This window comes from Ammospiza nelsoni, chromosome 5 (genome assembly GCF_027579445.1).
Source record: "Ammospiza nelsoni isolate bAmmNel1 chromosome 5, bAmmNel1.pri, whole genome shotgun sequence".
NCBI classification, from domain to species: domain Eukaryota; kingdom Metazoa; phylum Chordata; class Aves; order Passeriformes; family Passerellidae; genus Ammospiza; species Ammospiza nelsoni.
The window spans coordinates 60,723,954-60,796,042 of record NC_080637.1 but is presented as its reverse complement, the minus strand read 5'-3'; the positions used below and the strand labels follow the sequence as shown (position 1 = coordinate 60,796,042).

The window sequence follows — 72,089 nt, the reverse complement described above, 5'->3', positions numbered from 1 at the left end:
TCCATATTGCCACAGGAACAAATGAGCATTTGAAGCTTCAAACCCTATCCAAAGCTTGTTTAGCAATATAGTTTTGTTCCAGTGACACAGGACCTTTAATTCATTTGACCCTCTGGGTCTGTTTGCTTTACTGAAATTTGACTCAGCAAAGTTAAATCCCCTTCTATCATTCTGCAAGACAACTCATTTTATGTTCGGATACAAACGAATTCACTGCCAAAGCTGCATAATCAACTCCCACCCTAACATTCCAGTTAGTAGGGCTGAATGGAAAAAGAAATGGTGATGATTGTATAGAAATGCACCTAATTTCTATGGAATGCTCAGTGAATATCAGAACAATAGATGGTGTGTTAACTGCTATGTTTACCAACACTCTTTTTCCTTGGCATGGTTTACATATTTATGTAAGGGGATGGCAGTCTACTGTCATTTTATTGTGCAAAATTCCTGAATGGATACCATGAAGTAATTTTTTTTTTCCCAAATGTATTTTTACTTGGTATTTGGGAAACTGTTCTGTATTGACAAGCTCTGGAGCAAAATCTAAAAGACAGGGCATCTTCTGTATTTGCAAAGATTTCTCCATGTGACTGCAAATAAGAAAATTATGGAAATATCTATTCTCTTTATATTCCATATTGTTCAATCAACATGATTTTCTCTTCCCTCTTGCTATATAATCATGTGCAGATTTTATATTGTCTCTGGTTCATTTTTAATATTTATATCTACTTATTATCAAACAAAACAGAGCAATTGGTTGTTTAAGGATGTGCTGGAACAAATTATTAGAGGAAATTTATATTTATTTCTATGTTCAGGCTATGGAAGTCTAGCCAGGGATATCTCTTTCCACTTTAAAATGTCAAGTCCATTGGAAAAGAATTAGGGGTTGGCCAAAAAAGGATTTTCCTCTCTTTTTTTTTTCCTCCTCCTCCCTTTTGTGTTAAACATTAGAGTCCATGAAAAGCAGCCTATTACTGTAAGCCATAAAGGAGGTTCTTTCCCTGTTTCAGAGAAATCTGCTTGAAATGTGTGCAGCCTTTTTGATCTCCAGGCTCCTAGTCTGGGCAAACAGATGGAGTGTTTCTACCTGGGCTATTATTTTCTTTTCCTCTTCTCCCCTTTAAGATAACCCAAGAGGAAGGACTTTTAACCCAGCACAGAGGACTGGCCCTGGCTGAGCAGATCACAGAGAGCTCTCAGTACTCCTCATCCCAGTGCACCAGCTCTTATGGACCCCAAAGCATAGGTGAACATCTGCCTCATTTCCCTGCCCTGCCTGACTGTATTTCCACCCTCTGCCAAGCTGCTGATGGCCACAGGACCTGAAGAGGGAAAGAGTGAAATCCTGCTTTCACCAAGGTAGATATGAGAGGATTGTTGGTTGCTTCTAAGTCTGAATCACTAAATTTTCAGTGGCTTGCAATATCACTAACACAGTTTCTTTTTTCCACTACCTTGTTAAATGGAAGAAACCCTTCTCTTTTATTTGAAACATTGGTTTTCTTCAGCTCCCTGGATTTCCTCTACAAGTCCTTAGGCATTTTTCTTAATATAACTCTGTGCCTCAGCTACTGAGGTAACTATATAAGAAGAGTGTGGTATGTCTGACATGACTCCTGTGTGACTCTGATCTGACACAGCCCAAAATGCAATTGGGATGTGATTGCTACATAGCAGTCTGCACCGAGCTAGCACAACACTGGGGGGAATCTTAGAGGCTGCAACAAGAATGCAGCAACATTGGAAAGGAGGCAGTGAAGTGTGGCAAAATGTGAGTAAAGGAATGGAAAGACTGAAATGGAATATTAACAGTAAATGCACTCAGGAAAAACATATCAGAGGGTGAAGGCTCCTACTCTCTGCAGACACTGGAAATAGATACTGACAATGATAATATATAATTGTTTTTTTCATTTGTTATACAAAAGAATGTACATAAGAATAATGAGGTAGGAAAATGAAAGGAACAGATTAACAAATGCACCTGAAATTTGAAAGGTATTGGACTGGCATCATTCCAGTGGCAAGAGCAGGAATCATTAACTTGAGCTATTTAGCATTCATATCAGGGCACAACTGTAGAAAACTACAGAATGGAAAAAAATCTGCACTGATCTATTGGATCGCTATAAATAATTTAAAGCAAATTCTATCTTATATTTTACAAATCAGAGGACAACTGATTATGCTGTTATGTAGTTTTATCACAGCTACCTCCTTTTATCAGAAAATGGTGGGGAGTGTTAAGCTAATGTACATTGCTTTTACCAGTCCTATTTTGGTTGTTCAATTTTTTCCTTGGAAAAAAAAAAGAGTTGTCATGTTCGTTGTTTGATACTGCTGCTATTCAGATCTGGTTTTACATTAATTCTTCTTGGTTTGTCACTCACATGTAATTAATCAAGCAGAAACTAAGAAATAAAATTATGTATTTTGTAAAGGTGAACTAAGGTTTCAGTAACTGTGAAACTGTGGCTAGGAACACTGTGACAGACTGTCAGGAACTCCAACTTGGTCTAGTTCTAGCTACACTGGTGGAGTTATGCTGAACCATATTTTCTGAGAATCTGAATTTTAAGTATCCTTGCCATGTTCTTCAAAATGCAGTATGATCTCTGTAAGAATAATAACTTGGGAAAATTTTGCTTCGGTCAATATCTGAAATGAAAATTATGTCATTAGCTGTGAGCTGTCTCCCAGGGCAAAAATACATGCAGTTATTACTTGAGACCAAGAAAAAAATTTGCAATATTCTCCTTATTTTAATCTTTTACTAGATGATGATAATGGCAAATTAGAAATTACTTCCGAGTTCCAACTTCATTTTAACATTTAGGATATCTGTCTGCTGCACATTTAAAATTATTTCCAATTACAACAATATGTGAGATATCTCAGTATCTGAGGTCCCTCACAACAGGCCCAGGGGACAGGAAAATGCAATTTCTGTGCAAATGCAAACAGAGCTATAGACTGTTTTCTCCTGGGAAGTATGTGATTGATACATGTGTATATATATAAAATATAGATATGTCTGTTATAGACATGTGTGTGTGTGCATATCTATAAACTCAATCCAGTTGTGTTTAAATCCAGAATATGTCCCTGATGCATGAACCATAATCCTTGATCCTATATCCTGAAATGTCAAATGATACCCTCAAAAAATATATTAAAATCCATTATACTTTAGACATATTACTAAAATATTCCTTTGAGGTATGACTTGTTTGAATAGAAGTACAAGAAATAAATTAGGCAGTTATTTACTTACATACTGCCCACAGTTCTATAGATTTATGAGGAAAACAAATCTGGAGTGCTGCATTGCACAACTTTGTAATGCTGCAGTTAGATTTTCCCTTGTATTTACAGACTGGTTTATTTTAAAATCTGTTCAAGCACTGGAAAATCATAAACATGCAGCTCCACAGATCTGGAGGTCAGGTTCTTGTGACTGTAATACATATCTACTTTTGGCAAAGCTTTCCAATTTAGGGTCAAACTCTGCTTGCTTTTCTTGTGTTTGATTTGGGATGGAAATACACATGAGTGAAGGAACAGGTTTTGTCAGAGTATGGTATAGCTACACAGTGCTGACTGCTCCAAACATAAGCAAAAATATGTAATAAGGTTGTAATCTAAGAGGAGCAGAATATGACAATGTTTGGTAGAAATATTTCTAAGGAGTCTATCAGCACCTTCATGATTTCATAGGAAATCTAACTAAAATATGCCTGATATATGGTTATTTATCCTTCCTAACCAGAACTTCTGAAGAATCATAGTTGAACCCTCATTTTGACTCCTCTATTAATATTAGAAATTTAAAATAAAATTAGTCAACAGATATAAAAGCTGGTATCAGCCCTAACACCTTCAATTTCTGATCATAAATGCAGTTAAGAACCACCCCTTCATTTTAAATCAGAAGAGAGCATGACTGAGGAGCTGGGCATCCTGGTACCATCAATGCTGTATATTACTCTCTTGTGATGGGGCACTGTAGAGCTGCCACTGGCATGGTCATTGATTTTTGAAGATTCTCTTTCCTGCAGCCAACCAAAGCATGATAACCCCCTCCCCCAGCAAAAAACTGGAACACACAGCAGTGCTGTGTTCAGGACATGACTGAACATTTGAGCAGCTGACGTGGCACCACTTCATCCCTGGCACTGCTGCCAGAAGGGTTGTGTATCACGTCATAACCCCAGGAAGGAATTTCTGTACAGCTGGAAATTGCATGTGAAAAAGCAAAGGCAAAATGAACCTTACCTATCTCCCCCAGATAGTACCCAAAACAAAAAGATTTTTAAAAAGGAAATGCTCTTAGATGTTCAGCATTTGCCTAGATCCATAAATGTCTAAATGTCTTGAGGTAACCCAGAGCAAAATCTGTGAGGTTTAGATATTATCTATCCAAAGTTCTTTTATATATATATATATATAATCTACTCCTTTAAATTTCATTATAATACCCTAAGAATTAATACCATGAATAGTTCCATTATCATGTAATCCCCTAAGAATTAATACCAAAAAAGTGACGGCAGAATGAACAAATTGGAGAGAAGCTTGGGATATTCCATCTCTTATGTCTTGGGGCTGAAATGAGTCATATTGTCATGTCTCCTATGGTAAAGAAGACTTTCATGGCTAAGAGGTCAGGTTAAAGCCTTGAAATTTCTGTGCAGCACTCTTGTCTGTCCAGACACAGATGGTTGAAGGGCTCAGAAGGTGTTATTCCAAGTAACACAGTCCTGTGTCTATCCACTGTGGCTTTTAACCAGGATTGTGACTTGTTTATCCTCTGTTTCTTGTCCTACCCTCTATTCAGGGCTGCTCAGAGAAGTTGTGTAATGAAACAGGAGAGTTGGTTTGGCTCCAGCTGGTCCTGGTGCCTGTTGTCCAATGTGGGTTTGTTTTAGTTGTGGGGACAACACTTGGGACACAATGAGAGAGAAACTCAAAATACTCAGAGGCTTTTGAAGAGCTGAATATTTTATTTACTAGCTAGTTACCACTGCAAATAAAAATTCTAGTACACAAGATAAGATTAGTTTTATCTTTCTGCTGGGAAATTTGTAGCATGTTCCTTCAACTTAAATTGATAGACTGAATTTTCTAATAAGCTTTGCTTCTTTGAAAACCAGCTGTCTATAAACAGCAACATGTGAAAGCAAACCAACCCTTCTTATTTTCCCTGTAGGTATAGTCAGAATCCTATCTCCAAACAACCTTAAAGAAAGTTTTCGATGCTACTTTTCTATTCTTGTTAGTTCAGCATAGCCAACAGTAAAGGCCTTGTTGACATTAGGCAAATGTGCAATGATGCAGCAAAATCAATTTAGTCACACTGATGCAAATCCCTCACACAGATGTAATGCCTGTGTGCAAAGTAGGGCATTTCTGAATATAGGCAATATTGAAAATGAAGTGAAAGAGAGAGATCCTATTCCTCCCAACTGATTTCTTTATGTGATTCATATGTGTGCCCCTGAAAGCCTAAGTTGAAAGAAAGGGACTTTCTGGTCAAAAATAAGGGTTCATTGGGAGTACTGTTGATCAGGAAGGAATATTATGACCTTTAAATTCCAAGTTGCAGTAGCTTAACAGATGAAATAATACTTTAAAAAAATACTCTTTAGCTTTAAGCTGAGAATATCTGACCTTAAAATCACTAGGAAAAGAAATACATGATTGCATAACTCCATTATATGGTTACTTTTCAGAATAGAAGTGAAAATTAATGTGTTTTTGGTCCTGGGCTGTTTTTAGTAATTTAATGTGATCTGCTGTCAAGAAGAGGGAAAACAAACCTCTGATGTTCAATAAGACTAAGAGAAGAAAATGTACCTTATTATGGGTGTTCAGTAAAAGTTCTATGGGCAAAAAATGGCACAGCCTGTGAAGGCATTATTGAAAAACAGGTGAGGTCAGCAAGGAATACCAGTAATGAGGTAATGACCATCTTCCTTTGCAGTCTGAAGAGGTTTGGGGATTTCCTTTCCTTTCCTTTCCTTTCCTTTCCTTTCCTTTCCTTTCCTTTCCTTTCCTTTCCTTTCCTTTCCTTTCCTTTCCTTTCCTTTCCTTTCCTTTCCTTTTCCTTTTCCTTTTCCTTTTCCTTTCCTTTTCCTTTTCCTTTCCTTTCCAGTGTGACTTTGAAGCAAAAATTTTAGTAATTTTGTGTCTTTTAGCTGTTATGGAGGAAAAAGTTCCAAATACTTAATGTATATAATTTATTTAACATAGTAATGAATGAAACATCAAAATCCAAATAAAATATATTTATTGAAAGCATAGTTTTTAATCAAATCCGGGATATGTTGCAATACTTTTCTTTAAAAAGTATTTTAAATTTGGGGAAACTCTTTCCCAATCTGAATGGAAGCACATTTTGGAACCTGGGATCCTTTCTGTTAAATGAATCTTTGATTCTCCTTGCAGCTGAAGACTCATGCTAGGGAGGTGAAAAGATATGCAGGGCTTCTTCTCCATGTACATTTACCTACAACCTGACTGTTAAAGCAACGTTTTCCTCCTCCACCCTCCCCCAGAAAGGAGACCAGGAAGTCCCTTTTCAGGAATGAAGTCAGGGCACAATCTCATCCTGGTAGATTACAGTCTCCCAGTGGAGCCAGGTGACTTGAGGAAATGCTGTTCTGTTCATATATTGCCAGGAGCTGGCAGTGCTTCATTTTGTTCTAGCAACAATGCTAACAAGAGCCTGAGTAGGAAACCCTCATGAGAGAAGGAATCTCAGAATATGCTGAGTTGGGAGGGACTCACAAGGATCATGGAGAAGGGCAAGGGAAGTGCTCAGGCATGCAGGGAGCTAAGCAATCAATTATTACTGGATTTCAGACCCACGGGCGATACAACTATACCCCCTGCTTTATAATTACTGAGATTCATCAACAGGAGCTGTGGCCCCCACTGGGCAAGTCCCAAGTTCCTTGAAATGAGTCTAATACCCAATGAGGTTACTTGTGCTGCTGCAGAAAGATATTTCTGGCCTTTTATGTGTCAGAAAAAAAACTGGATGTGACAGATTTGGAGCTGGCCTGTGATAATTTAGGAATATGGTCTGTTGGCCTGATTATTTGGTTGAATATCTGGGTTTAACTCATCAGAGATTCACTTGCAGTTGCATCCTTAAATCATCAGGGCTGGTCTGTGCTCCTTACCCTGGGATGCCCCACTTCCATTGACACTGCACTGCCAGGGAGCATAGGGACTTGGAAGGGGAAGGCATTAAGTTTTGAACCACAGCATCTCTACATGGGCAGGGCTAGAATCCTACTCATCCCTAGGAGAGACAGAGGGTTCCAAAGGTGCATTGGGAATTAGAGGTGGGACCTGTAAGTGTCTGATAAAACAAGTGGATAGGGCATGGTTAGGAGACATTAACTGCAATATGTTCATGTATATCTAGGCTGTTTCCATGTGTTTGTGGAATTTTCAGTGAAACCGAAAACTAAAAAATACCTTTGGAATAAAAAGGATGTTGTGAGAACCACAATAATTTCCATCAGTTTTTATCTAATACTGGGTGTTCAGAACTGGCATGTTGTCTCTCATCTTAGGCAAGCTCTTTTCCCCCGAAAGGGAATCTAATGGATAAACCCAGGGTTAATTTATAAAAGCAGAGTGTATTCCCTGACCATGAAACCAATAGGAAAGTGTGCAGAGGTGATATTATTCCATAGTTTACAGTGGAGATATGTTGTGTGGAGAGCTGGAAACATTACATGGCAGCTGCTCACTCCAGAGTGCTGGACCCAGCCTTATTTGTGGTGAGTTTCCAGCTGAAACTGGTCAACCAAATCTCTTCTCAGTTGTTAAAGTCTCTGTTGTTTTTTGCCAGGTGCTGGAGAAATATTTTACTTGGGTAAAGAGCATAAATAATAGGACCCAAAAACGTTTCCAAGAAATCATCCTCCAGTCTGGAAGAAAAGTTTTATGTGTGTGTCTGTATATGTTAGGTGACTGAAATACAAAAACCAGAAAGTTGAAAATCCTAAGAAAATTACCTGAACCAGGTAGTTTTTCTCACTCTCTCCTTACTGAAAGGACAAGTCAGTATAGCTTGATGGGTTCTTGATTGTGGAGTTCCAAAAGGCAGCCTACAGATCTAAGCTATATTCTAGATCAATTCCTAATTCAGCCTTCAGAACTTGGGAGGCACTATGCTCATTCATTGCTTGTTCCAGATATTTTAGTATATAAAGTTCTCCTACTTCACTCTTGCTAGAAAGGTTAATAAATTATGTTTGCCTAACCATGAATTCCTAATGCATTCATCTTGCTTCCAGTGGACATATTTTATATTTTACAGATTTCGGAAACCAACCACATTTTAAGATGTCCATTTCTCAAAAAGACACAGAACAGTAAAGGCTGTATATTCTTGGGACACATCCTCCCAGTGACTGCTTTGTGTTGTAATAGAGTCTGTCCAGAAAGCTGCCAGATCTATGTCTTGGATGACTAGTGTCAAAAGCATTTTTTAATGACACAGATGGAGCACTGAGTCTCCTCCCCACTTCCTTCACTGTTGCCACATAAAGGTTAAACTGGGCTGGCACACTGCAAAGCCCCATGGTTTTTAGTCTATAAAAAAAACTTTGGAAAGAGACTGTTCAGTGTCACATGGCTGTTTTAAGAAGAGGAAATGCACATGCTGATGTTTAGCGGTAATATGGGAAGATTTGCATCTGTTGCATTTGCAAGGCCAAGTGACTTCCACTAGATAACATCTGTTGCATTTGCAAGGCCAAGTGACTACTAGAAAATCTAGAAATACAAGAAAGAGACAAACTGAACCAGGGACAAAAGGAGGAAATTAGAGCCAGCAAGTAAATTCTAAGTGCAAGGAACTTCTAGTTATGAGATCTCCATTGAGAAGTTCTTCAGTGCAGCTGGCAGCCATTTCTTTTTGCAGCTGAAGTTTCTGAATGATAACTTTTTGTGGAGTATATCACAGGAATGTGGATTGCAAAGGGCAAAAATCTAGACTGCAGCCACAAAGTGTATATCTGAACAGAAGGCAAAATGCTTCTGGAATTTGGAAAGGGAAGAGAGAAGCAGCCTCAGCTTCTGGATGTTTCCTAGCTAGTCATCTTGATTTCCAGCCATCAGCTTGTCACCATTGTCATTCTTTCTTCATTGGTTTGACTCATTCCAGTGAAACACTGGAGAACCCAACAAGTCGTCTTCTATCAGAAACTGGACAAAACCATCAGCTGTTTTCAGACAAAAGTGAGTACAGCACATATTGCCCTGGTGTGGGTTTGTCTACATGACCTTTTCCAAAAGCCCCAAGCCACCTCTGCCAGTGTTCCCTGAGGGCCAGGTGTGGTGTAGCTGTGGCCAAAAGCTGTGCACCCAGGTCAGTGTAACGGGATGCCACTTCTTTCACTGATTGTTGTCACACTTTGCCTGAACAATGTGGTTATTTAAAAAGCTTTAAACAACCACAAAGGCTTTTTTCCTTGCTCCCTTGTCCACATGCACTGAATGGTTCCTTATCTCAGGGTGGTTTTTTCTGTTCCTCCATGCCCTTTTTGTTTCTGTCCCAAGTACTCCTAATATGATGCCATAGCTAACAGGAAGGCTCTACATTCAAATTCAAATTATGCAAGTTCAAACTTTCATTTTAAATCAGATGCTGTTCAGATGCCGTGCAACTACAGATTTTACAGCACAGTTTGAGCGAGCTTTGCAAACATCCCAAGCAAACAAACTTTGCAGGAAACATAATCCTATTATTTTACTAATCTTTGGGACACTGCCTCACAGGGATCATCATTTGCAACAAAGCATCTACTCAGTTCATTCACAGGGGGATCTTTGTACCATTACACAGTATTGCTATTTTCCTATGCTGACATCTGTTAGAGTAATAGTTCATACTAGTTACAAGAACTACCTAGTTTGATGATCTTATGACTTGCTATTACTCCCCACAAATGTATTTTTTACTGAGTTTCTGATCATGTTTGCTCTCAATAATAATCAATTATTCTTCAGTAATTGCCTGTTCCTCAACAGACTCTTTCTAATGTCGTTTTTGCTAATTTTCACCTTGCAGAACCTGTACCATCCTCCTTAACTTTAATTCCAGAACCCATTTCATCATTCACGGCATGCTCTCAGCCTGCAAGCTCCTGTCACAATGGATTGTTAGCACATCATTATCGGGTGTTGGATAACCAAACCCATGGGGGGGAGGAAAAAGGACTACAGGACTCTCCTACCACTTGGTGACTCCTAGTAAAGGGACAGAGGCAGTGGACTGGGAGGCAGGAGGTGTACTTCAGGAGAGTGCTTCTGGAGGCATTTTTCCCTTATGTGTTGGCAGGTCAGGAGTTGAGAATGTATGGCTTGTCCCTTCCATTGATATTCTTAGTCAGAGAATGGCATTTACCTCTTAACAATTCCTCATTGTAAAGCCAAATCCGTTCCTCCTCCCCAAAACAACCTGTGGTATTGTTCTCCTGTTACCATGATAAATTATGCATGTTAGACACGCTGAATCATGACAATGCTCCTGTGCACAGTCGTTCCTTGTGCTGAGAAATTAGTATTTTGCCATGTACGGCTTTATTATGGTCCTCTTTATTATGGGACTGATGGTAGGGTCTTGGAGAAATTGCTAGGAAGTGGGGAGTATACGAGCTGCTCTGGGAATTTAGGCACAGACATCCGGTTGGATCTGGTTTATGGTAGATCTATCAACGAACATGCTAGATCTAACTTTGTGTCTTCATACATACATCATAGAAGCTCACAGAATCACAGAAGAACAGTTTGGGTTGGAAAAGACTTTAACTGTTATCTGCTTCCACCCCACCCTACCATGGGCCTACACCAGGTTGCTCAACGTCCTGTCCTCATAGATAACACAGAGAAGAGAAATTTTCAGTTCTCCTGAAGTTGCTGGATAGAGCTTAAAGACCAACTAACAAAAATGATAAAAGAATGTAAAAGTGTGCACACAGGATGATAAATGTAGCTGGAACCAGTAGATAAACAGATAATGAGGACTATAGTGGCTTTTTGGGCCAAGTTATGTAAAAAGAAGCAACAGCGCATGCCCTAAGAGAAGTTCAAGGAAATGTCATCTGTAATATGGGGGGCACTTGGTGAGTACAACCACCAAAGACCCCTTCAGACAACCCTCTAGGGACATTAAAAGACTTCCTGTAGGAGGCAGCTGCATGCAAATTAGTTCTACGAAAAGTGATGTTTATGTATCAGCCAGAAGTACGCTGTAATCAATATGTATGATTATGATGGAATAAATACCTTGTTCTACCTTCTGGCCATGCATCAGATAAACAGAGATATCCTTCTGATGTGTCCAGCACTGTAATAAAGAATGCCTGCTGTCTGATACTCAAAATTGTGTTAGAAAGTTTTGTTGTCTGATTTCAGTATTGGTCCAACATTGCCTTGAACACTTCCAGGGTTGAGGCATCCACAATTCTCTGGGTCGCCTGCTCCAATGTCTCACCAGCTCAATTCTTAAGGCCTTTGAATCAATAAAATGTTGTGTCTAAACAAGAATCGTACTTTTCCATTGTATCTTTTTAATCGTACCAATCACCAATTAGCTTCAGTCAGGTAACGTGGCTGCATGTGGTGGTATTGCTGTGATTCACCAAGCCAACAGAACTCACAAACTCTCACTGCACACAGGGCAGGGAGAAGGGTGACCTCTTTTAACACCCTGTCCAAGGGACAAAGACCTCTCACAGAATCACAGATCGGGTCAGGTTGGAAGGGACCACAGTGTGCCACCTTGCCCAAGCTCCCTTCTCCAGCATGGTCATTCCAGAGCGCATGGCACAGGACTGTGTCCAGACGGTTCTTGAGCATCTCCAGTGAGGGAGATTCCACACCCTCTCTGGGCAACCTGTGTCAGAGCATGGCCACCCACACAGTAAAGTTTTCCTCATATTCAAGAGAAACTTCCCGTCCTTCCTCTCACCCGGACCGAGCCGGGCACGCACCCAGCTGAGCGGGAGCGGTCACTGGTGCCGGGGACGGGGCGGGGCTCCCGGGACGGGGCGGGGCTTCCGGGACGGGGCGGGGCTCCCGGGACAGGGCGGGGCTCCCGGGACAGGGCGGGGCTCCCGGGACAGGGCGGGGCTCCCGGGGCGGGGCTCCCGGGACGGGGCGGGGCTCCGCGGCGGCCGGGCCGGTTCCCGCGGGGCGGGCGGGGCAGCGCTCCCCTCACGTCGCGGGGGCGGGGGCGCGGTCCCGGCGGGGCGGGGCGCTGGGCGGGGCGGGCTGCGGGCGGCCGTTGGCGGCGCGGCGCGGCGGGGCAGCCGCTGTCGGGGCGGGCGCACGAACACCCGCGGGGCGGGGGCCGGTAGGCGGCGGCGGCGCGGGCGGGAAGCGGCGGGGCTGCCCCGCCTCCCTTCGGCTCTCCGGCGGCGGCCGGCGTAGGACAATGGAAGAGGCGGCAGCGGCGTTAGCAGCTGCAGCAGCGGCGGCGGCGGCGGGGGGGCCGTGCCCGGCGGACCGACCGGGGGCAGCGGCGGCGGCGGCGCTGAGCGGGGAGAACGAGGCCGAGAGCCGGCAGGGCCCGGCGGAGCGCGACGGGGACGCGGCGCCGCTCAACCTGTTGGACACTTGCGGCGTGTGCGGGCAGCCTATCCAGAGCCGGCGGCCCAAGCTGCTGCCCTGCCTGCACTCGGTGTGCCAGCGCTGCCTGCCGCCGCCGGACCGGTACCTCATGCTGCCCCCCGTCCTGACCTCCGCGGCCGCCGCCGCCCTCAAGGAGCCGCCGCCGGCTGCGCCTCCCTCCTCGCCCGTCTCTTCGCAAGCCTCACCGCTGCACTGCACGCCCAGTAAGTGCCCCTTCTTTCCCGTACTCCCTTTGCCCCTGCCTGGGGGTGCTGCCCCCTCCAGCCCGGAGGCCCGTGGGCCGCGTTGGGGGCACGGGGAGCTGTCGGGACCGGGTGCCGTGGGCGGGTGCGGGTGCCCGGCCGCGGAGCTGCCGGGGCACGGAGCTGTCGGGACGGGAGCTGCTCGCCAGCGCCAAGGCTGGCGGCGGGGTTGTGCTTCGGCTCGGTTTGTTTTAATGGTTATTTTTTAAATTTCCCACCTCGGAGGGAAGGCAGAACTAGCGTGCTTTGCCAGGACCTCTCTCTGTGTGCGGGTGGAGAGGGGCGGTGAGAGCCGGCCTCCCGCTCCGGGCCGCGGGAGCGGGGCCGGGCAGCCGTTATCGGGGAGCCGGGAGGCTTTGGCCCCTGACCGGCGGAAAACCTGAACGGGCTGATAGCAGGGCACAGAGACGTAGCGAGAGCACGGACTGTGTATCAGCAGTGCTTGCAGCGCGGCCGGAGGGGAGTCCTGCAGGTGTCATCCGCCGCGCCTGGGCGGGGACCGGGGCGGCCCAGCAATAATCGCACTCGTCCGGGCCATGGGCAGCCTGCGTGGCTCTGCTGAGGCATTCATGCACCACTTACTCGCTAATTACCGCGCCGGAGGAAGAATGCCGCGAGGAAGTTTTGTTCAGCTCATGCACTGACACAGTAGCCGCTGTCAGTGTGTTTGAAAAGTACATGTCGCTGTAGAAGGTGTGGAATAAACGCCTTCCGTTTGAAACTGCTTTCCTAATGTTTTTGGGTTTTTTTTTCCCCTAGCCCCCTTACGCTAGGTCTAATGGATCACTTGATTTTGTTAAAGGCAAAATAGATCACTTGGTTTTGTTTTCGTCTGAGGAAAAAGTGCAAACAAACATCCTGTAGTGGAAGCTGATTGAGGTCTTGGTAAAACTTGTATAGGAAAAAGGAAGTGTGATGGAAGTTGAGCTAATCCGTAGGTATTAGTGGAGGTTGTACTTGCTGGAATGTGTAGCAAGGGCTCAAGTGATAAATAAGTAGCTCCAGGTTGACATTCTTAAGTCCTTTAAGTGGACTTAGGAAAACTTGACCATCCTGCCAGAGTTCTGATCAAAGATTACCACTTTATATAATAAAGTGTTTGCAGCAATTCGTAAAGGAGACACCCCTCTTCAGAGAGGGAAATATTTGGAACAGCTAGAGATTTGCCTCAGAATATCTGAGAAACTCGCAAGTATGGTAACAGGATATGCTGAACTCTTCATCTATGTGAATGCCTGTGTTAGTATATTCACTCAGTCATAATTTTTGCATGTAAAGTCTGTCGTAGTCAGACTGCCTAATCAAAGGTTACAGAGTGGGAAAATCTGTAGGACCCGAAGCTTATATACTTAAGCTTGATTGATTCAGGACGTGTTATTGCTCATACATCTATGAGTAGAAATGGGAAATTACGCATGGGAGGAACAGAAAACATGGACTCTGGAGTATGATGAGATATTTCAAGATGAGATACTTGGAAATAGGAAAGAGGGCATAGATACAAGCTCAGGAGTTTGCAAGGTAGTGTAAGAGGCAATACCATCATTGTCTTCTGAGATTGGAAGTCATGAACTTCCAATTCATTCCCAGATGTTGTATATAAATATAGTAGAAACAGGGATCTGTAGCTGAATGAGAAATGAGGTGCATCATAAGAATGAAAAGATTAGTGCTGTTCAGACATCTGCTTGATAATGAATCACAGCAACAGTGAGCTTGTGGCTCTGTCCCTCGTTTTGATTGTGAGTTGGTTCTGTATGAATGATTTCACAGTACATACTCCTCCTCATTCTACAGATTTGCAGACATACTGTATTTTTGGTGACAATTATTTTTATCCTGTTGACTTTTCTCCCAAGCTACTTTTATGCTTCCATACTAGAGTTCATTGTCCAGTTGGAAGAAGAAACTCAAACTCACCTTGAGGCATTTTCTATACCTTTACTTGTCCTGTGCTTGTCCTTGTTAAAATGACAGGGACTGTATATTAGCTATCTATGGCCAAACTTGGTGAAGTGCATTGTCTACTTTGTTTTCCAACTGGTACAAAAAAACCTGTGAATTTGAAGTTAGGATTAGGAAAATATCCACCTGTTATCACCCAAAACTGATTATATAGAGGAAATTTGTTACAAGTAGAGGAGTTCTTAAATTCTCACAAGAAGGACCAAAGTGGTGCAAAACTGTCTCTTCTGGTAATATGTTGTACAAAATGCTTAGGAGGAATGACATAAAGAAATGAATGGAAGAGTATAATCTTAGAAAGCTGGATAACAAATGACTCTTCTAATGTAAATTATGAAATTACTGTGACTAAACTGAAGAAAGGAAGCTGTTTGTGCTGGAAGGAATGTCCTGAGTAAGGAACAAAATAGAATTGCAAATTTTGAAGATGTCCTGAGAGATAAGCAGACAGGCTGCTTATGCACCTATGCTGAGCACTTGAGTTGCACAAAAAGGAGCCTGAAGAAAGATTGGTACAATGGAGTCTGTCTTGAGCAAAAGACAGGATGTGATTTGAAAAGTGCTTCACCAAACCAGCCTTGTGTGTTGTATGGACACTGAAATTAGCTGAGATACACGCAGCTGAAGAGGTTGAGCTTCAAGTATAATCTGGAGAGACTTTTTGTCTCCATCAAACTGTTTCCAAGAAGAAACATTTGTTCACTTTAGTGGAATAAAGTGTGCCTTCAACTTCCAGCATACAGACGAGTTTATTTGTTGGCTCTCGTTCTGTGAAGATTCTAACAACTAATTAAGGAGCTGTGAAAGAAAGACTTCAAGCTTAAAGTGAATTAAGAGTTTAGGAGCTGCTCACTTGAATCCAAGATTCAGTATGGATGACAGCAGACAAGTGGCAAGACATACAGAGGAGTTTCATGTGATAAATGTTAACTATTATTCCTCTTGCAAAGGCAAACTGGTGGAGAGGCCAGTTGGTATGGATGAATTCTATACTGCCACAAGCACTCAGTTTTAAAGTAGAATAACTTCTATAGAAAAGAAAACCTGGAGTTTCTGATTTCTCTACCGTTCCTGAAGTTGGAGGTGTTAAAGAATCATCAGTGTGTCAGACACCAGTGCTTTTAGCACTGGAGAGTTCACTGCTTTCTGAATGTTCAGCAGTAGTTTATTTGCTGTAGGTGATAATTTTGGTGTTGACTGCCAAAAAATGGTTTGTCAGACAGAACATTATGGACAGCAGGGAGTGCTGCAAGAGCAGTTCTGTAAATGTGACACTGGCTTGCGAGCAAGTGTCTACAGCCGCCTCTACTAACTATTTGGCTAAGTTCATATGGGTTTTCTTTTAGTTTCTCAAATGACCATTCTTTACTGTCTAGTTGTGGGTTACAACTGGAGCATACACAAAAATGCTGCTATTAGAAGTCTGCAGTTTGCCCAGATTTTGTCTGGGCTGCACTTCAGTGAGTAACCTGTAAGAGTGGTGTTTGTAACATGCAGAGCCTCATAGAACTCTTCTGGAATTTTCAAATGTGATATAGGTACGTGAAAGCTGCAAAGTTAGAGATTGAAATTCAGTCCCTTCTCAAAACTTTTAAAGTTGCAAGTAGCCTTGTTTGTTCTTTGTCATAAATCTGTACATGAAATGGACTTGGAACTGGTGTGGGGGAAATACTTGTGAATGGAGTGTCATAGCAAAGTTTTATGCAGCTATCATAATGAAATCTTACTAGTGCCCATGCCAAAATAGTAAAGGGAAGTATTTTTTTTCTGTAACTCGTCTATAGCAAACCTGCTAGCAAACAAATTTAAATGAAGCTGTTAGAAGCATTTAATATTTGGACAATCCCACTATCTAAATTCTTGGGGAGTGTCTGCACTAACATTTTAAATATATTCAATACATGCTGTTAAATAAGGCAAAAATACTTCAGAGTTACTAAACAAGGATTCAGAGGTGTTCCTGTTTCAGGTTATTATTTTCCAGAGATATTTACTTGGCAATACAGTTTGAAGTTCTCTAATGATGCAGTGAAGACCTTACCCTTGACATCCCCTCAGATATGTGTGTGGCATCTGCTTTTCTATGATGTCCCACAGGCAGTCCTTTTACAGATAGGCTCAAATGCTTTCAGCTTCTCATCTGATCTTTACATCTGGACTTTATGGTGTCATTGCTTCATTTGACCTTGAAAATACAGCTTTTGACATCAACTTAAATTTTTTACTTGTTTCTTACCTCCTTACTTGTTACTTACCTCCTTTAGTTGGATAATTATTGGGATCCTTATTAGTTAGTTTCAAGGATATAATAGCTTCATTTGAGGTTTCTTGTGGTGAAGTTCAATTTTTCTTCCATGTCTTGGTAGTGTAAGAAGACTTTAAATTCTTTTTCTAAATCTGCTGCTACAAATTATCATTTCCATTTAGTCCTTGATATTGCCACTTGCTCCAAGTGGCTTTTCTCCGTCTTTGCCATTACAAAGAGCCCATATTTTGTTTGTGTGGCTATACACTCACACTTTCACAGGCATGGTTGCATCATCTTGTTTCTGTTTTGGTGCATCAAGAAGTAAATTTTTTAATCTCCAACATAAGGAGATTTTGGAGTGCTAATATTTTGAAGTGTTATATTTTATATATATGTTGGTATTTTGTATGTTATAGGAATACATATAGGAAAGACATGTCTAGTGTTCATTCTGTTTTGGATTTGTGCTTATTTTGATTTGAAAATTCCCAGAGCCCCAGATATTGCATATGTGAAATGAATTTAGCACTGTTACAGGTGAAATACAATGTTATTGTTTTGGTAGCCCGTAACGTTTTTAACCTCTTGGTTAAAAAAACAACTAGTAGAAGCTTAAAATATTAATATAAATATTAATGGAGAAAGTTCTTATTTTTCTAGTTGTAGTACCCTTCTTTTGGAGACAAGTATGCTCTCGAGATATATATCATGGGATATGATGCTTACTGAACAAGTGTAATTTGAAGTAGGGATATATTTGCCAAAAGTTACTGCTTTCTCTTCTACCAGGAATTCCATAAAAATCTGGAAGCATGCCTGTACAGCCTTTATTAAGGCAGGCAACTGCATGTTGTGGAAATTAGCTTGAATCATGCTTGCCCTGATATATGATTAATGTAAGTATGTAATAGATGTTCATTGTTTTATGTATGCAGAGTAGTATTTCTAGGCTAGTTTGGGTGCATTTATGTTCTTGCTTCTTTCACCCATAGAAAGTGGGAGATTGAAAAACTGAAGCCATCAGGAACATCAGATGAGTGGTAAAACAGCTGCAGTTGCCAAGCTCGTTCCAGTTGGAAGCCTGAGAGAAATTAGGCTGTACAAGTTATCAAAATAGGTGTATCATTGTGTGAAACTTCTTTTCAGACAAAGATTTCTATCCTCAGAGGCCAACCTAGCTCTGTTTCAATACAAAATCAGCTAATTATGTCTCTGGTAAGCAACTAGTTTTAGCACTGGAAAGGAATTGTAAATCATAAGGTGAAAGGATCATAAAGAAAGCAAATATACTAATGTATTAAAAATTCTCAGGTGTGTCTAACTGAAAATGAATTGGGTTGTTTTAATGCTTATAGTAGGGATATCTCTTAAGAAAATATCTTGTCTGAAGAGCAAGGGAAAATAGTGGTGCATATGTTCATGAAGAGGCAAGTGGAAGAATGTTTTTGTGGGCTGGTTTATTCCTAGGAAAAATGTTCTGAAGAACTACTCAGTTATGCAGCAGATCTGCTGAATTCCATGAGTGCTACAAAGTGACCACATTCTCTCAACTTCACCCAGTTTGGTAAATCTGAGAAAGAAATTTTGTTGCAACTCTTGATTCTGAATGTAGTATTGTTAAAGAAACTTGTCTTTTGTACAGGTAAATCTTTATGCCAGTATTGCGTGTGTTTGCTGAGGTGCTGTAGGAGGAATTTCCATATTATTTAGTGGAATTTCCCAGTAACAGTGAACTTGCAAAGCTGGTATTTTGCCTGTTGCACCTGATCTAAAAACAAGCCAGGGGAATACCAAAAGGAACTTTAGGTGAATTCTAAATAGGACTGTATTTCAGGATGAGTAAGAGACTAGATTAAAAAATCCATTATTTCTGAAATTGGAAATTCAGGCTTTTAAAAGGTTTTTGCAGCAAAATTATATACTTTAATACAGTAGTACAGTGGTTTGACCTTGGATGGATGCCAGATGCCCACCAATTGGCAAATTTAAAAGGACACAGAAAAAATTGTTTCATAAAAAATTGATGCTTTTAAATTGATGCAATGGTGATGCTTTTAAAATTTACCTCAGCAATTAGGTAGCCATGGAGTTGTGTATGTTTAAAGTAGGTGCTTGCAGTTCAAATGTGCTTTGAAGGCATCAGTGCCATAGTTGAACTGACCAAATCTATTTTTTCACCTGCTGGCCAGAGGGTATGTGTAAAACTCTTTCTTTGCCTTCAAAGAAAGGATGAAACAGTTGCGTAAAGTAAGTAAGAAAATGACACATTTTTTACCAGGAAACAGTCTTGTAAAATCAGCTATGAAACTGAAGGTTGAACCCAGGAATGTCCCTAATTAGTTGATACTGTGTCTCCAGTGATTCAAGGAAATGCTTATCTGAAGCTTTTATGTGGGACAAAATTGCACATTACCTTACATACATTACTAACGTGATAGAGGACTGATGTGAAACAAGGTTTCTAGTTATTTTTGAAGTTTATCGGTGGGCTATGGGAAAAAGATGACAGTAAGCAAGGCTCAGCTCTTTGAACTGCACTCATGGGTTTTGAGGGCCCTTGTTTGTAACGTGGATTTGGGTCATGGAGACATCCTCATTTCAAAAAAGAAATCTGGTGCTAAATCCTGTGTAAATGGGAGTACATGGACAGGGGAGCTGAGCCATTTGCCTTCTGAATGCAGAAAGATTTCTGCTTCTGATTAATAACTAAGTTGCCACAGGCAACTTTCTATTAAAATGGAGAGTTTCCCTTTCAACTGTAGTCCCTCAAGTGAATATAGTTCGAATTTGAATAAAATAAGACTGTAGTGCAAATACCCTTTGAACTAAAATGATTGCCTAATTTGAAAAGTGACTGCATAATTTTCCCAGTGGGCTAACACATCTGTCTGGACTGTAGCTCATAAAAAAGAAACAGGGCTATTTTAACATAGATGCTGACTTGGAAACCCCCCCTGTATTTTCTAGGATGCCTACATGAGGTCAGAAAGCATTTAATAAAACTTACTTGATTGGCTTCATTTGTTTGAGTGTGGTCAGGGATGTGTGGAGCTGAAGTTTGCTGAACTAATGCTCTGATCCAGCCCTCACACAAGTTCATGTTGTGAACCTGCAGTGCCAGGGTGCTTGTAACACTGATGCTCTTAGGGAGGGAATGCTGGCAGCTGCACAGGGAATGAGTAGGTGGAAAGGAAGAGGGAGAGAGCTGCAGCACTGCTGGGACTGGAGAATGAGACATTTTAAAGTGGGAGCAAGGTTCTAATTTTAAATGCAAGGTGCAGTGCCTTGACAAAACAGCCCAGCACCAACAAGTCTGTTACTAGAAATAAGCAGTATGCAAAATTGTCCTGAACAGCAGAAGTGTGAATTGAAACACATTTTTTTTTCAATCATGGACTTTGCTTTAAAATGAGTAAAGTAGTTGCTGAAATAATGTAGGAGTGTCAATTACATGCCCTTGTCACCAGTTGGTTTAGGAAGGGGTAGCAGCTTTGAATCTTCTTTGCCTTTGGAAAAACTTTGGTGATTTGTAACTATTGTTTTCAACAGTTTTCAAGTAAAAGTTGGAATTCATAGCATTGCCCAGCTGACAGTAGAACAGAAAACCATTTTAGTCTGATGGTAGTGGAACAGAACAGCACAGCCTTGCAGGAATAGGTAAAGGATGTAACTTAGGCAAACAGAAGTCATGCAAAAGGCAAGTGGGATGCCAGCTCAGCTCTGCAAGGCTGACAAAGCAGAAGTTACAGAAAACAATGATATTGTGCTTACTCAAAAGTGGAGGTCTGTGGCTGCATTTCTCTTCACAGAGAAAAGCAAGGCACAACTTCCCAAGGATATTTCTGGGATCCACCGTGCTCAGCCTTGGCTTTGGCTGCAAACTCCGCCGAGTCGCAGGGTCTTGGTTCTTCAGCCCAGGCTACAGCCAATGTTGGATTCACCACTTACAGTGAAAACAGGGCAGCCCTGATGAAGGGGAGAGAATGATGAGGAGGACTCCATGGCTATCAGAAGGCTAATTAATTACTTTATTGTACTATATTATCCTGTACTATGTTACACTACATCTAAACTGAAGCTGCAGAAGCACTCAACTCAACTGCATGGAATCTCATGAGTGTCAGCCAACAGTCCTGACACATACACATGTATTCAGTTGGTCAATGAATCAAAACACTCACAACAGAATCCCATCAAGCAAATTCCTTCAGGTAAATAGTCTTCCTCCATGCATTCCACTTGTTCCAAAGCACAGGGGCACAGTTAATGAGATAAGAATTGTTTTTCCTTTCTCTGAGGTTCAGAGAATGGGAATCCCAGAAATATCCTTGGGAAGTTGTGCCTTGCTTTTCTCTGTGAAGAGAAATGTGGCCACAGGGGTCGAGGAACAGCCACCTCAAAAGGACACTGAACATTGAGGGCCACTGAAAAAGAGCCCCAAAGAACCCTGTAAGGACTCCCAATAAGGGGTGTGACTGTGTCAAATAAAGTAATACATAAACATCAAGTAAGGGGGGATAGCTAATGAATATGCCACCAGTGTGTATGATGAGAACCTGTTGGCTCAGGGAACTTGCTTGGAGGAAGGATCCTCCAAGGGACCAGTGCACTGCAGTAAAGAGTGCCTGCTTTGTAATACTTAAAACTTGTTGAATAGTTTCTATCTGGCTGGTTTCAGTATCACAGCCCCAAAGCGATAAATTACGGTAGCAGGCAACTCATCAGTTGGACACAGACAAAGACAATCTGTTTAGCAGACAAGCTTTGTTGAATGAATGTAGAGCTGTAAAATGATGGGTAGTGTCCCATAGCAGGACCTCAGAAATGGCTGGGAACTTTGAAACTCTGAGGGTATTGTATGTCTGGATTATATTTATCTCTTCTGTGTGTTTACAGATTCCTACCTTTTCTTGCTTAAGCAGTTGGTTTTCAGCACTCAATAGTTCTGTTCCTTATTTGCTTTTGTCTTGTTTAGGGGCCTTTCACACATTAGCAGCTATTGTTCTCACTTGTTTTAGCTTATGGGCTGGTTGTTGAGCTTACTAACTACAGACTGCTTGACCTTCAATTGTTCAGTTTTATCTTCCCTTTGGGAGTAGGGACCGTGAGGGTATAACCCACTGGTTAGCATATATTGGAAATCACTAAACTTAGAGTACTTAGATTGTTTAGTTTAATCAACTGTTAAAGGAACTTCATCTCCTTTAGAAGTTCTAAACTTTTCTTCAGTCCCTTCTCTGTGCAAGAAATTCAAAGAGCTCATGTGTTAAATGTTGTCTGAGTAAGTATTACCTCAAAACAGATACATAGAATTCTTTCCTTGGGTAAGCATAGCTGGTGTTCAGATAGAGCTGCTAGCATCTCTGGACTCCCATACAGATAAACTTTCTTCAAATATTGCACTCCAAGTTGTTAAATAGAATGTTTATTTTCTGCTTCATAGCAAAGGCAGAGTCCAGTCTTGTGAAAGAGTGTTCAGAAGTTTCTGGAATGGAACATGCGGGAAGACCTGTGGTCTTCCTTCATCTAACAGTGAATTTTAAACAAAAAACCAAAAGAAAATACTCTTTATGTTTGTCGTAACTCCTATCTGTACCAAAACAATGACTTGCAAGTATTGCTTCTATCACTCAGTAAACAAGTATTTGATATATAGACTGTTGGCACAGGCACCTTCAATAAAATTGTGTGCATCTTGATGGATTGTGCAGGGAGACAGCACTCTTGCCTTTTGCTTTTCAGAAATGGCCTTATAGCTGGACTAGATACAAGTTAGAAGCAAAGCCATGATTTGTGGTGGCTCATGTGTCTTCTAGATTATTATCACAGCCATTGACACTCAACAGGGCCAAGGAGCTCTCCTCAAAAGAATGATTTTAGAAGCTGTTTTGGCAAAATGAAGATGACTTTGTTTATGGGTATCCCAAATGGATATCCATAAACCAGCTCTTCCACCCTTTGTGCAAGAGCTGAATGTAGTCTGGATTCTTTAAGAAGCTAAATGCTAATCTTACATCTTTTAAAAGTCCATTTGGCAACAGCATTATTGTATTGTTTTCCAATCTGATTGTATTGTGTGGGCTTTTTTCCTTTTCCCTGCTCCCAGTTCCATTGAGATGAGGTCAGATTTAAAATGGTTTCTTTGGCTGCCTTTTTTAACTGATCTAAATTTTTGAGAATATAGTGTAGGTGTTGTAAGCTGCAGGATGTCTGGCTTCAAACTTTTGCCAGAATCACTGTTGTTCTGGCTTAAAGTTGTGGCTGCTTGGTTTTGCTTTTCATTTGTCATTATGCCGGACAAGTAGATAAGGAACCACAATGCCATGGTGGAACCCTTGTGATTATTCCTTAAAAATAAAGAAGGAATAGAAGTACAGCCCTAGTTCATTCCCAAGCTGCTGTTGGATGCCAAGTGTAGTATTTCCACAACTTCATTATCAATCCTTTGAGGCAGTGTGGTGCAAGAAGGTGGAAAGAGATTGAGTGAGTGAAGAACAGAAGATCTATAAATGGCACTTATGAGGACCAGTTTTGGTAGAAGATGAATTTTCTTAGTTCTTGTTCTTTGTTCTTTGTGCCAAGAGTGTCATGCTGGGAGAGCTCCTTTGAATGAGTTCTTTAGTTCTGAGAAAGTGGAGGAAACCATAGGAATGCTAGTTTGCTTCAGTGGATGTGGATGTTCATTCACATCAGCCAACAGGCTCTGGCTCATGGCTCAGTTACCTACTGCAGGTTACAACAACAGAAGGAGATACACCATGGGAGCATAAGCACTATCACTGCTGGCTCTGTAACCTGCTGTTTTCTGGAAGCTGTAGGGCAGCTGATAGAAATCCCTGTTGTTCTTATTTGATCCTTTAGTTCATCTCTTCAACCCAGAAGGAATATGTTTTTTTAGTTACATTCAGTAATTTTCATATTAATACAGTGTCAGAGGAGATGATAACGCTGCTTCTTAATTAATGCTGGTTCTTGCCTGCTTCCATGTGTGAATCTCACAATGCATATATTGCTCCAGCTTGGTACTCTTAAAGCTGTGTGGGAGCTGGGAAAAGCTGGGCACCTTGCTTTTTGAACCCTTACAGTGGTGCTGTGGCATATTGGACACATGTAAGAGAAGAATATAAAGTGAGCTGGCTTTTTATTCCTGACCATCCACATCCAAAAGTGCAATCCCTGTAAGCTACAGTATACTTGGAGGATGTTCTTCTCTTTTAATGACTAGTTTTAGAATATCAGAGGAATTTTTGCAATTGAAGTGGATGCCCAGTAGTGGATAAGAGTACTATATAATTACTGGAAAGAAGTCGATGTTTTTAAGGTGTAGTTCATCTGACCAAGTGTAAACATCAGCTTTAACAAGGAGACCACTCATGACCTGTTACCTATATCTGCATTGAAGGGAACTTCATGTAATGTTTAGATGAATCCTGTTAAAGGTACTAAAACTTGGCCACACTGCAAAGAAACTTTATCAAATTTTCAGGTGTAAAATTCTATTCTGTGGAATCAGCATAATAAATCAGTATTAGTTTTGTGCTGCCATTAAGAGTTGCTTTTTCATAGATGCAAAAATACTGCCTGTAGACAAACTTTATTGTTGAACAGCTTTTAAATATAATGTAGTCAGAATAGGCTGGATCTGGGAGTCTTGGGTTTTATTACTTAAATGCATTAAATGACTTGGAGCTTTACTTTTTTATTCCATTAATAATGTCTTGCACAGCACTCAGACTTATCTGATATAAACTGCACGAAATAGGTATCTTTATTTTCTTCTCTTACTAGAGTGGGAATTTTCATCAAATATTTTTGGTACTTTTCATAGCCTCTGTCCCTGTCCAACAGCAAGCTTTAAAAAATAAAACTAGAAAATTTTAAAATACTGCCAGGTCAAAATATTTGTTATAGAACAGATTTAATTGCCACACTGATTCAAAATGTACCTTTAAAAATACTCTGAATTTATTGATAAATACATAAATTCCTCTTTTTTTGCTGTTGGGTATGTAAGTGTTGGCTAGTGTACTTGGATGGTAAATGTGCTATTACTGTAGTGTTGTTGAAGAATATATTGAAGAGACATTAATTAATAAAAAATCTCTTCTTAGTAACAATCAGCCCTTTTTTTCTCTCTACCCTCTCACCAAACAAAATAACCCAAATAAAGGCAGAGCCTATTATTTTAGACCAACGTATTATTTCTATGTTGTTTTAAACATCCATTCCCTGCACAAATACTTTACGGATAAAGTTGATGGAACGTTCCAATACATTTTGCATCACTGTAATCTGTATTTTGAGATAGTTTGAAGGAAGCATAACAAGAGGTCTTGATGACTTCTGAACTCTGTCCTTGAGGAGAACCTCAAAATAAATATCCATGTAGCAGAAAATGGGCAGATGCCATGAACACTGCAGTTAACAGGTTGATGGCTCTGAATATGGACACTTCAGCATTTTAAACCAAGTTTTCCTTTGGACCTACAGACTCCAGTTTGTTAGAGTGCAAAGATCTGTGTGCCTCAGTTGTGTTCTCCAGCAGGAATTTAAGATCACAGTATCAAAAATACATGGCATAGAATAGGCAGGTAAGTTGAAATTCATCTGTCTGGACTAAAATATCTTCTGCCATTGCTGAATTTTTGGGATGCCTGTGATATTTTAAAAGGGCAGGTAAATGTACTGCACAATCCACAGCAGCCTATTTCCTTCTGGAATATAGCTGGAAGCCAGGCAGGATATTACCTTCAAATTAGGTATGTCTGTTTAGGCACCTGAATTGCTCCCCTGAGGCTGGTGGCTGGGAAACTGAGGGCCAAGAGGGTAGTTTGCCAAGTCTCTTGGGTAGTTTCCAGTTTCTGAGTGGTGAACATATTGAGAATGGAAGCAGGCTGGTGAGGAACAGGTTGCAAGGGTGCATCTGAGCAGTTGAAAAAGAGAGGGAGTAGCATGAGCTAGTCAAAGGCCTTGAGTTGGATTATCACTCCTGTTTGGATGACATTTATAGTGAAATACTCTGAGTAAAGCCTGTTACCCACTGTTGTTCCCACTACTGCTTCTAATTCGGTTCCCTTAATATGATCCCGATTCTTAGAAGTTATTTTTTGAGGCTTTTTTTACCTTCACATCTGCTCAGTGTTGATGGGAATATTAAGGTGTAGCTGGGGCTAAACAGAAGAAGTGGGCAAAACACTCAAGAGTGTCCCATGTTGGAGTATAGTTTCCATCCTTTCAACAAAGAATTAAAAAGAACTAACTCTTCCAGTGCCTGAGAAGGGCTTGGTTCTTTGGGTTGGGACTGGCTCTTGCTGTCCAAATTACATTCTGCTAACCTGCTATTTTTATAGCTAGGATTTCTGGGAATAAATGCACTGTACTGCCCCTGCTGAACTAACAGCTGGTGGTAGATGAGAACTCAAAAAGATGAAGACCAGAGTATGAAATGTAGTGCTCCAAAGAAATTATTAGTAGTATTGTGCTGTAAGGCAGGGTCCATCTTCATACCTGAGGTTCTGACAGCAAATTTTTTTTTATCCCAGTCATCTTTTTTTTTTTTTTTTTTAATTAATTATAACATGTTAACATGCTGCTATTTATGGAGAAAGGTACTAATTTCCTTGTTCCAGAAACACATGGATACAATGGACTTGAGCACTGTTGGCAAGATCCAAGATTATCTGCAAAATGATATTTCAGTAGAATGTATAAATCTAAACAGCATCAAGCCCACTTTTAAAATGAAATACTTGGCTAATCAGAGAAAATAATGCAAGAGTATGACAGAATCTTAAACATCCTTGCATATTATATGTCTGAATTCATTACATATCATTTGGAAATACTTGACAATTTCAGGACTGGAAAGAATGTATTTTAATTTTGATGAAAGAAATGCTCATCACAGTCAGCAGTGACAATTGGCTTGTTGGCAGATTCTGCATCATCGTTTAAGCACGTTCATTGCAAGACAGTGAGACTTTTTGTTCATCATCTTGTACTTAAACATTGTCCATCCCACAATAACAATGTTTCCTTTTGTTAGCACTGTGACACTCCTTATAATTGTGTTGTTAAAGAAAATTCATTGGACAGCTTTGGATGTGAATGTAAACTCTGCCAGCAGAATTTCTTAAGGTATTCAGAAGTGACTGGAGAGTCAATCCTTGCAAAATTTACAAATTTTGAAGTCTAATACATGCGATCTAAAATGTTTGAAGATTGGGCATGTATAGCAAAAACAATGAACCATTTCACGGAGCAGCTGAAATATTTTAATTCAGCTCTGCAGTGCTTTCCAAGAAAGTCAATGTACTGCAGCATAAAAACTGGCCTGTAACACTCTTCCAGAGGGGGGATTACAGCTAATAGTCTTTGTCTGGTTTTCATTTATTTGCATTTTAAAGGATTTAAATTAATTTAAATTAACAATTAATTAATTTTAATTTTAATAAACTTTTTGCTAGATTGGTGGTGGGTTGGAATGTTTATGTCTTGGCAGTAGGTGCCAATTTTCCCTTGAGATGTGCCTGCTTATTGGTTTAACCTATCTCCCCTCTACTAGCAGCAGCAGGCTGTCACAACTAGATGGAAGCAGCTTTTTCTGGAACAAACTGGTTTGAAGAAGTTGCCAATTTTGCAGCGCCAGTAGTGGCTTAATGAGAAGCAAGAGGAAAGCAGTAATTATTTATAAATTGATTCAGACATTATTTCACAAGATACTGCCTCTCAAATGAAGTTTTCTAAGTGTTTGTTCTTAACTGGGAAACATGACCCGTGTAAATATAACCTGCTTATCCTCAAACCCATGCATTTTAATGAAAAGGCTTGCAAGTATTAATGGTATCTATAGAAAGAGCAAGAGGAGAAAAGAATCTGTAGCTCACAGTAAAAACACTCTAATTTTCTGTGTAGTTATGTTAAAAATCTTATAGCTGGTGCTGGCTTCAATCTCTGACATACCTTTTATTAGTTTTAATTAGCATGTCCGTGTTTTAAACATTTTAACTGGATGTGTAACTTGCTGTTAATATTTTTTTGTTCTGAAATCTGTATGGTTAGAATTTCAACCAAAACATCTGTAAAACTGGGAAAGATTGCTGTACAAAACCCTAATTATTTATTCTGTAATGACTGTGTCGTTGCAGGTAAAATTGCCAGTTGCTTCTGGGCACTCTATTTAATAAAGAGAGCTCCCTTTCAGAAAACTAGTGGGTTTTTTGACTGATTTAATCTGAAGAAAGGGAACTATTAAATCCTCCTTTTTTTAGTAAAGCACTTTGCATCTACTAACAAAAATACCCTCTTGGATCTACAAATGATCATCCAGTGGCTTTATTAAATTGGCTCTGAAACGTGTTTGCAACAGTGAAGACGCAAATGAGTCAAAATTGGGGCAAAGCAGAGCAGTCTCCTCCTGTTGTCTCAGGATGCTTCAGTGGTCTTGAATGCACTCCCAGGAAATTGAGTTTGGAGTTGGAAATAATACTGTATAACCTATAAATCCATTCTACTGGATGGCATGAGATGCCCTTGTGGATGCAGCATGTAACTTGTGAAGAAGACTAAGAATGGGCCATGATTTTTCATACCTAAAATGCAGTTTGGCATTCCTTGAAAGAGGTGCATGTCTTATGATCATGTAGAGAGTGGGGGAAAACACTCTCCTCTCCTGGCACAGCCCCATTGAATCAATATTGCAGTCCCTAATCCAGCTCAGTGCATGGCAGCACAAATCTTTGTTCTCACAGGATAGAAATGAGCAAGCAAGTGAGCCAGCATTGCTACTTTAGTTAGCATTGTGGTGTCCTGGCCTGGTTCAAGCAAAATCTCAGTGTGACATTCCACAACTGCTTGGTTTTTGTAAGAATGCTGCTCACAAGGGTGGAGGTCTTCTCTTTTACTCCTACTTAAGAGCCACAAGGGCTTGATCCAGCTCCTTTTACAGCTGAAAAACAATGCTAAGATCCAGCTATTGAGGTGTGCCTCTGCCCAAATTAGGGGTCAAACAAGATCATACAATGAAGTCTATAATACAGATTTTATTGAACATGGAATGTCAGGGAGAAAGCTAGAAAGAAATGGAAAAGAGAGCAGAAAGAGAGATCAGATAATCACCACCTATAGATCCAGTGGTGTCTTTTTGATCCTTCTTCACCCTGGGCTTCTCTTGCTAGTGGTATTCTCCAGGTCTTCTCACTATTCATACATATTAGCAAAGAAACAAATTACTGCTCATTGGCTACACAGTGCTACTATTCTATTGGTTAATTCCCTTGTTTCTAATGCTAATTAGTCCTTGTACTCCTCCTCTTTGTTTGAGTTGGTGGTCGATCTCCCCCCCGCCCCCCGCTGGAATTACATTTTACCAAGCCCAAGCTGATTTCAGTACAGTTGCTGAGCTGGCTTTCCTTGTGGCCCATAAATTCTGCAGCTGTGTGACAAATTCTTCTCCCCCAGCTTTGTTAACCTCCCCCTAGATCTCAGATAACACTCAGACAACAGCACCCCTTTATCTTATCTCAGGTTCCTGCTGTGGTGGCGTATCTTACAGTCCAAGTTTCAGGCACTTTCAGGTGGCCTCAGTGGTTGGTAGTGGTCACAGATTTCAGCTTTTCCAGAGCTTTGGGTGATCTTTCTTTGGCCAGTGATCTGCATACCAGCAGTTGCTTCTTTACACATATTTCCCCAGTGGGAATTTTTGTTGGGATGCATTACCCAGAATGAGCTAACCATGTTTCACCTCTGCCAGGCCTGGAGATAGCACTGTCCTGTCACTCCATTCTGTGCTTATCTCATGCAAAGTCAACCTGGGGCTGTGACAATGTTTGAGACAGGAAACTGTGTTAACTCCTTACACCTGGAACAAAGGAGCAGCTAAAAATGTGGGATCTGCTCACTCACCATCCTCAAAATTATAGTGATGATGGTTATGAAACTCCTCCCAACTTAAGTCATATGTTTTCACCTTCTTGTGTTTGCTCCATTACAGAGAAATAAGAATCTTATAGAATTACTTTGACTAATAGAAACCCTGATACTTGAGGTTTTTTGGTTAAATTCACTGAAGCCCCAAAACAGATAGCCCTCAAGAAATAATGAGTTAAAACATAGAATGTAAGGCATTTGAAAAAGGCATAGTATTAGGAAACACATAGAGCAATTAATCAGCTAAAACATAGAACACAATGACAGGAAAGAGATAGGGATAGGAGAAGTGATGGGCTAAGCATGATCAGAGCCAACAATGTCAAACTGACCCTAAGAACTTTGCCAAGCCATAGAGACCAGGCCAAGTACACCGGGAATTGACCAAATTAGGAAAGAAGTTCAAAAGTTTAAAGAGGAAGACTCATCAGGAGACCCCAGCCCATGATGAAGGCAACCGGAACGACCACCAAGAAGATCCTCAAAAGAAGTGTCCCCGCCCACACTCCGCCTATGCCACGCCCCATATGAATATTCATGCAAAGATATGATTATGTATATGATCTGATGCAATCTTATATCCAAAACTGTATAAAAGCTTGCTTTTGTTACGGGAAACTCGGAAATCCATTTTGTGATTTCCCCGACGCGTCGCAATAAAATATCTCTTGCTTATTGGACTTAAGCTGAGTCTCTTAGGCAGTTATTCTCGCCTTTTGGGGCAAAATTCGGCATCATCACCATCCTGACATTGACTAAATCTGGGTTAAAACTGATTTGTGTAGCAGTCATCAATTCAGGATTATACCAAAAGCAAGTTTACCCTCACACAGTGGCAGAAGAAACCCCTGACATAAGGCTAGGCAGCATAACAAATTCTAGAAAAGAAAATTCATGAAGATTTTGAGAGTTTTAGGCATTTTTTCCTTTTTTCCCCCTTCTCCCATGTCACACTAGAAATTCTAAATGATTTCTTGAATAGGTAGTAGGCAATATTCTGTTGGTGAAAAGGCATGTGAAATATTTGGTTTGTCTTGATATGCTTCCTAATTTCTTGCCTCCCCTTCCTTGTCTTCCATACTTTAAACTCAAGCTGACTTACAAACCCTGGTTAATGCTGCTGATCTTGTTCAGTGGCTCCAGGTTTAATCTTCAGTGGTGGTGTTGTCCTCTTCCCATCCTTGTGCTGCTTCTCATGTTGCTTCACTGCAGTCAGTAGTGCATTTGGGCAGTGAAGCAGTAAAAGTAAAGCTTGGGAGAGCAGGAAAAATACATCCATGCCTGAATTGGTTTGCCAGTCTCATTCTGTGTCTATACTCATCTCCCAAACACATGCAAAGACCAACTCAAGACACCTGTGTTGACCTTGATAAAAGGAGCAGAACATCATGATGCCTGACTTGTCCAAGTAAGGGAACAATGTGTTTTAAAGAAGTAGATTAAGTAATGAATAAGTAGGCACACAGGATGCTCCATGTGGCTGGAACCAATGGATAAACAGATAATAAGGAATACAGTGGGTTTTGTGGTAGCTACATAACAAGAGGCAACAGTGAATTGTTGAATTGTTAAATTGAATTCTTAAGAGAAATTCAAGGAAAGGTCACCTGTAACTCTGGGGGAATACAATCACCAGAGACCCCTTCACAGGTGTTTTGTAGGAACACAAAAAGACTACTCTTACTAAGATGTAGATGCATGCAAATTAGTTCTAGAAAAAGTGATGTATTAGCCAGGAAGTACACAGTAATCAATATTTATGATCATAATGGAATAAATACATTTTTTGTAAAGTTTTGTGACACATCAGAGTAGAGGAAATAACTTCTGTGCATCCAGTGTGCTGCACTAAAGAATGCCTGCTTTTTTTAGTACTTCAAATTGTGTTAGAAAGTTTCCTCCCTAGCTTATTTTGGTATCAACCCAGAGCACTCTGCTTTGTTAGGATCAAGAATGAACAGGGAGAGGGTGGTTTGTAATTGGTGCTGTTGAAAAATGTAAAAAATAGTCTTTTTTGGAAAATGTGTAGCTTGAGTATTAGGAGATGTGTTCACTCTTGACTGTAAATTGATTTGCTTAATTACAGGAGAAATTCAGTACTTGCAGTTCTGCTAGCTACTTGACTTACCAGAACTGAATTTCTCAATTATCCTTGCAGATGATGATATAAAAAATGTTACAAAAGTTGTAGCCAAAAAATGGAATTTGTATATCAAAGGAAACTGCACAGAAAATGGAAATGCAGACTGGTAAAATGGCACTTGGAGTAAAATCAGGCTTAACATCATAGCTGTTCAGATGAAAGTGAAATGCCTTCAGAAATCAAGTGAAAAACTGCTTGCTGATTTTCCAGAATAAGAATTGCTTTAGTAAAATGGGTGGACTTTTATTACAGCACTGCTTTATACTGAGTTGCCAGTTAAATCTTGAGCATCTGTTGGAAGAATCTTATGAAAAAGTTACCTAAATCTTGTATGAAGCAATTAGAGTAAGGAATTAAGTTCTTCTGCAGAAAGTGAAATATTTTATAGTTTCTGTACTTTTACATTTTATTGTAAAAATTAAACAGAAACTGCTTTAAGCCCACACTGGTTTAGTTAAATATGCAAGTGGTGAGTTATATACTGATATTGAATTCACTGAGTTAAACAGGTTAAACAGATCTTTTTTAAGGCCCTAAATTTATGTTTCCTCACAAATGGGAGCTGAAGGTCTAGAATCTGTGTCAGTGTAGACTTGCATGACTGTTCTACTGTAGGCTTTTTGCATGTGACTTCCATGTCCTAAGTGATTATTTCAGCCTAACTTAGTTTCAATTGCTTCCTTTTTTGGTTGTAATGACTACAGTAATTTTCTTCAAGCAAGATATCAGTGCCTAGCATTTAGAGATTTTTCTTGGATGTTAAAAACAAGCCTCAGTTCTAATAGGACATTTTTATTTTCTGCAGCTAGAAAAGTTTCTGCTTAAAAATCTTTTCCATTTCTACCTAATCTACTCACAGCTCAACCCCAAGTTTTGAACTTTACTTTGTCCTTTCCATTTTGTTGAAAAGACTTAATTGTTTAACCCTTTGTGTTACTGGTTCTCAGCTTTCTTCAACCCGGAGCCTAACTATGTTTCTGTCTTAGAATTGTACCCCATTGTGTCTTGCAGAGGAGAGGAGGGAGAGAGCCCTGCTTATTTATTCCTAAGTTTTTATTACTTTCCCTTTCTTTATGTGAATGTAGTCATGATATTAATACAGGTCAATTCTTCCTCTCTATGAGTGACCTCATTAAATTTGAATGTACTGCATTTGTGTTCTCATGTGACATGGATCAAGGTCAGTCACGTCACACTGCTGGCATGTTTGTGTGTGTGTGTGTGTAATACCACTCAGTGTCCCTTATTAATATTCCACACTAATAAGTGTTTACTTTAATCCATTCTACAGCAACAAATTGTCAACGGGAATATGTTCCCTTTATAGTAAAATAATTATTTCTTTATAAGATTAAGGCACATTCCTTATGGCATTGAAACAAGAAAGTGTTTGACCTTGGGTGATAGAATATGTCAACAAGTAAATGTTATTTAAGTGATAAATGAGAATTTTCCTTTTCTTGCTCACACCTTATTGACAGGAAAGTAGTATAACATCCTTTCAAAATTATTTATCCTTGCAAGTTGTCTTTAAAATTATTTAATATATCTTAGTTTGTGCAAGCATAATCAGATTTTCTTTTTTCCCCCCAGTCGGTGTTATCCGCTGTCCAATTTGTGGTCAGGAATGTGCAGAGAGACACATCATAGATAACTTTTTTGTGAAGGATACCACAGAGGTTCCCAGTAGCACAGTAGAGAAATCAAATCAGGTAAGTGCATTACCATGTAATCAAGTTAACACCTTTTGGACATGTGTGCATATCCTTGGCTTCTTGCTGTGTGGCCTTTTTGCTCTTCATATGCAGACAGAACTTCAACTACTTAGACATCACATGTGGTAGCTACTCTAGAAAATCAGTTAAAATGTACGAAAATGCATGTGAATAAGGTGGTTATGTTACCCTATACTATTTTTAATTGTTGATGTTAATTTGCATCTTAATAGCAAAAGATAAAAGTAAGCAATAGGCATTAGAATGGGAATTTCTGTACTTTGGACAGGGTACTTGAAGCACTCTTTGAAGCAAAGATTTGAATAACCCTACACCAGGAGATCTAAATGGACTTTATCACATTACTGACAAAACATGGTGTTAAATAGCTGGAGTCCTATTGCCAAGGAAGAGGCTCAAAATGCTAATTGGGGAGAATGGTATATTGTAAGGGTTTCTTTTTTGTTTTCCTTATATAGGCTGCCTCTTCTTCCTTGTACAGTCAAGTAATAGCCATCTCATAAAAGTTGCTTATCTGAAAAAACAGTAATATTGGGGGTGTTTCAGGAGGCAAGCACTAGCTAGGGTGGAAGCAATACCAAACAAATAGATCTGTGTAGGATCACAGTTGAACAATCTCTGTTAGCAAAACAGAGATTGCTGCATGTCTTCATTTTTAGCTAGTAAGGGAGTATCTCATGCATCTCTTTACTCAAGGACATTTTATTAAACTCCAGGAAGTTACTGTAAATAATCCAGCCTCTTTGTAGGCTGCTGCATTCTTCATAAGAATAATACAGTAAGGTTGCTGTATCAGTGTAGCTTGCATTCCAGCTCATGCCCTAATATTTGGATGGTGGTCTCCTTTTATTTTCAAAATGCCTCTTTTTCACTTTCCCATTTTAGGGGGGACTGTATCATTGGCTCTTGAGCTGTTTGTTTCAGGGGCAGTGTCTTAGAGGTCCTTTGTTGTGCCTTCTGCTCCTTTCAAGGCTTAGCTGGAATTTGTGCTTGTGTGGGAACAGCCACATCTCTTGGGAGCAGATGGCAGGAGCCAGTCAGGTTTGTGGTTCCCACTCACTGGCTATTGAAGGAATAAGTGGTGTCATCATCTCTGAGGAACATAACTTGAGTCTTGCAGGCCATTAAACTCTTCACATTTTAAGGAATTTTGAAACTGGATTTCTGAGAAATATTAGACCTTACCAGAAACTGATCTGTGAGTTGCTGGAAGTACAAGCTGTGTTCTTGCAATGTAGGACTGTTTGAACTTGGCTTTTTTTTGGATTTGGCAAGGGGAAATGTTTGGTTTTTGTTTGTCCCCTGGGAATTGCAGGATAATATCTGAGTTTTGCAGATGGGTGTGAGATTTACATAGTCTCTCAATACTGTACCAGTAAGATTGATAAAATGAGTAGTCCCTGTTGAAAATTTGACCATAACTTTTATAGTGACTTTGAAATTAGGAAGAGAAGCAAGATAGCAAATAATGTTACGCAGAAGCAGTCCTAAATGTTTGGGGTTTTTTTTGAGAGGGTGGGAGTGTCCCATAGCCTCTGCTTAGTTATATAACAAGTCTTTAAAGATACTGCTTTGGGGAGTGGTGATAGAAATGGATTTTTTTTCCCTTGGGAGTAGTAACCAATTTTTTGAAGTCTCTGACGACCCCCTCTTTCCCCTCACAATATTTTTTTTGCTTCCTGTGAAAGTTAAGCGGAGAATTCCATTCACTGAGTGGTGTGAGCATTTGTCAGGGAGGTTCTTGAAAGCATTTGTGTTTCCTTCAGATCCTTTCTAGACTTTGCTCTTACTCTTCCATTCCATATTTATTTCTCCCTCTCCCTGAGGAAGAGAGGGGAGGAAACCCCTGCTCTCACAAAGCAGCAGGTTTGCACTTTGAAAGCAAGTCTGTTCTGCAGCTAAGGTCCTTGGCTGAACTCAGCACACTTTCTTTAGCAGTTGAAGGCAGACCAGCAGACTCTGCTGAACCAGCAGAATAGGACATTCATGTGCTTTTTTGCTGACTTTTTTCTAAAAAAATGGAGCTAGATGTTTTGTTAGATGCCTGCTAACTGAGTGTGGAACTTACCTCTTGGAAATGAATGATGTGCAGCTTTCCTCATTTGAATAGATTTATTTTGGTATGATAATGAAAGTTTTTTTACATTCATTTGTACCTTGACATAAGAAAAAACCTACCCTGTTCTGTAAATGTCTCTGTTGTGGAACAGCAAAGTTAAATCAATAATAGTTAAACTGATTAGTGTACTGTCCAGGGGGGAATATTATGAGGTTTAAGGATGATACAGCCTTCTCATCAGCCTGTCTTGTTTTGTCTTTGAAGGAGCAAAGAGAAATGCAAGAAAATTTGCCATTAGCATAGGCAACAGATCAGAGAAATTAAAGTAGAAAAGATACACTTGCAGGAAATACTGCATCAGAGGTGATCCAAATTCTATCCAAAACTGTGGCTATTTTGTAGGATTTTTTCCACTGAGATAGTTGTTTTGTCTTAAGTAGTTTTAGAGCTTTATTTGAATGATTAAGAAATTAGAATGGGAAGCAAGGCAAGGGTTTTGTGCAAATATTGTTTTGGCTTAGAGCCACTGGTCTGTATCTATGATTACCCTTTTATGTGTGTTGGCAGGAAGGACTGTTTTATTTCAATCCAAAAGAGACTGCAAAAGACCTTTTGCAAATGAAATGTTTGATTGTTTCAGATTCAAAATAGTACTAATGCTACAGCAGTTTTTAGCATGCTGAATTAAAACTGCAGGAGTGAATGGCATATCATGGAGCCTGGCATTGTGGGAAGAGAGAAATAAGTGGAACCCATGAAAGTTCTGTCCATCAATCTATAATCATATTTATCTTACCTGAGCCTGATTTGGGCAGTTCAGCACAGAGCTGGCATAGCTGTGCTTTCTAGCAGTTTCTGCTGAAAACTTCAGGAGCACAAGAAGTGAGCATGAAGAAAGAATAGAACTTGAATTCCCTAGTACACGTTCCACAAGAGCTTTCCTGGGTAGCATTAAAGGTTTTGTGCTGGCTATTAGCATAGGAAACTTTGAAAAGTAAAAGAAACTCACAGGAAATGCAGTAATTGTGTACGTTGTGGGCAGCTAGTAAATACTTTGAAAGAGCAGATGCTTTATAATTTTTTTTCACATTGTGATTTATGGATAGACTTGGCAAAATTATCAGCTTCTGAAGAGAAGTTTGAAAAAAAAAATTATACTTCATTCATAAGAGTGAGCAGAAAGGGGCTTCAGACCTAAGAGATGTTGCTGAAGCAAGTGCTAGATTTGAATCAGACTAAAGGGTGGACAAGTGAGGGAGATTTAGGGACTTCAGCAGAGGAACATGGTGTATGCAAAGCCATGAAAATAAAAATGAGAAATGTGAGATTGATGCAAGAGAGAGGACCTTAGTGATAATATGGGAGTTGGTGCAGCATATTGAGCCTCTAGAGCATTTTAGTCTAGGTTCTAATTCTCATAGCTCCTGTGTCCAAAACAGAATGTGTGTAAAAATATTTTTGATGGTAATAACATTTTGTATCTTTACCAGTTACTGACCTGACAGTTTAAAATATTGTACTAGGAAAGAACAGCTGGGTTTTATGTGAGATGTGTGAATTGTGATAAATGGATATGATTTGTGCTAACTAAATTGTAACAATATCAATATTTTAGAAAAGAATTGTTATAAAATAATAAAGGAAAAGTACATGTGATTAATGTAACAAAGCAGATGGGCCCCTTTGGCTGATGTGAAAAACAGGATACAGGATGTAGTATTGAGATAAGCAAGATCCCAAAACAGAAACGGCCTTGGGATGAGCAAAGCTGGGACAATTCCAGGTATGGAATCTTAAATTGTGGTTTTATCTGTCAAATAATAAGGCTTATTTGGAATATAATGCTTACTTATATAACACAGAGCTTAGTGTGCATGTGCAACCTGCCAGGTTATTCAGAGGGCAGCGAGGAAGATGATGAGCCTTCCTCTGGAAAGACCACCAAAAAGCCAGGAGACCCCCTAGCAACAATGGAGCATGTGCTCTGCAGTGCAGTGATGCAGAGTTCAAGAATTGAAAATAGGAGGAGATTTATGGAAAATTATTGATGGATATGTATTAGCATACAGTATAGAAGTGTAGTTTGGATTCCTTTGTTTCCTACATGAGGCAGAGTGAGAAGCCCTCCCCATACCCCAATGGGTGTTTCTTATGCTTTATATGAACCTTAATCATACCACATTTTTGTATATGCTTGATTATATTTTATATACTTGATTGTATTAATTTATATAAAATTGCTGTTCAATTAAAACTGTTGCTGATTCAATTTTGTTGTTTATTTATTAGACATATAGAGCTTCATTCATAACAGGAATATAGTAACAAGGTATCAGCTTAGATCTGATACTAGATCAAGTTATTAGGAAAGCAAGTCTTGACTGCCAGAGGTGATTAATAGGGAGAATTTAGAACAATAAGTTTCTTTAAGTTTGTATGATGCCAGAGGAACCACTGTGTGTGTTTATTATGGTTAAACAGTTAATAAAAGCTGGACCTGTGACCAAAACATCTCTGAAAGCCAGTGGTTTATGGAGGTGGGTGATAGGCTCAGGAAGAGTCACAATATGCTCATGTATGCTTTGAAGTGATGTGGATATTGATGGGATGGTGGGGTAAGAAGGGTTTCATGCATTTTGAGCTGTCAGTACATGGATCATATTGGGAATTACTTATAGTCTCTTTAGTCTCTTCAGTGATTTTTTTTATGCCAGGAGATAGTTGTGTCACTATTGGCATCAGTGAGTTTTGGATCCAGGGGAAAGCATTGCATCTTATTTACATTGGTGAAGTTTGGAGTTCACTGAATATTCATCTGGACTACTTTGCTCTCTTCCTTTGAAACCTTTGCTTGATTATTTAATCTCTTTAATACTCAGAGTGTGTTTAATTGGAAGAGTGGTTACTTATTACAGGAGCTGAGAAAACAGGTCTATTACCACAGCTCTTGCAAGTAAATGTGTTTTTTCTGCCATAAAAGCTTGTGTATTTTCTTAAAATAGTACTTACCTGCAACATGCTGAGTAATTTCTGCTTTCATTAAATTTGACTGAAGGCTGAATGAACACTTCCTGGGGTTATAAATACTAGAACTTGTAACTGAATTAAATGTAATTACAAGGAAAACTCAATTAAAAATAAATGTCTGTCCAACTAGAATAAAGGCTTCTAGGTTAACTAGGGAGAGTTTTCTTTGAAATCACTGAAACACTGCTTGTGTGAGTCACAAAAATAAGAATGAGTTTTAGGTTTTGTAAGTGCATAACAAATATTTGCAGTAATGATACTTCCATGTGTTTTAGCTGTATGGCTTAATGTAATAACTAGGAATTGTAGCACAATCCAACCTATATCTGAAAATGCATATTTCAAATCAGGAGTGGATAGGAGCAAATCTGATGTTATCCAGAAGGCATTGCTGTTTTGACAGCCTGAGTTATGATGTCTATGGAAAGCTTTAAAAATCTGTCTCCTGTCCACGTGGTGAATTTGAAGTGTATAAAGGTGGGATATATATTTTTGATACTACAAAGGAGGAGTTTGGATTTTTTTGGCAGCATCTGATGATTGGTTGTTGAATCACAATTTTCATCTCATTCCACATACAGCAGGTCAAAGGAGTTAAAAAAACTCAACTAAAAAAGAAAATAAATGAAGCTCTTGGAATCTAGGGAGAATTAATAACTTCAAAGATTCTTTGAACTTACCTAAATGTCCTGGCATGTTCATCTGCCTGATTTTGCTAAAGGTGATGTGGAAAAGGTGTTGCAGGGAGTTTGGTTGGTTGGTTTTGCTTTTAATTTGGTTCCTGCCTCTTTCTCTCTTTCTCTCTTTCTTAGAGAATGCCTGAAAGACCTTTTTGTTTTTTTCTTCTCTGCTTATTTTGTTTTTAGGGCTGTCTTTTTTTTTTTTTTTTACACTAGAAAACCAAATATCCAGTATGTAACTCTTCAATCTGATTTTCAAAAACATGTCTGGGTATCTGTGGGCACAGCACAATCTCACCGCTCTGGCCACAAGACTGATGTGAAAACTTTCCTGTGCTGCCTGTTCAGTTCACTCTGCAGTCAGCAATGCTGATGTAACTGAGCCTTGGGCTACAGTGGTGTAATCAGTCCTGGTTTGCATCACAGTCTTGCAGAGAGTTGCACTGGCACAAAAAGGAGGAGACAAATGACTGAAAAAAAGGAGGGAGAAGATTTTCCCCCCAAGAATTAAGAACAATTTTAATTTTTTTTGTTTTGTTTTTCAGAATGTCATTGAATTTAAGGGTTAATAACAAGTGTTATGCATTAACCCCAGCTGGTAACCAGGCACCATGCAGCCTTTCTTACTTCTCCCTTTCAGTTTATCTCCTTCCTCCCTCCCCACCTCCAGTGGGATGGGGATGAGAATTGGGAAAAAAAGGTAAAACTGTAGGTTGAGCTAAGAACAGCTTAATAAATGAAACAAAGTAATATTAAATAATTATAATAATAGGAGTAATGAGAGAGAGAGAGGGAGGGAGGAGTAAAGCCCAAGACAAATGATGCCAAATGAATTTGCTCACCACCCACTGACGGGTGCCCAGCCTTTCCCTGGACAGGGATTGGTGCCTCCCACCCAACTCCCCATGGTTCATGCGCTGAGCATGATATTCTGTGCTATGGAATATGGTATGGAATATCCTGTGGGAAGCTCAGGCCACCTGTGCTGGCCTCGCTCCCTCCTTGTGCTTGTGCTGACTGGCAGAGAGCTTGGGAAGCTGAAAACTCCTTGAGTTTGTGTAAGCCCTGCCTAACAAACTGATGTGCTGGTTGTTGCTATCAATGTTATTTTTGCACTAAATCTGAAACCACAGCAATGTGCCAGCTACTGAGGAAAACCCCCACTCTGTCCCCACTGAAATTTAGACAGAAAGTAGAAATTTTCAATTTCCTGATTACAGTTCACTTCCTCTAATTACTTTATTTCAATTTTCTAGACTTTTTAAACAATGTCCTGACTTTGGTATTTTTCCTTGATCTACTGGTATGGATAGGAATAAGAATATTTTTAAGAATATTTTGTTAAGAGAAGAAGGGGAAGAAAAATTAAAACCAAGGAGAAGTTAAATTTTTGAGATTATTTTGAAAAAGGAAACTTTTCAGGCCTCATTTTTGTAAAGAAACAGAAAAAGGGGCTCAAGCCCAATTCCTTCTCCTTTCCAGGTCACTTTTAATGAAAAGAAACTGCTTCAAACTCCAAGTGACAACAAGAGGGGTCAACAGCCTTTTTGTTGTAACTTCATTTCTCAGAAGCTACTTGTTTTGAGAGGTAACATGATCCAGAAACATAAGCACAGCATTGAGAATCTGGATTTCATGTTCAAATTCCAGTTCTGTCAGTAACTTGCCATGTGGCCTAAGGCAAATTTTGTGCTAATTTTTCTCTTTCCTGAAGGGGAAACTGGAACGCAGTTCTATGTATATATTTTTTATCTGCATGAGTTATAAATACTTCCTTCCTCTTTAACTTAGTCTATATTTACTTTGTGTGGGTACAGAAGTCGTTTGGTTGAGTTTTTTTTAATCAAACTGAAAGCAAAACTAAAACCTGAAATGTTCTCCTTGTTGCTCCTGCAAGCAGAAATGTGTCGCTGTGATCTGTAGGATGTAGCAATCTTCAGACCCCTGAGGCTTTGGTTTGCAGCAGTGCTAAACTGTGCCAGAAATGGGGGTAGTTACCTAAACCAGCACCACATAAGCATGTTCACTGATTTTAATACCAAAACCCCATTGGAGGTAGGACTACAGAGGCATTGGAAAGGAGGGGTAAAAATGAAATGATATTATGAGTGTGTGAAATGGTGTTGTCCATCATTCAAAGTTTTCAAGTGGTTGATCAGATTCTGGAACTGTAGCAATTTTTTCTTGGGTATGTGTTTACTCTGTGTGGAGACGTTTTGGTCTGCTGACATGTTTGTTTTCCTTACTTATTTCTTTTTCCTGTTGGGTGTAGTCCAAAGAGCCCAGGAGTTAACAGGCCACAGTTTGGGATTTCTTGTGCATTGGTTGCAAATCTGTTCTGGGGTGCTTTTTGGACAAACTTAACTGGAATGCTGTCTTTAAGATGTGATGTTAAGAATCTTGGGAGGAACCTTGCTGTTCAGTAGGGTGTGTTCTTCCTGAAACCAAGCAGGTGACTGGAAGCTAAAATTCAAGCTGGTGGGTGAACTGAGGGAGGCTTCTAAAATCAGAGTAGTGCTGCTTGTGTTCTGTCACCAGCAAATGTTTCACAACAGCTTCTTGTATACAATAAACGTTGTTTGGCTTTTAAGTGTGCAGGGAATGGCAGAAAGTAGTGGTCTGACTTTTTTCATGTCAGGCAAAGATTTTAGGGTAACACTGACAAAATGACCTGTTTCTTTGAAAAGTCACATTCAATTACTTCTGTGCTGTTTATTTATAATGTTCCTGTACCTCAGGCAGTTTCATGTTCTCATTTCACTGCTTTCAGAAGATTATTAAACTGCACTGATGATGTATGAAAAATAACCTGTGTGTATATTCCAAACTTATTTTAACAGCCACCTTTCTTCCTCTTGTCAGGTCTGCACAAGCTGTGAAGACAATGCAGAAGCTCATGGGTTTTGTGTGGAATGTGTGGAGTGGTTGTGCAAGACCTGCATCAGAGCTCACCAGAGGGTTAAATTCACAAAGGATCATACTGTGAGGCAGAAAGAGGAAGTATCTCCAGGTAGCATATTTATAATTTCACAAAGAATTTGTGTCTGCAATGGAAAGTTATGTTGGACCAACACACTTTTTTAAAAAAAGTGGTAACTTGAAAGCTGGTGTTCTGCCAGTTTTTTGTCTCAGATTAGTTGAATAGTGGTACAGGTTGTTTTTCCTTTTTTAATTTTTTTAAATTTTTATTTAACATGTTTTAAACCAATAAATACACATAGATTTTATTTTCCACATGGATTGATTGCAAATTATTATCTAGACTTCAGAGATAAGCTGCAGAAAATACGTCTTTCGGCATTTGGCTTCTCTAGTTTTACTAGAGGTCTAATAAATGGTTAATATGAGCTTTATTGTTGTATCCAGCAGGAAAATGAGCATTAATAGATTATACATTTTCAGCATTTGGATAAAAAGCCAGCCAAATTTCATGCTTTAGCTAAGTATCTTTTGAGCTTGAAATGTTTTGCCTTAAAAATGTAAGGGAAGTATATTATGAATTGGGGCATTTTTCCTCAGTTAGATCTACAATAATTTGGGCTAGAAGGAACCTCAGGAGATCATCTAGTCCAACCTCCTGCTTCAGGCTTTCAGTTCTGAGTTCCAGTGCTCAGGGCTTTATCCATTTGGGCCCTGGGAACCAACAATGCTGAATGTGGTGTACAGTACAGCCTCTCTGAGAAATCCTGACTACTCTGTGGTAGAAGAGGTTGTATTTTTCTGTTCTTTGGGAACCTCTTTTGTTTCAGTTTTTTCTCCACTGTGTCTTGTCCCATAGTGTCATTGAAGGAGGATAATAAATGTTACAGGATGCTTACAAACATTCTACTGGTTCTAATATATCCATTGGACTTGCATGATTTTTCTTGTAAATACATAATTTTTAGAAATTGCTATATATTATTTTAAAGATATGTATTAGAATAGATACTTATTTTTGTTCCACCCTATGTAGTACTATGAGGTAATCTATTGCTCAAAGGGTCTCCTCCACCATGGTATTTTGGAGATATTCACTGTATTGTGTATCCCACTTTCACCCGTGGTTAATCAAAAGTGAGTACTGAGTGTACTTTCAAGAGAGGACAAAAGTGGGTAGAAGTGGCTGATGGACTGTTAGGCAGAACAGGACTTGGTGGTAGGAATGATGTCAGTGCACTCAGGTCTCTTTGGGAGGCAGTTTGTTGGTGAGTTGGAAAGAATTTTGGCTGAAGGATATAGATCTGAAAGTAACTTCTTCCATATTTTTGGAGAATAAGTAAATGAATGGGTGTTGATCTGCAGTGAGGGATGGGTAGCAGTGTGAAGCCAGTTTTCATTACAGGCTGTATAATCCTTATGAGCTCAGTGTCCAACCTAACTCCTAGGAAATCAGGCTTTGTCAGTTAAATTGTTTAAAGAAACAGATTCCATTTCTGTGATCTGGTGGTGTTTCCTGCTCCCTTTGATACTTGCTCACTAGAAACTGAATGAGACCTCTCACCCATTTAGAATAGGATCCTGAAGGGAAGTTGATATCTCCTGGTTATTACATTCTGTATGGTCTACACTTTGAATGTCCATGGCTTGATCCTCAAAACCCTTTCCACCAAGTGAGCTGAGAAAGAAGACAGAGTACAAATTAAGTCAACCATCTCCATTTAAGAAAGGAACTTACTGATTGTGCAATGTCTTTTGCAGCTGCAGCAGTACTGGCTGCTCCTTTTGTAAATAGTTTTGTGAGGCCAGAAGAGATTATGTTAAAATAGGTTTAGACATTTTCCATTAGGAAGGGGTGCTAGCTCCATGCTTGAGCAAGAAGAGTGAGACATTGCAGTTTGAACTTATGGCTGTTACAGTCTCAGTGAGGGACCTGGCACACACTGGTACATCTAAGGAAAAACAGGAGAGTGCAAATCTTGAACCAGTTAGTAGACTGACTGTACCAACATCTTCCTTTATTCAACAGAGGCAGTTGGAGTGACCAGTCAGCGACCAGTGTTCTGCCCTTACCACAAAAAGGAGCAGCTGAAGTTGTATTGTGAAACCTGTGACAAGCTGACCTGCAGAGACTGCCAGTTACTAGAGCACAAAGAGCACAGGTATCAAAGCAAAGTGTGCATTTTATCCATCTCACTTGCTGGAGGGTAGCCTGAAGTAGATTGTAGTTCTAGCTGTATGGAGCACAGTCAGGTGGAAAAAGTGAAAACTAAAATTTTCTGCTCAGAAATGAAACTCACAAAAAACCAGAGATTGTATCCCAAAGAATGTGACCCACTTGTTAATCTGGTGACTTGAGCACAAGACCTTTTTTACAGTGAAGTTGTTTGGTCAGAATTTGTTGCAATGCAGCTCTTTAGAGAGTCCTTAGAAAACACAGGGGCTGTGTTATGCAACTGTACACTTACGTGTAATTTCTCCATTTGTCCTTCACCAAGATTATATAACAACATTACCAAACCATTTCAAATGGAGAAAATGGGAATTCATTTTTCTATGAAGAGCCCTTTCAGAGGAAGAGTTAACCTGCAGTTTGGCTAATACTGTACTTTGACAACACTATAACAGTCAAATCTTTGTGTTGCCGTTCTTTTGGTCATCTCTTACTGGTGACTGGAGCTGAAAAGCAGAATTATATACAACTTCTGGGTATAAGGCAAAAATCTTGCTGGTTAACACATACTGTTGTATTTTGGGGCAGATGCACCCTGGTTAAATATTAATATTCTTGTTATACCTGTTGCAACCACCCAAAGAGCTTGCTTGCCTGACCAGGTGAATGTCAGTAGGTGGAGAAGTGTTGGCCATTGTTGCTTCTTGGAACAGGCTAAATATTGCTCTTGCAGGGTTGCAGTCTTCCTCTTTTATTCTCCTTTCCTTAGGATTTATATCTCTTTTATAATGTGCCACCTCTTTTTTTCCTCAGATTGCTAAACTCAGATTTCAGTTCCTTGATTTAAAATGTTGCCAATTTTTACCAACTCAGCAATCTCTTCTGCTTCTGCATCCTTGTCTTGCATGAAGTAATAGCTTACCTGCATTTTCGCATTCAAAGTGATGACTACCACAAAACATTTTTTTTGCTAAAATTAGGCTATGGTCACACAAAATCCTTTTGTATTTATGAAAATCATAAATTCTTACCCCAGTATGACAGAAAATAGACTGTAAATTAAATGTACTATAAATGAAATATATAAGCATTTGCTGACATATGTTTCCATGATGACAGTTAAGTTTTGGATTTGAGTAGCCCCTTTCTTCAATTAAAGAAGTATTATTTTGTAAGTCACTCTGCTCTTTAGCAAGTCTATAACACCTTTTATATGTGTAAATCCTCACTGCTTTTTATTACAGGTACCAGTTTATAGAAGAAGCTTTTCAGAACCAGAAAGTTATCATTGAGACACTAATCACCAAATTGATGGAGAAGACAAAGTACATAAAATATACAGGGAAACAGATCCATAACAGGTTTGTATTAGATTATGAGGTTAAAACTGTGTGAAGGCAACTTTACATGTACTGTAGTTTTTTGAAATGTTTAAGTTAGTGTATTTTGTACCTCCCTCCTTTTATTCTTCCAGAAAGAGGGATTCTAAAGTTCACTCTAGTGGCTGTTGCCTGTTCAGCATGCTTGGCTGTGTTGGGTAATTCTTCTGCTCAGCCTGTGGACTTAATGGGCAGCAGCTCTTGGGTGCAACAAAACAACTTATGCAATAAGGACTGTAGAAGACAGTCTTAAATGCTTCCCCACCATCAGCAGATGAATTTTCTTAGTGTAGATCCCTCGTAGAAAGTGAAAGGTTATGACTCATGTTTTCATAATGTTTGTGACATGTATTTGAAGATTTATGTAGTACTTTTGTGCTTGGGGCTCTATTCACTGGGTACTACAAACCCAGGAGAAACATAAACCTGTAAGATGCAATCTGCAGCGAGCCTTTGTGGCTGCTCCTTCAGCAGAGTTCAGTGCTGCAGTACCCAGGGAGGGTCAGCACAGCTGGGGACGCCAAGTGTGGCTTGAACTCTTCCTTTCATCTTGGCAGTAGAGGTTTCCCCAGGATAACATTAAGCTTTGCTGTTTGAGCACTGTTGCTGAAACAGCTAAATTAGTGCCATTCTGCCTTAGATGGAAATTAGATTTAAGCAGTTTTGATTGGCATGGACCAGTCCAGAAAAGTGCCAGAACTCAGAAAATCAACAACTTCAATTACAATGAGCATTTAATAGTGACAGATCTCAGATTTATGGCATTAGAGTTTGCAACCAGTTAATGAATTTTGTCATAGGTCACTGTTACTTGCTCTGTTTCTCCCAGTAATTTTCCTGGCTCTAAGTATCTGATGATACATGTATTAATTGCTACATTTGACAAGCAGTATTGTAGTCTAAGCCATAGATTTTTTTAAATACTTTTTATATGGGTTTATGAGCTAAAGAAATTATTTTCTATATTGTCTACTTGCAGAATTCTTGAAGTGAATCAGAATCAAAAGCAGGTGGAACAGGATATTAAAGTTGCCATATTTACACTGATGGTAGAAATAAATAAAAAAGGAAAAGCTCTGCTGCATCAGTTGGAGGTAATTTCATTTCTATCCTAAGAAAGAAAAACTTTAAATCTTAATATTTTTTTCTATGTATTCACATTACAGTAAATTTCTAGCCTTAGTCCTCTGTGCATGATTCCAAAGTGGAGAGATGTCCTATACAACTGCTTGAGCAAGTGGGGTTTTTGGTGGAGGAAAATTTGGTTTTTGAGGGGCGGCCAGTTTCTTTCTCCATGCTTTTGCAATTCATAATTACACACATCATGCATGAAAAGTGTTCTGTCAGATCTTTTCATAAATTCAGTAATCCAGTAGCAAATCACAGGAGAGAATTATCTAGAACAGATACCTGGAAAAATAATATCTCCAATTGTGTTTTAAAAAGAGAGTGTGTGTGTGTGTGTAGAGAGGCACACACATACATATATATAAATATATGTTAAAATGTGTCATTAGACAGAAAGTTCTGATATCTTGAGTAAATGTGTACTGACTTTTCTGTTTGATAGCTGCTGCATCAGGGGGCAGGAGTCCTTTTTAGAGGAGCTAAGTGAAACCATTGATCATTGTGAATTACCAGTATGAAAGTTAATGCCTTTTAACTGTAAATTCAACCTTTTGACTGGAACTGCTTTTCTACTTGCAGACTCTGGCAAAAGAGCACAGGATGAAACTTCTGCAGCAACAACAGGAAGTGGCAGGTCTCTCTAAACAGCTGGAACATGTCATGAATTTTTCCAAATGGGCAGTTTCCAGTGGGAGCAGCACAGCTCTGTTGTACAGTAAACGTTTGGTAAGGTTAGGAAGACAGCTCTCTCCATTCACCCAGAGATAGGGTAAACTCAGATATGCATGCACATGCTTGTCTGGAGTACTGGGGTATTAGAATTTTTAATGATTTTTTACTAATTGGAATATTTATATATGGTTGTTATGGTTTTTTCTTAAACAGAAATACAGAATATTTCTGTTAATTTAGCTCTCTGGTCATCATTCACTCCTGTTACAATACCATAGAACTGTTGTAGATCTGCAGAAGCAGGAACAACTCCTTTTCTGTGGGTTGAAAACCATGAAGACATGAAACACAGACAAAAATATGTTGCGTGTCCTACATCATGATTGTGCTTCTTTACAGTACCTATACAGTACAGATGCCACAGCATCTGAGTTCATGAAAAACAGTATTTGTATATCATAGTGTCTGGTATCTAGCATTTAATGTAAATATTATTGTATGTCTTGGTTCTGTCAGGTTCATCTCCCACTGAAAGACTTTCAGAATGGATAAAAATTAAACTAAAGTTTTTGTTTGTCCATACAAACAATTACAAAGCTAAATATTTCATTGCTATAATGACCCTTAAGATCTGAGTGTATGTTGTCTCACTAAGCTGAATGTTCATGATGGACAGAAATCCTAAAAAATTTGGGAAAAGAAAAAAAAAAAAAAACCAACCCAAAAGCTTACCTTGATTTTTCCAAAGGTTACTAGGCTGTACTTGCCTGACAGCAGAAATCTGGGGCAATGCTGAAGAAAGATGCTAGATGCCTTTTTTCCCCAATTCCTATAAACTGGTTCCTGAAGTTTTTTTCTATATTTTCTCATTGGTTAGTTGAGTACCTACCAGGGTATTTGGTGGGGTTTGTTTCTTTGAATTTAAATTTGCTGTTGGTCTTTGGTGGTGTTCCTTCCTTCCTTTTTTTTTTTTTTTTTAATACCCATTATTGATACTGCAGGCTATAGTAGAATTATACTTGTTTTTATCAACTTTAAGTAATTAAATTAATTTGATCTGCCTTACACTGCCTCAGCCAGTAATTTTTAAAAATTGAATAGAGAAAAAGGACATCAAACTGAGTCATATTGTTTATAATTGCTTAGTGTTGCCATCACTCTGCTACATGAGTAAGAAAACAAGTTGTGTTTCACACATCTTAATCATATAAACATTAGGCAGCTGAAAGAAAGGATCATCTAGCCCAGAAAGCTTCAGCAAATGAAAAGTATTTTTCAAAAAAACAGATTGAGCTTTAGAAAGCTGGTGCTGCTTGGGAGTTGAGTAGATAACCCATCTGTGGGCATTTGGAAAAATCTATTTCCAAGGAGTTTTGCATGTCAGACTTGTGCTCCAGCATATCCAGGAGAGAGGAGGGAATGCCCATCAGACTTAAAGGCAGCATTAGAGCTTGGGGGCTGTACTCTCAGGCTGTACTGTTCACTACTACTAACACAAGGTAACCAGGAGGAGTTTATTTACAACACAAGTGTGTGCACAATAGTAGGAAAATAGTGGAGCAAACTGTGGCAGGAATTGTGCGTGACCAGTACTGGTAACAGAGCAAAAGCCTGGAATTTCTGTAGTGTCATCTACTTCATTCTGGTAGTGTACACAAAAATCCTAAGGAAATCTCTAACCAAAATAATAATAATGCACTTAAAGTTTTTTCATGGTCATTTAAAAATCTGGAGTCAACTTAAATGGTTTTTGAGTATGGTCTTAAACTGACCTGCCTAAAATGAAAAGAAAAAAATCTTGTGTCATTTAAACAGTTAAGATGATTTTGCCAAGTAGCTCTCTTTTCCAGGAAATAGTCTATCACTCAAGAAAGACAAGAGTTGAACTCCTCAAGTTTTTTTTTTTCCAGGATCTGCTATGTGTGATTCTAAAATTAGTGCCTGTTAGATTTTGGCATATCAGTTCCTGACATTTCTAGTGAAACAACTGCAAGACAACATTTTCTTTCTAGGCACTAGATAAATTGTGAGCATTTGGTAGAATATTCTTTTGTGTAATCACAGTCCAGTTCTTTGGAACCAAGGCATTGGAAAAATCTGAAAATATCTGTGAATCTGAGTTTTCAAAGACAGTTTATAAAAATCTGTTGTTTGGCTGTCTGAAGAAAACTTAAATTTAGGACAAAAGAAAATTCCCTGTGATCATACTTGTTGCCAAATGAACGGCATACTTTGAAAGAGAAATGAATGGGCTAAAATAGATTCATGGGGGAAAAGCATCAATGGTTATGTAAATCTGAGTAGTTAAATTCATTGAATATAATGGCCAAGTTTTTAGAAGGATATGTATTCTACAGGGAAGAATTGTTATTTTTGTTTTGGCTGTAGTTAATTCTTTTTAAAACTACTTTAGGAATAAGGGAAAGATGTTAAAAATACCTCTTTATTTCTAGCTTGGACAAGTTTCTCTGTCTTTAACCTCAGTTCTCTAGGGGCTTGTTCAGGGGGTTTTTGATAGTGGGTTTTTTTGATTGGTTGCTTTGTTTGGTGTGTGTGGGGGTGTGAGGGGGTGTATTTTTAGGTTTCTTGTGCTGTTCAGATACATGGCTCTGGCCCCAGAGGGAAAAAAACCAAACCCTTGTTTTTGTTCTTGTTCTAGATTACGTATCGACTGCGGTATCTCCTCCGAGCAAGGTGTGATCCTTCCCCAGTGACTAACAATACCATCCAGTTCCACTGTGATCCCAGTTTCTGGGCTCAGAATATTTTCAATCTAGGTATGATACATTTTTATTAGCCTTTCAGTGTCTTGATCCTATTTTGAAAGCAGCTTTCTTTTTGTGACGACAGCCTCTGCGCTATTCATTTCTTCATTTACTCTCCTAAATATATTTCCTTAACTGTGAGAAACATTTACAGAGCATTGCATGGGGAAAAGTAATATTTATGAATACTATGAAAAAGTATTATTACCTTGTTTGGTATTATTACCTTGTTTGATTGGCATATGTGATGGTGAAAATAGCAGCTTTCAGTTTTCTGGTCAATACTTCTAACTTCTGGGTTCTAACACAAGGAACACAGTTGTTAACCTTATTTCACATCCAAAGAAAGGGTTCCTCTGTCAACCAGCACTCCCAGGTCCTTTCCCATGGGACAGCTTTCAGCCACAATGATAAGCACTCTAAGAACTCAACAGCTTAGCAAGGGACTTAAAGGTTTTAGAGGCCTTTCAGGATTTTTACTGTTGTTGTGCTTCCTTTCTCTCTCCACTGTTATCTTGGTGGGCATTTTTGTTTTTCTGTCATGTGCAGAAGTGAGATGTCTGTGGGACATTTTCTGCCTTTCAACAGAAAGTGCTCTCAGTGTACCGGGGTGCAAATGTGTGATTCTCTGTCAGAGGCAGAAAGTGTTATGGCAGTTCTTCAAGGCAAACAAGCTCCTCTTCCCAGACATGAGGACACTGGATGGTAGCAAGGAAGTTCTCCAAGTTCCTTCTTTATAAATAATTTTCTTAGAGACAGGAATTGAAAGTGAAACATGTTTTCAGAAACCAGCTGTCAGGTTGTGTGGTGATAACTCTGAACTGCTGCTCAGCTGAGACGTTTGTCATGAGCTGACTTTTTCCTGTGTTTGGTTGACTTTTTCTTGTGTATATTTATTTCATGAACCTCTGAAATATGGTCCCTTATTTTCTGAAAAGTGCTACAATAGAAATGGCACCTGTATAGACCAGCACTGGGGTTCTTGTAGGACTTCAGGTGACAGATAAAACCAAATCATGTTTATCTATCTAGTTTCAGAAATCACAGCCTTCAGGCCATTTTGTTTATGATCAGACATGTTCAATTTTGAAGATAAGCTAGATATAAGAACCAGTGAAGAAAAATAAAATAAAGTCTGAGTAAAGAAACAAATTACTTCAGAAATGGCTTTGAGTTCTAGTCAGGCTGCATGTCGCTGCCAGTGTGCTGCCATTTCTGCTAACTGCCATACCTCAGTATTGATTTTATTTCTTTTGGCTAAAATAGGTTCTTTAGTAATTGAAGATAAGGAAACTCCACCACATATGCCCAAGAGCCCTGTGATGGAAGCAAACTTGCAGGCACCAGGCAGCTTACCTCCCAACCAGCTCTCCAAGTTCCCGACGCAGATCAGCTTGGCGCAGCTGCGCCTGCAGCACATGCAGCAGCAGGTCATGGCTCAGAGGCAGCAAGCGCAGCGCAGAGCAGGACCTGCAGCTCTGCCCAACCCCAGAGTGCCAGGAGCCATGCAGCAGCCTCCTGCTTCTCATCAGGTAAGCCAGGACTCTGTTCAGATCTCTTTTTTTCCATGGCACTGAAGGAGAAAATAAAGATAACAAAAAAGGAAGCACTTAGACAGACATACATAAGTTCAGCTGTCTCCAGCACGTAGCTGTGTAGATGGTTTAGAGGACATTTTCTTTACTGAGAAATGAAGTGGACATTTTAAACTTGCCTTGCAAAATGCGTGGTAGCACCCAGCCTGTATTTATTATTTAAAAAAAATAAAATCTTGTTGTATCCAGCCATATACAGTGCTTAGCAGCATTTTTCTGGTTTTGTCAAATGATCAAAAAATTAATGACATTAATTTTTTTTGTTACATCTATTTTGCATAACACCCAATGATGTTCTCATGTATCTTTCGAAGTTGGAAACTCTCTCCTTGGCTCTTTTTATGTCTCTTCATATAATAAAATAATTCAAAACTGTCTACTAGGTTTTAACATTGAAATTCAATGCTTTTGGTAATTTAGATAAATGGTGCAGTACTATTTATTTGCATATAATTTATGAGGAGTTTCAGAAGTTTAAAAGGACTCTTTAGTAAAAAATGTGTGAAAATATAGAACAGATCTCAGCTAACTTGCAGAACTGTTTTTATTGTTTTTATGCAGGCACCTCCACGCTTGATTCATTTCCAGAATCATAGTCCCAAGCCCAATGGTTCAGCTCTTCCTGCACAACAGATGAGATTTCCCCCAAATCAGAACCTACTCAGGCCAGCAGTGAAGCCCAACCCATTGCAAATGGCATTCTTGGCACAGCAAGCTATAAAGCAGGTAGAGTGTCTTTCCCTTTTCACTCTCCATTTAGAAATTGAACATCAAATGTCCTTATATCATCTTTTATACTATACTTCTAGAGTGCTTTTCAATTAAAACAGAGATTGCATTATTTTTCTATGACAACATACCCATAGTTTTCTTCATGATGTAACTGTCAAGTTGTTTTCATTTTGACAGTTCTAAGCAGCTGAAGCATTAGGGAGGTGAGCCACTGTGTCTGCTGGGCAGGTGTTTCTTTCTCTTACTTGATATTGCTGTGGTTTCTGACCATTTATGCAAAACTTAGCTTGGCCATTGTCTGCACACTGCAGTCAGTGAGTAGACAAATCAGAAAATCCCAGTTTATCTTGGTAATAGTGGCTTCACCAGGAGCTTGTGAGCCAGTAAAACCTTGACTGAAAAGCTAGAGCTGCCATGGTTCCCCAGGGAATGGGAAATGTGAACCCTTACAGGTGAGGGAAGAAAAGAGAATCCACAATTGTGGGACCCCTGCTGAGTGAGACTGATCAATGCCCAGCTGATCAGCAGCTGAACTGGGGCAGAAGCAAACACATTGGTGTTTAGGAAGCCTCATCTTCATTAAAAAACATATTATTACTGGGTATAGGTAAGCAGGAAAGAATCAAACAAATCTGTCACCTGAAAAGGGGGGTAATACCAGTTATGTTTGCAGTGTTTATGATTATGAGAACTAATTCAACTAAATGGAAGAAAGCTGAACAATATCTAAGAGAACTTGTGAGAATAAAAAGTAAGTCACTTCTATTCTGTGCCTCTGAAAAGAAGGCTGGCCTGTCTACAAGCCTTTCTTTCAAGATACCTCATAATTCAGTAATGTCTTTCTGAAACTAGAGGCCAGTAGATAAAATGACTGACTAAAAGGAAATTGAGCAGAGTCCGATTTTGCCTGCAGTTGCCAGGAAATTCCATTAAAGTCATTGAAAACTGCATTCATCTAGATGAGAAAGAAATTTGGTCTGACTTGACTGTGCACTTCATATAATGGTGTCAAATATATATATGGATGGAGATCCAGTCAGCATTTCAAATTCTTAATGACTTTATGTTGTTAAGGGAACATCAAAGACTTCAAGGCATGCAGGTTTATTTGGTAAAGCACTGGAGCAGTTGTGCCTTCAGCCTATTACCTGTAATATTTTTATTTAACAAAAACTTACTTTTCTTCCTCAACACTGTCAATGCAGCATGAAATATTAATAGATACTTAGCACTGAGGCATAGCTTTGAATTTAAGAATTTGCATTCATTTCTTCTATTCATAGTTTTCAACTACTTGTCATCATCTTGTGAGATTGGTTTATGAAATGAGATAACTTCAGAGTAAATCAGGATTTTATGTTTGAAGTCAGCTTCCTGAGCTAAGCTGCTAGTTTTGTCAGTATATTCAGTTAGATGTGACCTGTTGCAAAGAAAAAAAAAGCTGAATTGTGGATTTTTGTCTCTTCTCTTTAGTGGCAGATCAGTAGTGGACAAGCTCCATCCACCCCTTCTACTGCAAGCAGCTCCACATCGACTCCATCCAGCCCCACAGTGACCAGCGCTGCTGGATGTGAGGGGAAGAATTATGGCCCCCCTGTGATAGATTTGAGTTCCCCAGTGGGCAGCTCCTATAATCTGCCATCGCTCCCTGATGTGAGTGTGACACAGAGGCAGTGTTTTACAGATTCTATTTTGAAGTCTTAACGTTTGTGAGAAATAGAAACCTTTAAGACTGAAATTCTGTTTGTCAAAATGAAACAGTTCTGGGAAATAAACATTGCAGAGTTGCCTGCACGTTGCTGGAAATACTCAGAACCATTCTGGGAGACATCAGTTAGGACAACTAAGAAAGAAAAGTAGGATTACAAGTTGTAATTGTAATTGGACATGTTTATTTATATGCTGCATATTTTTCTGCAGCCCTCATAATGATCCTTACAAAATTCTTACAAATATGTGTTAGCTTAGCTTTCATTTACCAGTGTCTATAGATAGCAGTGGTTTGCTGATGGCATTTCTGGTATATTTTTAACATTTTAAAAATCTCTTTTTAACTTATTAAAGGAGCTATCTTAAGTAGGTATTATTGGTTAGTATACTGGATATATTCCTTATGTCTTTTCCTTTTGGCACTTCTTTTCTTCATATATTCTCTAATGTGCCTCTGAGCTGGTGACAGAAAGAGCATAGTAAGGTCATAATTTCTTAACCTTCTAAGCTTCTCTTTTATAGTATGTATAAAAGAGAAGCTTAGAATCATTTGTTTTCTGAATGGTACATGTTTTCCAGAGGTCCATGTTGGAGTTATTGAGTCTTAGGTGATTTTAATTTTCCACATAACTGCCTAACCTGTTTTTTGTGGTCTAAGGTTTGTAGATATCTGAAGTGTCATGGTTTTCTAGTCACAGCTTGCTGTTACTTCCTTTATCTCCTATCCATGCTTTGTTTTTACCTACATACTGTGTGTTCTCTTTATTAAAATGGAGCACATAGGCTACAGAGTCACAGTATTTGTCAGATTTCAAGGGGGAGCTACACAACATGGTCATTAAACTGCTGAGTCTGTGAGACATTTTAGCATATTTGTTTCTGTGACAGTATTATGAACTCTTCTGCTTGTATGTGAGAGTTCATGCTTTTAAGATACATGGCCCCAATCACTGTAAATGTGCTGAGCTTGCCAAGGCTGCTGCATCCACTTTGGATACGTCTTATCAAATGTTATCTTACCTATTGGGAGAAACCAAACATTTCAAAAAATCATTCCTCCTCATCAAACCAGAACATGTAGTTTTTATGGAAAGTTAGAATGCTGCATTGGGAGCCCCAACTGAATAAAATTCAGTTGTCTGGCCTGAGCCATGGTGGAAAGAGCAAGTGTTGGCTTGCTGTTTCCATTTTGAGTCAATGTGCATGGCTCCTTTCCAGAGGGTATGTGGGACAGATGGGATTGAGTGTCCTTTGAGTTTCTTCCAGTCCTGTTCAACACCCATGGATTAAGGAGTAGTTTGTGTATAGCATATTATCTTTTTAAGAGTATTAATGTGAGCAAGTCCAAGGAAGGTGTGGGGATAAACTTACTTCAGTGTGTGAAAGCTCCATATTTGCTTTAAGCCTTCTCTATAGCCTGTGGAGAAAAATCGACACATACAGAATTATCTGCTCTTAAAGCGAAGCACTGTCTGGATTTGGCTGTTTAATTTTCTTTTTAGGGAAAGCAAGATTAATGTTTTAAAGTAACCATCTCACTTTTGGATGGGTAAACTTTGGTGAAATGCACTTTGGTCTTTGCTTTCAAAATAGCAGCATGGCAGAGGCTTTTTGGTTTTGTTTTGTATTTGTTGTTTTGGAGGCGTTTTTTCCCCTTCCCAACACTAACTGCTTCCCTTTGCTTCCCCACCTTTTAGATTGATTGTTCAGGAAACATCACACTGGATAATGCTGTAAGGAAGGATGGCACTGTAGAGCAGAATCAGCCAAAACCCCCTTCAAACAGGACTGTGCAGTCACCAAATTCCTCAGTACCATCACCAGGCCTCTCAGGTAATTGAATGTGGTGCAGTATTCTATTTAAGTGGTGCAATTGAAAAATCAAATGTGGCAATGTTAACACTGACATCAGAATTAATTCTGTTTTATATTAAACATGAGAAATAAGAAAATGAACACGAAGTTGTAGAAACCCTGATAGGAGGTAGAGTTGAGATAATATTTTAGCAGCACTAACAGCCCACTCAGCCTGCTCAGGGCTGCTGCTCAGCACTCTGCCTCACAAGGCTGTTGGCTCTGTGGGCCCCAGACCTTTGGTCTCTCTCATATCTGTCCCCCAGACTGCTTCCTCCTCGCAGCTTCGAGTTTCCTGGCAGTTCTCCTGAGAGATCTGCTTGGATTTAGTAAGACAAAAGAGCCTGCAGTGATCAGGTGGAGAGGTCAGCCAGGCAAGGTACTCACCCATCAGCCTGCTTGCATGTATGAGCCCTTTCTTAGTCCTCTTTCCCTCTGTGAGCTCATGCCTCTCATCCTTTGATGAAAATGTTTAAAATGAGATATTTCTCACCGCAGGAGAAATTTTCCCCAAAATGTGTGTACTTCTCTGAGTCACATCTCAGGCCTGTGTTCTGTTCTAATCTGATCCTTCTGTCCTAGGAGGAATCAGTGTGACAAACGTACACCCTCCAATTCGTTCACCCAGTGCCTCCAGTGTTGGGAGCAGAGAGAGGTAAGGAAAGTGTGAGAGAAGGAAATGCAACTTCCACCTCCACAGAGCACGCCTGAGTCTCTTCTCTCTTTAATGCATAAAGATGTGGATTTGTCTCACCTTCTCTCTTAACAGGTCAGGCCTGATGGTTGTTACAGCACTCTTTGCATTCTAAAAGCAGTAATTTCATTTGTAATGCATTAATAGAACATCTAAAGATGTATTGACTGTAAATGAGGGTTAGGTTGGTGTTATTGAAAGAATACCACTTATAAATTAGGTTTTAAGTTCAGAAAAATCAGCTAAAGGAAAAAGCTGCATATTAAAGGCCCTTGTGGAACTATAAATTACTCCAAAATTAAGGAACTGATGCTACAAAGAGGGTTATTAAGCATTTTCTGCTACAAACCAGTTAAGTGAGCACTAGATATCTACTGAGAGTCTACACAAATGTTTTTATCCCTGATGGAATATTAATGAACAAATATATTTACACAGCGTTGTTTAAAGAGTGCAGATCTGTTAATGCATTGCAATAAATTAGAGCATGCATCTGACATGAGATTAATTTTTCATGCAGAGAAAAATCAGATGACATTCATCCTACTTGAGTTGGAAATGCAGGTGCTTTTTAATCTGGAATACCTTTTGCTCTATTCCATTTACATGGTAAATTCTGTGAAGGACTCTTATGAACAGTTTAAATGAATAGTTTAAATGGTTGTTTGAAGAGTCTTTACTTGCATTTAAAAATGTGATTTGATATGCTGCTGCTTGAATTAATTTTGTTAGATTTAAATTCTTCACTTTTATTTTAAAAGATGAGCAGGTATTTTAAAGTTTGATTCTCCATTCTCATCTTGTTAGGACTAAATACATGAAAAAAGACAGATCTAGTTCCAAAAGTAGAGTCCAAGTTTTGGTGGAGCTGCAAGGCTCTAAGTTTCCCAAGATAATATAAATATGTATTTTATCTGCTTTTTTTGGTTGTGTAGTTTACAATGTCCAGTGAAGGTGCTTTTTTGTGCATGATTTGAAAGAAACTGAACTTTACAAATTTTGCACTAGTGGGTCAAACCATGAGTAATTCTCAAATTTTAATGGTGGAGCCATTAAAATTTTCCCATTTGGTAATGCTTTTTCAGTATACATCAAAGGAAATAAGCTTGGATGTTGCATTCCATAAAGAGAATAATACTCAGGATTCAAAGAAACAAAGTAGATTCACATCCTGAGGTCTTGGAAAGCATCAGTGTACAAAAGGTGTCCAGTTCTGACTGCCAATTTCCTTTTTTTCCTGCCTCTTCCTGTCATTTGCAGTTCTGGCTCCTCCAGCAGGCCACCAGGAGCTGATTCCACACACAAAGTCCCTGTTGTTATGTTGGAGCCCATCAGAATTAAGCAGGAGCCAAGTCCCTCAAACGAGACCTTTGATTTCCCCATCGTGGTGGTGAAGGAGGAGATGGAGGAGGAACCCCGGCCTCGGAATGTAATGTTTGCAGCTGGAAAGAGCTCCTTTCTCTTGGGAGGGCATTTTGTATTTATGGGGACTAAAATAATTTACTTGTATTCTCTTGGGAACTGTTTCAGGGGAAAACTAAAAAACAAAGTAAAAGGAAGAGGTGAAATTCAAAATCAAACTAGCCTACTGCCAATTAAATTAAATGGTGTGATCAGACTGCTTTTATCCATTGAAAACCTGGGAAATCCAGGAATAACTTTCAGAGATGACATTTTCAGGTGCTGCTAGGAAATGTTTCTAGTCATAGTGCAGGAATATCCATAAACAAGGTACTAGATTTTTGGGCCATCAGAGATTAGTTTTTTTATTGGTGGAGCAGTAAATAGCCTTTCACAGCTAATTTCTGGTGTTCATTTGCCTGTGTTATAGATGTTAGTAATTTCTGCATGCATGTAGCAAGTTGTATGGCTGCTGGTATATAAATCTGTTATTCAGGTCAGTTAGCACATTTTTAGGGTCATGTAAATTCACATAAATAATTGTAATCTGACTTCCTTTGTTTCTTCCTGCAGTCCATACTTACTTCCTTGCTGCTGGATACCAGTCACAATTCCACTCCTGAGGAAGCTCTGCTAAGAACAGATGCCCCAGACAGCACAGATGACCAGCCAGGGGCACTGCAGGAGAACACATTCCCTGGGAAAACAGGATGGATGGGATCCTCCCACGCTGGCGAGGGCAGAAAAGAGGATGATCCCAATGAAGATTGGTGTGCTGTATGCCAAAATGGAGGGAAGCTCCTTTGCTGTGAGAAGTGTCCCAAAGTATTCCATCTTTCCTGTCATGTCCCTACACTGATGAGCTTTCCAAGGTAATTGACTTTATAAATTCCATCTAAAATTGCACTAGAAGACATTTGATTTCTATTGTGAAACCCAGGGTAAAAAGTTTCAGTCTCAGAGGAAGAGCAGTGCCTTCTTTAAAGTCTTTTATCCAGGATGGAGAAAATCTGAATTTTCATGAAACTTCAGCTTAATTGTAATTTTTCTACAAAATCTAATAAAATTCTTCACTTATTTGACAATTAAGCAAGATCACATCTAGGGCATCTATTATTAAAACTGGGACACAGAATTAGCAATCTGTCATAAAATGTTTTAAGGGTGAATGAAAATAGTTAAATTCCTTAATAATAATGATTTTTTATAAAAAAAAAGAAAAAAGAAGATATGTCTACAGGAAAAATCTGAATTAAATATATTACTTCAGTGCTTAACATGGCTAGACTCCAAGCATGGGATGTGTAGTGACTGACATATTTTATAACAGCCAGTGTTGAAACAAGCATTAGGCTTTCTTGGTTGGCTGTTACAAAACCATTGCTCAGTTTCTTGACTTTCAAAATCAAGCCTTAAGTAGATTATTGTTATAAGCATTACTGGCATTTGCTTCTGGAATTAGTGTCTTTAAATGAAATAAAGGGCATTTGTCAATGCCCCGGCTTGGAAATGTCATGCAATAAGCTTGTTTGCATTAAAGGATAGAAACATTGGTCATAACATGCTCGTTGGGTAATGCTTTTCTAAATATTAGGTTTTCTGATTAAATATCAGCATAGTTAACCGGTGTAAAACATTTGGATAGCAACTTTGATTAGCAGGTTGATCATCTCTGTACTACTCTGAACAGGCATACTTCTGGAAGTGTCTTTCTTTTAAATGTCAGTTGAAATGGCATATCAAAATGGTTCTCTTACTTTTTGAAACTTCAATTTCCAGCTGTAATGCTACATTACAGCTTTATGCCATAAGGAAAACCCAGTAAGGTTACAGTAAGTACTTAAATTAATAAATATCTTTTCTGGCAAGGAAACAAAAAGTAATCCTGAGGCAGGCAGATAACTATGCATTACAAGACTTTGTTTCTGTTAAAATTAAATACTCAACAGCAAGTCTTTAAAATGCTTCATTTTTTCTGGATCATTCAGTGGAAACTGAGGTAATGATGTCTGAGGGCAAGAGAGCCAAAACCCACTTTGGTGGCAGGTGTTCAGATCTGTAAAGGTGCAATATTGCTCCAGGTACTCTGTGTTCCTGGGCTCCAGAGCAGTTAGGTGAAGTTTCCTCCTGACTCCTGATGTATCAGGTTTATGTTCTCATCTTTCTGGGGTTACGTGCTTTTTTCCCTCCCAACTCTAAATTTGCCAAACAAACTTTAATCTCTTAGCATTAGTTCCTTCAAACACACAAAACAATTCTGTTATTATTGTGTCAGGGGTGTCAGTCTGCTGCTTTCATGGTTGTTTTTTTTTCCTGTTTCAGGTGGATAGAGAAATTTCATAGGTTCACAGAGTCACAGGGTGTTTTGGGTTGGAGGGACCTTTAAAGACCCTCTAATTTTAACCCCCCTGCAACACTCAGAGACTTCTTCAACTAGGAAAGGTTGCTCAGAGCCCCATCCAACCTAGCCTTGAATGTTTGCAGGAATAAGGCATCCACCACCTCTCTGGGCAATCTGTGCCAGTGTTTCACAGTGTCCTCACTGTAAAAAAGGTTTTCCTTGTATCCAGTCTGAATCTACCCTCTTTCAGTTTAAAACCATGTTCTCATGTATATTAATAAGGCCACAGCATCTTTTTTCCTTCACTCCAACCTACCACATTCCTTCTGAGTCTTGGATATTTTAACACCTCTTTCCTCTAATTTTTTCTTTGTTTTCTTGTATCTCAAGGTCTCTAGGTCATAGCCTGTATTAATTTTTGTGTATCTGCCACATCATTTCTGTGAGGCTAATCCAGACACAGAGATGACACTGTCATAAATCACTCTGTGAAGTTAAGACAGTAGAAAGTAAAACTTCTTGAAGCAAAATGCCCATCATTCAGCACTGCATGCTGAAACTGGCAGATGGTGAAAATCTTTGCATCACTCTGAATAGAAAACAGTAAGATTTTCTTTTTAAATCTGTGAATTCTTCTGCCTTACTGTTGAAATAAAGGGTGCTGCAGAAACTATTTCCCATTGATGAAGACTCTGTTTATCATAACATACTTCTGGGTAAATGCATACATTTGGTCTCACAACTGGTTATTGCTAGATTCTGTCTATTGTGTGACAATTCAGCCCTCTGGTGGTTATCTGCAAGCATGCAGTTTCTTTTTGCAGAGAACTATAGTAAAAAAATAGACTCTTCATAGGTTTTTTTCCAAAACTTTCAAGTTCAAAAATTGTGTTCAACAATCAGTAGACATAGCTTGCAGAACTAATTATCTTATAATCTCATACTGATTTTTAGATCTCCAGTACTGTCTTATGCAAACTTGTAAATTCATGAATATTAAATGTTTTCAGTTTTACAAAGAATCCTGTCTATGGTAATCTCTGTAGATTAGTAATGTGCTGTAGGATCAAGCTTGTAGAGGGCATGTAGTTCTCACCATATAACACTAAGACTTTGCCTTCTCTTCAGCCCATATGACTCCTTCAGTCTCTTTGTAGTTATGGTTGTACAGGGCTTTCATAGTGCTGTCCTTAAATCCTGTGAGCTCAAATGAAAAAACTCAGGATTGACAAAGGTAGAGACCATCCGTCTCTCTTTCTGCTAGAACACCATTAATGGCACCAGTGCCACTAAAAGGAAACAAAGCTGTAGTAAAGCATTTTTGCCAGCAGCCTTTTGTACCACCACCAAGAAAACAACAGAGATGCAGAGAAAACTCACCCCACAGCTGAGGGATTTACCCAAAAGTATGTGGAAAGCCTTCCACAAAGGAATGCTCCCTCATTGAGCTCAATGTGTCTGTCTGTCTTCCTTAGTGGAGAGTGGATCTGTACATTCTGTCGGGATTTGTCCAAGCCAGAAGTTGAATATGACTGTGATAAACCTGCTCACAGCTCTGAAAAAAGAAAATTAGAAGACACCATGGGTTTGGCACCCATAGACCGCAGGGTAAGGATAAAATTTTTATTTAAAACTTTGAAGCCGAAGCAATTTTGAGCTGTGTTAGAAACTTTTGTCAGTGTTTATCTGTTTTCAGTTGGCAACTTGTGTAAATATGCTGAAATGAGTATTTCATTTGGGTCTTAGTCTACATGTAGAATGATGGAGACTCCCAGGCTCACGATGTATGACCCTGATTATGCAGGAGATTGTGATGGGATTTATTGCTAACACAGTATCTAACTGTTGCCAGTGCAATGTGTAATATAAGCAGGTCGGAAGGGCTGTAACATTGGGTCAGCTGGAATCATGCAGGTTTGCAGAAAGCACAACTGCAAAGCAGCAAAGCACCCATGGAGCTACATCAGGATTTTATCCCCACCTGTTACTCCCCTGTCCAAACCTGAGTGTTCCCATCCTCGGGCTGGATGAGCCCTGCAGGGGTGGGATCCACCTGGAAGCTGCCCCCAGCCTCAGAGGTCACTTTGCCATTTGGCCCAGGCTCCAGGAGCATTTTGTGCCCTTTGTAGGCCCATGTGTACCAAAATCAGTCACAGCCATCATCACTTCCCTACCTCTGGAATGCATTAATTATGCAAGCATCCAGACAGCTCCTCCTGCAATTCCCACCTGGTGTTCTTATCTTAGGACAGATCACATTGCCCATCAATTGTGTGTGTGTGTGGAGGACAGACTTTGTCACACCATTATTTACATGTGTCTGTTTGTATTTTGCATTAAATGTAAGTTATAAGCCTTGTAAAGATGCTAATAACGGACCAGCAAGCATAAAATCACACAGAAGTATTTTTCAGAATCTCTTTCAAGGTTCAAGATCCAGTTAATTATATAGGTGTACACAAAGAAAAAGGGGGAATACTGAGTTCTGTATTTTCTATAGTTTGTGATTTTAGAATAAGCTGTGTAGGATTCCTGAATTACTTCAGTATCCATTTTTCTTGGCACAGAAGTGTGAAAGACTGCTGCTATACCTCTACTGTCATGAAATGAGTCCTGCCTTTCAAGATCCAGTTCCTCCCACAGTATGTACCTTACTTCTTTCTATTTTATGTTAGCAGCATATTTGCCATGTTTCTAGTGGCATTCTAAAGTCCATTATCATAAGTCAAATTCCACAGACATTCAATGTATTAAACATACTTAGTTTTATTCAAACTGTCTGAAGGGGGAAGTTAAAAGTTGAAGCATTGGGTTGGCAGGGGATTTACAAGTAAAATTCCACAATAAGTGATTTTACTTAATACTTCAAAAATAGTTTAAAAAGTAATTTCTAACACTGCTGATTTCATACCCTGAGTTACATCACTGAGAAGGTAAATTGGGATATATTTGGGGGTTTTAAACATTACCTGATTTTGAGAATTGGGATACTCCATAGTACTAATATGAAATTGAATTTCTTATTGACTGGAAATTTGTTAGTTTGAAATGGTAAACAGTACCTGGGTGCAGTAGGAGTCCAAAGATACAAAGAGCTACCACTGTGATCAGATGAAAAGGTGTTCTTCATGACAAGTCAATGGAGAAAGAGTTCATCAAAAAGCAGTATGTTCCTAGGCAGCCTTTACTCCATTTGAATAAGAATTTTGAAGAACATTCCACAGAGTTTAAGAATAAAAAATGGTACAAGAGATTAATTGATTATTCATATTATGGTCATGTGTTAATAAATTCAGGTATTAAAAACATGCATCCAGTTAGGAGAAAGTAGGAAAAAAACATATTACTACTGGTTTTCATTGTTATTTACTTTCTTCTTCTTTCTAAAGAAAAAAACTCTTGATCCTACAGCCACAGTTTAGGTATGAAAACCACTGATATCTCTAAAATTTGCCATCATTTCAAAGGATTTATTTCATATGGTGGTCTGAAACTTAATAGAGAGCTTATTTGACTACATCTGAAAATAACATCCAAACCAACTCACTTGCTCTGTTATATGTACTTAGTGGAGGTTTTATGTGTTTCTCTTTGATTTTAAAATAGGCATTGGAAAGACTATACTTTAGCCAACAAATTGTTATACATCACTGTTAAACCAGAAACTGTCTGCATTATGTTAGACGTGCAGTTCTTGTATCTTTGAGTTGTACTTTTAAGATGAGACTAAATCTTGCCTACTCCCTCAAATCTAAGTGTTTAAAAAACAATAAATTATGAACATGATTGCATTTTGGACTTTTTTTCCACACTTAGGTCCCTGATTACTACAGAATAATCAAGAAGCCTATGGACTTGTCAACCATCAAGAGAAGACTTGAAGGGACCAATTCATTCTACACAAAGCCAGAAGATTTTGTGGCTGATTTCAGACTGATTTTCCAAAACTGTGCTGAATTTAACGAGGTTAGAAAAGTAGATACTTTATCAGCTTTGTTGGCTTAGTTGTTTTCAGTATAACTGTAATGGGGGTACAACTTACAACACAAGAATTTATTGTAGTAAACTTACTTTGATGATGAGACTGTAGTGAAAACACAGATCAGATTTGACACTGCTTTGGGTTGAGGTAACTCTGCAGTGGAGATCTTTCCACAGAAGGGAGGAGAGTGGTAGCAAGCACAGCTGAATGGCCTGACAGCAGCTAAAGAAAAGGACAGTGTTTATCATACAGGTTAATGTTGGGCATTACGATCTAAAAATTGGTTTCATCCTGCTTGTGTCAGATCTTAAATTCAGTGGGGTTTTCATTCTGGGATCCCTTATGATTTCAAGTTGCATGTAATAGTTATTATCCCCTACTGCACATAAGGGAATATGTGGAGAAATAGGGTTGCACGTTCTGAGTGGGCCACAAAATTAGAGAGAATTACAGTGGGAATAAAGGCTTTTCCACATGGCTTCTGTGGGGTTCTCATCCAGTCACCCTGAGAGCTAGGACTTACTCCTACACTGGTGATATCTGCTTCAGGAAACTGGTAGCTATGGTGGCTGTGGATGACTTTAGGACTGCTCAGTCTTCCATGTTACACTCATTATCTACAAAGTAATATTTTATGTAACTAAAAGATCTGTAAGCTAGAAAAGTTTCTAACACCCTAAGGGCATATCTGTGTTTCACAACACAACACAACTGTGTCCCCCTGCTCCCACCCAGTCAGGATTTAAGAGTTTTTAGAATCTTTACACAGCTTTGAGTACCCAGGCAATGTGGCTTTTGTGAGTGGCTTCTATGTTCACCTGTTAGAGAAAAAAAATCATTGGTGGTTGTTGGCTGGAAAATCTGCCCTCACTCTTCATTTTTGTGCTCTTTGGGGCCCTGTGCTCCATAGCCATTCCTGCTGATGAATAAGTTTTTATTTGTAGTTTGTACCTAAAAGAGCTAATGTGATCTAAGTCCAGAGCTATTTCACAGTGCACTGATGTTGTTCATTCACCCACAGCCCGATTCAGAAGTGGCTGATGCTGGCATGAAACTCGAGGCCTACTTTGAAGACCTCCTAAGGAACCTTTATCCTGAGAGAAAGTTCCCTGTACAGCCAAGCAGCCAGAGTGAAAAAGATAACCCAGAACCTAGCGATGACTCGGATGATGACTTTGTACAGCCCCGGAAAAAACGCCTCAAAGGAGAAGAGCGGCAGTTCTTTAAATGAGCCACATGTGTTACTACAGAAAGTTTTTTAAAAACTGAAAATATTTATCACTGGTATCACTGTTTTGACTTGTAGGTTTGTGAATATTTACTAGACTTTCTACCCCCTGACTGAAACACAAATCTAATGGAGATCAAGGCATGTGAAGAGCTTCTCTGAAGTTCAAACCTTTCATCTCTTTTCTGGAGCAGCTCAGAAATTGCCATTTGCGTGGGGTGTCAGCTGTTTAACTTTGCTTTGAAGAAGTTTGTACAGAATTGAACTTCAAAACACAACATGAGTTCAACATGTGGCTTTCTGAGTTTAAAATGTGATCTCACCAGACTTTTAATTTTACCAAAGGCATGTGGCTGACCATAATTTGATCTCTCTGTACTGTATTTAACACAAGCCATGAAAAAAGATGGTGTAACACTGTTGTCCTGCAGTACTGGTTGGTATAATGAGAGTGTAGTTGCCCCCAAAGAAGTTACTGGAAATTTTTAAATGTAAGGGAGAGGGTATTAAAAATAACTTAAAAAAAAAAAAAAAAAACAACAACAAACAAAAACAAAGAAGAGGAATTTGTGTGAGAGTTTCTAATGGAGGAAGTAAAGAACAGAATATTTTGGTTTGCGCCATGTTTCTCACCACCAGCAGGAGCCAGTGGTATTTCTGTACTATTTTAACAGGTGTCTCAAGTGTGATGTACCTCTGTTTAATGAAGTTGGTGGGAAAGTCTTAAGTGGAAAAATGTTTGTTTGCAAAAGCAGTCATTTTTGTGAATTTTTAAAGAGGGGAGAAAAAGCATCCTTTCTGTGCACAATTTCTTGTTCTTTTCCTACATTTCTAAATATGTCAGAATGCAAGCAGTATTCACTTGGGAGTACACAACTTTGAAGAGAAAGATATTGCTGCTCTTCAGCCCTCCATCTGTCCCTGATCACCAGAAAACGAAGATGAATTACCTTATTTTGTTCCGTCTACTTTCCAGAAGCTCTGACAACAAGCTTGGGATTGCTTCTGCCCTCGGAGCACACCTCCAGTGAAAGCTTTCCATCAGTTCTGTGGTTCCAGCTGGCTCCCTGAAAAACTCCAAACTTCATCTGACTCTGACCTTTTATTTTAAGGCATCTCCAAGGGCATTGCTTGGGGTTTAATTTCTGTGGGGGAAGATTCCCTTGACTTTAACACTGCTGATGGATGATGTCCCCAGGCTGGAAGGGAAGGGGTTTGGGGTCTGGGACATACCTGGGGGTGTGCAGGAGCTCTGGGAGGTCGGCACTGGGAATCGTTGTCTGAGCCCCTCTGCAAACGCCCCGTGCCGACATTCCCAGGGAAAGGCAGCTGTTCCTTGGGGTAATTCTGGGGTGTCAGGGGGTCTGTCCAGGCTGAAGCATCTCCAGGTGCCTGTCAGAGCAGCCCCTCGCCGAGGAGCTGCTGGCAGCCCTTTATCCACATCCATCCCAGTGCCCGTCCCAGGGTGTGTGTGTGGCACGGGCAGGACACTGAGGCACAGCTCCTCCCCTGCAGGTACCGAGGACAAGAGGGGCTGGTTCCCTTCCTGGGGCTCCCGCATTCCAGCCAGCTGGGACACACCGAGCAAACACCAGGGAACCAGGGAACGTTCCCTGCAGGGCGTGGGGGTCACCAAGGCCTCCATGCAGCTCTGGGGCAGGAAAGCAGCCCCAGCCTCAGCACCTGCAGTGATTTTGGGCTGTGAACTCACACCTGCAGGAAACGCCCCTCTGCAGCTGGGACCAGCCCCGACACTCTCCAGAAGAACTTTGGCCATGGACTTGTCCTGCTCATTTCTCTCTGGAAAGGGACATGGAATGAGCACCTTTACAGCTGTTGGGTAAATGATGGAAAGGGCAGGAAACCAGGGTTACTGGAAAAGTTTTATGCTGTTATGCCAGGTACCAGCCAGTTCTGCTCTAGAGCCAGTCTAGGGGCTGGTGTGTAAAGCAGCATTAGCAGGAAAGGAGCTACATTTGCATAGGAATTCCCTTGCTGGCAGCAGCCATCCCCATCCCAGGCAGGACATTCCTCGTGAGCCTGAGACTGGCTCAGGGGATTGGAGGAGGGTGCTGAGGGCCAAGATTTTGAATTCAATCCCCACATGGATCAATCACTTATCACCGTTTGGCTTAATGATCCTCTTGGCTCTTTACAACTTGGAATCTCCTCTGCTCGAGAAATAAAGAGCAAACAGTTTCCCCGAGCCACAGAGAAAGTGAGGGAGAGCATCGAGTCTCACCCCCCAGGTGTCGGATGAGTGGCTGGAGCCGGACTGAGACCCGGCGGGGCCCCGGTCCCACACCGGGCGCAGTCCAGGCTCGGTCCCAGCGCCCGCCCGGAGCGGCTCCTCTCGCCCGCGGGGATCCAGCGCCGCTCGTTCCGAGGGAGCCCCCGGGGTTCGGGGGCGGAGGGCGCTGCTCTGCCTGGGGGTGCGGTGCCGCTCCGCGTCCGCCAGGCGGCGCCCCAGGGGCCGGGGCCGCGCTGAGGGAGCGGCGGCGGGAGGGTCCCGGGCCCCGCCCGCTCCCAGCCGCGATCCAGCAGCGCCCGCTCCGGGAACCGCCGCCCTCCGCCCGGGCCCGGCAGCGGCACGGCCCCGGCTCCCCGCGGCCGCACCGGGACCGTGCCCGGAGCCGCGGCGGGACCCCAGCCCCGCGCCGGCCGAGCGGGAGCAAAGCGGCAGCGCCGGGCCCGGCCCCAGCGCCCGTCCCGGAGCGGCTCCTCCCGCCCGCGGCGATCCCGGTGCTCAGCCCAGCCCAAATCCCGCACCCCGCCCGCCGAGGAGAAGCGGCTCCGCCCGGGACCCCCAGCAGACACCGGCAGGAGCCGGACCCAGATCTCGGGGCCCGGATCCCGGTGCCGGCCCCGTCTCAGCGCTCCGAGCGCCGGTCCCGCCGCAGCCCGGGACGAGCATCCCCGCCGCGAGCGGAGCGGGCGCGGATCCGCCGCGATTCATGGGCGGGGCGGGGCCGGCTCAGGTGCGATGGGAACGGGCTGCGGGTACCGGCCCTCGGGCGGCGCGGAGAGCGCTTCTAACGCCTCTGCTCTGCCTCCCTTTTCTCTCTTTTCCTTTTGTCCTCCCCCCCTTTTTCTTTCCGTTTTCTCCTGTATGGAAAATCACTCTATTCAAAGCCGGTGTCCATAAAGGAGAGAAAAGCCCCGCCACTTTATTTATTAAAAACCCTTCAAGCCAGGCTGGTTTTCCATGGCTTTCTGTTCTAATCTAAAAGATTTACAAGCTTTACTAGAAAAGAGTTCAAAACCACAGCAAAATACCAAGAATCCAATAATATCAGCAAAATAACTTATTTTTCTCATGCACTCCATCACAGGTCCTGGTGGAACCATCAAGGGGTACAGATGCAGTGTGGAGCAGGGAAAAAATTACGATCATTTCTCCAGTTCATGTGTTCTCAGTGAGGTTGGGAAAAATAAGGAGAACTTAGTTTACACAAGAAGATAGGAGTCTTGTTTTTAGTGACTGGCAGACAACATTCGTAAGGGAAACATTTCCACCTCTCTCAGCACAGGCAAACCATAAGCAGCAGGATGGAATCTCAGAACAGTGCTTTTTCCCAAGGTAGCATCTCCCCAGAGAGCAGCCAGTGTAAGCACAGAGGAGAGGAGAGGAGAGGAGAGGAGAGGAGAGGAGAGGAGAGGAGAGGAGAGGAGAGGAGAGGAGAGGAGAGGAGAGGAGAGGAGAGGAGAGGAGAGGAGAGGAGAGGAGAGGAGAGGAGAGGAGAGGAGAGGAGAGGAGAGGAGAGGAGAGGAGAGGAGAGGAGAGGAGAGGAGAGGATCTCTTGTGAAAAACGCCAATAGTTGGTTTCTAGAATTTTAAAAATTTAATAGTAATAAAATGGTTATAAAAATAGTAATATAATGACAGTAATACAAATTTGGACAATTAGGATTTAGGACAATATGAGACAATAAGAACAAAGAGTTACGGAGGGTCTGGGTACCTCTTTCTGTGCAAAATAAGCCTGATAAAGGACCCACGTTAACAGAGGATTAACCCTTAAAAACAACAGCCTGTTGCATATTCATACAGCTCATACATGATGCATAAATTCCATTCAAACACAGGATTCTGTCTGGTCATCGTTAACTTCTTCCTCATAATCCTAATGGCACCTTCAGGACTGAGCAAGGCAGGAAGAAGTTTGTTTCTTCTGATAAAAGGGCAATAAACTCTTTTTCTCTGAAAGATTTAGGTGCCCTGTGGCTGCTATCTCGGTGTGAGTCCCTTCTTTAAAAAAATTATCCCACATAGCATAGTTTCTATTTTAACATTTTGTTATAACCTAAAGCTATATTTAACACATCACTTAAGAGAATTAATACAGCATTACTTTCTAACCTAACACATATAATATTCATTTTAATATTTGTGAAAAGCCAATCATAAAATACGCATTTTTCACACCTCTTCTCCTGGGATAGATGTTGTCCCTGTTTCCCTGCCTTTCACATCATCCACAGCAAATTTTCCTTACGGGTAACATGTAAGAAAAGAAAAATTCCAAGTGAAATTTGCCAGGATGACAGCCCTGGGACAAACATTGTCACTGCTGTGCTCCTGCTCTTTTCAGAGTAGCCAGAGACCCCAAATTAGCACAAAGAGCCACCCTCAGTACCACAGCTACTGACACCTCAGCTCTTGGCTGCAGAGAAGAGCCCTGGAAGCCCAGCAGGAGCACAACCCTCAGCACAGAGTCCAGGTGCACACAAAGCACACACTCAAACTCCTCTCTCCAAACTCAGGTACCTTCTGGATGCCACAGAAGAAGGAATTCCAACCCAGCAGGGATTTCCTCCCCCTGCCGGCCTGCAGGGCACTGCTGGACAAGGGCAGCGCTCCCTCCCTGCCCTGCTGGGTTCAGTCTGACTGCTCCAAGCTCTCCCCCACTGAGGAATTACAGCTGAAATATTACACATACAGCAAACCCTTCCTGAATTAAAAAGATAACACTTCACTCGGCTGGAGAAAAAAGCGAGCTCTGCTGTATTTCCCTAAGCCAGGCAACACAATTCAAGACAAACAAAAAAGCCTTTTCAGTTTGGGTCAAAAAGAACCTCTCATTCCACTTTTTCACCATCTTCAACAATCTACCATATTAATTTTGTCTCTCTTCAAACAAAAAGCCAATTCAGCTTTGAGAACCATATATTCTGGTGTCCCAAGCTACCACATAAATGCATTTCTCTTCCCCTGTGCCCCATATATATCTTAGAACAGAACCATCCAAACTCACTTTTCCTGGGAACCTGCAGAATTCTGTGTCAGCAGCTCAGCACTGCCTGATGAAAATCCCTCAGACTTCCAGTGGGTTCTGCCTGCCTGGATTTTCAATTCCCTGCCCTGGCATCTGGGGCAGTTGTTTCCACTGGGCAGGACAGGGAGGGTTCACACCTTGTCTCTCCCTGAGCTGCCATCGGAGCCTTTGGGAGCTGCTGTGTCAGCCCCAGACCCTAAAGCACCATTTCCTTCCCTCCACCCTTCCAGAGCTGCCCCACAGAGCCCAGGAATGCCCCTGACCAAACCCCACAGCTCTGGTTTGCTGGCTTGCTCCCAGCCCTAAGAGATTTCACTGAATCAAGGGCTGAAAGCCTTCCTCAGAAGGAGGAAGAACATGTGTGTCTGAGCAATCCCTCAGCTCCATCCCTTTCTCTCCCTTCCTTTTGTTCATCTCCTGCCTCACACAGAGTGCACGCCTGGCCGGTTCCTTCATGTGGTGCCACAGAATTCCCAGCAAAGGGGAGATTCACATCTCCCTCACCCTGCCCGTGCTCTGGGCATCACAGACCAGCAGAGAGCACACC

At 40.3% G+C, this 72,089-nt stretch overlaps 1 protein-coding gene across 3 annotated transcripts; it reads left to right on the top strand.

Moving 5' to 3' along the window:
- The first annotated feature begins 12,469 nt into the window (after positions 1-12,469).
- TRIM24 (tripartite motif containing 24) lies at positions 12,470-67,358 on the top strand. Of its 3 annotated transcripts, XM_059473038.1 has the most exons (19): positions 12,470-12,869; positions 33,785-33,903; positions 42,556-42,703; positions 44,642-44,774; positions 46,030-46,146; positions 47,144-47,258; positions 47,872-48,018; positions 50,624-50,741; positions 51,996-52,261; positions 52,886-53,050; positions 54,530-54,709; positions 56,464-56,599; positions 57,203-57,275; positions 58,575-58,743; positions 59,289-59,587; positions 62,532-62,664; positions 63,624-63,698; positions 64,873-65,022; positions 66,060-67,358. In XM_059473038.1, exons 1-19 carry the CDS (start codon positions 12,470-12,472, stop codon positions 66,267-66,269), a joined length of 3,153 nt encoding a protein of 1,050 aa, XP_059329021.1. In that variant the 3' UTR covers positions 66,270-67,358. The 3 variants fall into 3 exon arrangements, with proteins under 3 accessions (XP_059329021.1, XP_059329022.1, XP_059329023.1); XM_059473039.1 differs by lacking the exons at positions 63,624-63,698; positions 64,873-65,022; XM_059473040.1 differs by lacking the exons at positions 62,532-62,664; positions 63,624-63,698; positions 64,873-65,022; positions 66,060-67,358 and adding an exon at positions 61,447-62,172.
- Positions 67,359-72,089: the final 4,731 nt, after the last annotated feature.

What these genes read in the sequence shown, in the direction of transcription:
- TRIM24 (XM_059473038.1), top strand. Translation starts at nt 12,470, where the DNA reads ATGGAAGAGGCGGCAGCGGCGTTAGCAGCTGCAGCAGCGGCGGCGGCG. An exon ending in AGCCTCCTGCTTCTCATCAG is followed by an intron (nt 52,262 to 52,885) that starts GTAAGCCAGGAC and finishes GTTTTTATGCAG; the next exon opens with GCACCTCCACGCTTGATTCA. An exon ending in AAGATCCAGTTCCTCCCACA is followed by an intron (nt 63,699 to 64,872) that starts GTATGTACCTTA and finishes TTCCACACTTAG; the next exon opens with GTCCCTGATTACTACAGAAT.